The following is a 60,948-nucleotide window of genomic DNA, read 5'->3' as shown; positions in this document are numbered from 1 at the left end:
GCATTCCATATGGCAAGGATGCCCTAGCTCTAGAGGCAGACTCTACCATGTGTCTAATAATCAGGTGAGGTAAACTAAGGGGGCTACCGTTCAGAATGTGGAAGATAACAAGAATATCTCTTTCGGACACAAAATCAAACCTACCTGTTTTCGGAAAGAGGATTCGGCTAACAATATGATGTAATAGTCGATTTTCCACACTAAGTCGGTTGGCCGAAATTTGCTCAAGTGGACTAACATTTTCTGTGCCAAGAAGATATTGAATGCCCAACACTCTATTTTCTAAAAAATCTTCGGTTGAACCAGAGGTTGGGATGTTGACAAGACTCCCTAGGGTTTCCGGGTTTAGCAGAATTGGGGTTTCCTTTACCACACTTTCAATGGTAGCAATTCCGGTTTTGAGATTGGCATAGAAATGGCGAACAAGGTTCGGGTACGTCGGAATGTCAAGGGAACATAGGGTTTCCCAACCCATGGCTTTCAGCTTCAGACCTATGGTAAAACCCTGGGCTTCTAAGAAGTCGAAATCTATTTTCCTACCGAGAGAAACACGACGAGTCACCAAGGGTACTTGCCTAGGAGGAGATGGAGCATGCGGACGAGGAGGAGGAACGTCGTTTCTTGCCTTGGACCTTCGCTCGGTTGCTTCCGGAACATTACTTCTCTTCTTTGAAGGCCGCACGACCTGCTTCCTCGGCATGGCGACGGATGGATGATAGATAGAGAGGAGGGAAGTAAGGAATTGGACGAACGAAGAGACGCAAGGAGCACGGGAAGGGAACTTAGGTCGACTCCACGAAAATAGAAGGGAAGAGGGAGTCGATTGACCTCAGGTTTTATTTCCTTATTGGAGTTACGGGTCGACCTCAGGCAAGAAGATATCGACTCCTACGAAATGGAGTCGACGCCATCTTGATGAGAGGGTCGACTCGTAGCTTGGCTGCGTACACAGGCGCTATTTGGAATACTCTGAGAGAGTTATAGGGTCGACTCCAAATATCAGTCGGGTCGACTCAATCGTAATAACTGTGTTCCCAGAGAAGCTAACTGTGTTCCCAGACAAGCTAACTGTGTTCCCAGACACTCCATAACTGTGTTCCCAGAGAAGCTAACTGTGTTCCCAGACAGAATGCTAACTGTGTTCCCAGAGAAGATAACTGTGTTCCCAGACAAGCTAACTGTGTTCCCAGAAACAAGCTAACTGTAGAAGCTAACTGTGTTCCCAGAGAAGCTAACTGTGTTCCCAGAGAAGCTAACTGTGTTCCCAGAAACAAGCTAACTGTGTTCCCAGAGAAGCTAACTGTGTTCCCAGAGAAGCTAACTGTGTTCCCAGACAGAATGCTAACTGTGTTCCCAGAGAAGCTAACTGTGTTCCCAGACAAGCTAACTGTGTTCCCAGAAACAAGCTAACTGTGTTTTCAGAGTTTTGAGTCGACCTCACCGAGTTTTGAGTCGACCTCCGTGCAGTGGGAGTCGACTCCGGTGAAAGACGAGTCGACTCCTTAGGTGGCACGGAGCAAAGACATACATGCTAACTGTGTTCCCAGAGAAGCTAACTGTGTTCCCAGAAACAAGCTAACTGTGTTCCCAGAGAAGCTAACTGTGTTCCCAGAAACAAGCTAACTGTGTTCCCAGACAAGCTAACTGTGTTCCCAGACAGAATGCTAACTGTGTTTCCAGAGAAGCTAACTGTGTTCCCAGACAAGCTAACTGTGTTCCCAGAAACAAGCTAACTGTACAAGCTAACTGTGTTCCCAGAGAAGCTAACTGTGTTCCCAGAACCGCAAGCTAACTGTGTTCCCAGAGAAGCTAACTGTGTTCTCAGACAAGCTAACTGTGTTCCCAGACACTCCATAACTGTGTTCCCAGAGAAGCTAACTGTGTTCCCAGACAAGCTAACTGTGTTCCCAGAACCGCAAGCTAACTGTGTTCCCAGAGAAGCTAACTGTGTTCCCAGACAGAATGCTAACTGTGTTCCCAGACAGCAAGCTAACTGTGTTCCCAGACAAGCTAACTGTGTTCCCAGACAAGCTAACTGTGTTCTCAGAGTTTTGAGTTGACCTCACCGAGATTTGAGTCGACCTCCGTGCAGTGGGAGTCGACTCCAGTGAAAGACGAGTCGACTCCTTAGGTGGCACAGAGCAAAGACAGAGAGCAGCCGAAATAAGGGAAGCCTAAGTGTCGACCTCACCGAGTTTTGAGTCGACCTCCTTGCAGTAGGAGTCGACTCCGGTGACGGACGAGTCAACTCCTTAGGTGGCACAGAGCAAAGACAGAGAGCAGCCGAAATAAGCGAAGCCTAAGTGTCGACCTCACCGAGTTTTAAGTCGACCTCCTTGCAGTGGGAGTCGACTCCGGTGACGGACGAGTCGACTCCTTAGGTGGCACAGAGCAAAGACAGAGAGCAGCCGAAATAAGCGAAGCCTAAGTGTCGACCTCACCGAGTTTTGAGTCGACCTCCTTGCAGTGGGAGTCGACTCCGGTGACGGACGAGTCGACTCCTTAGCTGGCACAGAGCAAAGACAGAGAGCAGCCGAATTAAGGGAAGCCTAAGTGTCGTCCTCACCGAGTTTTGAGTCGACCTCCTTGCAGTGGGAGTCGACTCCGGTGAAAAGCGAGTCGACTCCTTAGCTGGCACAGAGCAAAGACAGAGAGCAGCCAAAATAAGCGAAGCCTAAGTGTCGACCTCACGGAGTTCTGAGTCAACCCCAGGACAGTTCGAGTCGACCCCAGTGAAAGGCGAGTCGCCCCGTTAAGTGGGACAGAACAAAGACAGAGAGTGGACCTTAGCTCAGCCAAGCCTAAGAGTCGACCTCTTTTCCTACCGAGTCGATATCGGGACAGATCGAGTCGACTCCAATATTTTCGGAGTCGACTCGTTAAGAGTCTCAGATTAGGCAAAGTCGAAGGGAAGCCGGGAAACGGGATTTTAGGTGTCAATATAAATTTTTCCACGCCATATTCAACTATTGTAATTGTCAGAGCTGACGTCGAATGCTATGCCAACCGTTGATTAACTGTGTATCATTACATGTTTGTAACAATTTTTTAACTGCATTCCGGTTTGAAGTAACTGAATTAAAATCTAACAAAAAATCAACATATACAATTTAGTTTGCACTTCATTAACATCAATACAAGAGTTTTGTTCTTAATATGCTGTGACTAACATGAAAATACATTGCAGGTATCTCGATACATTCTTCATAATGTCCATATTCTTTACTTGATGACCTCATTACAAGTCCTTCTATTGTGCCCAACCTTCCCGCATCGTCCACATCTCATTTCACGTACTGACTCCACTTGCGAAGGTCTTCTCTTCTTTTTAGGCCTGCCAGGACGTGTCTTTCTTATAGGGGGTAGAATGTGGATCTCTTCAGAGGCACTTTGGGGTTTCTCCATGTCAGGAATTGGACTGATTGCTTCGGCATATGTTACTCTATACAATTCAGCTTGGAAACAATTGTCGGTGAATTGGTATAGTGATCTGCCGTCCTTCTCGATGCATGCACAAGCATGCTTACATGGCATGCGGAAGATTCGCCACTCGCCACAAGAGCAGCTACACATATGCAGGTCAACTTTGCATGAGTAGTTGGTATCCTTTACATCATATATCATTATGTTGGACGTAAATACAGCTAATCTCCGACCATCTTCCGCATTTTTTTGCAACACTTTCTCCGCATCAGGACAAAGTTGAGATTGAATGCTATATCCTCGATTACGCCGTTGATGCATCATCTGCATTATTTGGATCCTTATATGGTCAACCATCTGAGGCACAGGGAGATGACGAGCCTCCAGGACCCAACTATTAAAAGACTCTGCCACATTCGATGTCATGATGCCCCAGCGTGGACCTGGAAATACAGCATTCGCCCAATGCTCCGGCTTTGCATGTAGGAGAAAGGTGGTAGCACCAGGGGCTTCTGATGTAAGCTTTGCAATTAGCTTTCGGAATACAGTAAGCCTTGGTGTATAGGCAGCAGCATTTAGTAAATCAATGAGCCTCTTTCTCTCAGCTGCACGATAATGGACAAGGACCTGCATTGATAATTAAAATCAAATATACCACATGCTACATTACTTAGATACTTTGTAGTTTAAATTATTCATAATATGACGATGCAAACCTGATTCTTGAAGTTTTCTTTCACATGACGTATACAATATGAGTGGTAAGAATCAGGAAAGTACTTAGGCACGGATTTAATAATGCCCTGATGTCTATCCGTCATAAATGTGAACTGTTGACCACTATACTCAGTACAACTATGAATAGCTTCTTTCAGAAACCGGCAAAACCATTCCCAATTTTCATCACATTCTATATCTACAACACCATAAGCTATAGGAAACATATCATCATTTCCATCTTTGGAAGTGGCTCCAAGCAATACACCTCCATCCTTATGCTTTATAAATGTGCCATCCATAAAAATCAGAGGACGACATCCTTTTATGAAACCCATTAGTGAAGCATGAAAACAAATGAATAGACGTCTGAATCGACCATCAATTGTTTCGTACTCTGCAATGCTGCCGGGGTTGGTCTAACGAATGGCATCGCAATACCAGCGAATCCGTTCATAAGATAGCCGGCTGTTACCATAAAGATCCATCATGGACACCTCCTTACCACGCCAAGCTTGATGATACGGCAATTCAACACCATATTGTCGTCGAATATCCTTTACAATATCACTCGGCTTATATAACGGCATATCTTGAAGTTGATCTTTAACAATTTTGGAAACCCAACGTTTTGAAGCCTTTAGATGAGACCGCACTTGCAATCCTCCTCCACATGTGTGGTTACAGTGCATTTTTTTAATTGCAAACTTTTCACCATTCCCAAGGCGAGAAGCATGAATACGCCATTCGCAACCTTCATAAACACATTCTACAGTAACTCGATCACGATCGTTCTTCACGAAGACAAAATCCCTGCAAATTGCAATGCAATAGTTGCGAATGGTGTCACGTAGAGTTTCCACATTCATGAACTCCTGACCAACACCCTCTATACTATTTTTCCAATCATCCAACGAATTTTTTTTACTTGCTTCCTCTTCAATTGCGGCTCTTGTTTCTTCAACAACTTGACCAAAATTACTTGAGCTACCCTTCGAAAAATTTTTCCCTCTCGAACTGATTTCAGCACAATGCGATGAGCCACTGTTCATACAATAGGATAAACATTATTTTAGCAAACTTACTAAAATCCGTTGCACAAAACAATATTTAAAAAAGGGAATACCTCTCAATTACCACAGCAGCACCTTCGATCAAGGTTGGAGAATGAGTAACAACCATCTCGATCACCTTGGCATTTAAGTTGACGTGTATTTCATGCATGTTACGAACATCCTTATCGCTCATGAGCGTAACAAGCATTTTAGACTTGTTTGGAATATAAAACTTAACTTCTATCATTGTAGAAGATAAATGTCTCCACCTTTCAACTATTTCCTTAAAAATTTGATCAAGAATTGTGTCTTTTGAGATGGAAATAATCACAGCTTCACTACCATAAGAACAAATGGCCATAAAAACAGAGCTACCAGTGTCTTCCGAAGCCATGACAATGGAAAAAAGAGGAGGCAATGAACAGATAATTCCGAATTGCAAACAGACTTAGGAATATAGTGGAGCAGAGTCTCACTACACAGAGAAAGAGGGACTATCAGCGTTCTCTCAAACAGGGAACCGGTAAAGAGTAAGATGTAGTCTCAACGTTTTTAGGTCAACACAAAGGCTCGACATGCTCTCTCCCTATCCATCTAGCATCCATCCTAATGGGTGCTTGTCTCTTCCCAGACCAAACAATCTCCATTGGCAAAGACAAAACAGAGAAGAACGGAGACATAACGCATACCCTGTTGCGGCCTATTTTTACACCTTTTTTCCGTCTCAAAATCTTCCTCGAAAGCCATCTTCGGTCAACACCTTCCGTGGGATCACCAGGGGCATCCACGCTTAAGGGCTGCAAGTCGGATTTTTACTTCGGAGCATCTTCGGTACACAAAAACAGAGTATTTCCGGTTCCAAAACAGAACGCGGTACCTATTTTTTCCCGCTTCCGGTAGCCTGGGGGGTACTTAAGTAACCTGGGGGCACTTTGGGTACTATATTTTAAAGCAAACAGTAACTTAGGAACCGGGAATTAAAGATCCATGAAGCGGTGGACCGGAAGTTTGTTTTTGGGTCAACCGGGACCTCTTGTTCCAGCGGGGTCTTTTGAGGGACGGAAAAGTAATTTCCCGTATTAACTATCACTCTTAAATCTTTAGTACACATTTGAAATTTTGAATTCCTAATTTTAATAGTATTTTAATTTGAGTTCTATTTTGAAATATTTTTTATTGCAGTCCCTAGAAGTGGATGACTGAGATTGCTCTTCTAAAGAGTCTAGTAATGAGGTATACCTCCAATTAGCCCTTGAAATTTACAAGGGTATGAATACCTTGCTAGAAATATTTTACCTAAAAATTGCTATATATTTATTTTATAAAAGTATTATAAAGGAATAATCTCCTAGAATAAAATATTAAGATTGAAAAGATGGATAGAGGCGTATGATATATATTGTCCTAAGAACGTGATTCGCCTCCTACTCCTACATATGCCCAGATAAAAAAAAAAATTTGAAAGAGGCTTAGAAGAAGAAAAAAGAAAAAACGAGAGAAGAATTCTTTGCTTCGTCTTCGAAAACAGAAAAATAGTAATGTGGATTGAGTAATCCAAAATACTAGATCCAGAGCCTATTTATAGATTCTATCCGGTGACCAATACGGTGCGGCGTTTTCGAATATGCAATATTTTAGAAATATCGATCCTTACGGAAATCAAAAGCAGCGTTTTTTAAAATTTTTAAACTATCTAAAATATTGGGGATAAGGTTGGTTTATTTAAAATTAAATCTTCTAAGTTAAAAATCGAACGTACCCGCCTAGGTTTCATTTATGCAAGAGTTATTTACAAGATCGTGATGAAAGGAAAGGTGATTGTTCTACGTCTAAGGATTGGATTCAACCTCTCCTCGAGATGAGGAGATGAGGTGACCACGTAACAAAACTTATTCCTCACACATGGAATTAGCCACAAAAATGTGAACCAAAATAAAGCTTGGGTATTTGGTTGTTCACCATCGCCATAGCCATACAAAATGCAAGCTGTTTGTGTTGATCCGGATAAGGATTCGATCTCCCTTTACCTCTCGCACCCACAGGTCCCAACTCGGACACATCTCTCTGTGTCTCCTATCTTTAATGTTGTTTTTCCCATTCAATCTTCATGTTGCTGTTCCTTATTTTGATTGGACAAGCACAATGGGAGGACATGAGCTTGGAAGCTCTTGGGAGCACCGTACAGGGCTTTCATTTTCAGAGATCAAGAAAGCACGATAAAGAACCCATGGAAGGATTTCTTTGGATAGCCAACGTACCACACACGTAGACTACAGTCTCGATCATAGAAAACGTCAACTAGACCGGAGTTGGACCGGAGCTTTTTTGGGTGGATCCTAGCAAAATTTTTATTCACCATTACAATAGCTGTAACAGTTTTTACTTTTCTTAAAAGCAATAGTTCAAATTTTTAGTGTTAAGGTTAATTATTGTTATAATGGTTGTTATAGTGATAGTTAATGGAAAATAATAGACAATAACAGGAAAATTATGGCATTATCTTCCCATGCACTATTCACTACATAGAAATTATTATTTTTCCTGACTGTGCAATCTTTTTTCTGATAGAGTTTTAATGCCGGAAAAAGAAGGAGAATTTTAAAAATAGTACTTAATATAGAGAAGGGTACTCTAATTTCTAAGTACTTAGGAAATACTAACTGTGGCTCATGTGACAAATCTCAGCTAATTGATAGGTGACAGAATGAGACTATGTCATATAAGGCATTAAAGTCAGGCTAGTGATTGAGAAGAAGCCAAGATGATATTAGTGATTTTCGAAAAAACCCGTAGAAATATTAGTTAAGACTGAAAAATAAGTGTGATCATGATAAAACTGGATCACTTCTTAAAGAGATTAAAAAACAGAAACTAATAGTAATAAGGACCTTTTGATCCTCTGGATCCATGACTAGCTAACATGTAAATGAGTCACAAACTCAACAGTTATACGGAGAACAATTGCACCAATATGCGTGTTATTAACATTGAATGGTAACTTGTATTCTTTATCTCATCTATATGGGTCTGCGACCATGTAGATAGTAGTATGATCCGTTAGTATTTGAGAACTTTTTTAGCAACTAAATGATACCAACTCATGATAATACAAACTGAAGAGGAAAATGGAACAAAAAGTTAAAAAAAAAAAAGATCTCTCCCAACAAATGAAAGACCAAGCACAGAAATTTACAGAGTTGACCATCAATATATTAGCCATGGCTGCTCTCAAGCACCAGGCTCATGGAGCAGTTGATGTCAAGGCCTGGGCTTCGACAATGTCATTGAGTATCTAAGCTGGGTCCTTCAAGAAGGTCTTCTCTTCAACAATCTCAGCTTTTCCTTCTTCCATCAAGTGATCTTTCGGGATGACCAGGTTCTGCAATGGAATCCCCACTGAGGTTCCATTACCTGATTGCAGCGTGCTTGTTGATCCGCTCTCTCTATTCATCACTCTCATTCCCTTCCGCTTCTTTACCTGTTGAGCCCATCCCACAAGGCCTTCTTGCACATTTTCATCAAATATGGCCTTCTTAAATGAACTGCCCATCTGGATTTCAGAAGAAAACTCAGTGTGGAGCCATGCAATTTTCTCGAGGGCAAGAAAAGAAGAATTCAGCAACATGAGATTTCACCTGTGTCACAATGGCATAGAGTGGCAGGGTGCTGTAGCTGCAGAGAATCTGGATAAGGACACTAATCCAGAGAAGACCACAAAAGAGTTATAAAAAGTTTGGACTTTGGAAAATAAGTAGAATGTCAGGTCCGTTTTAATTGAACAGGTTGCTGACTGACTACCTGATTACAAGTCTGGGGATTATGAAGCCTGCTTGTCCCATGATGCAGGAATCAAAGTTATACGTGGTCTGCGTTACAAATAAACGATTCAAATTCTAATGATCTTTATAACTAATAGCTCATTGCTGGCATGCATAGAAATTCTGTAAGTAAGAGCTACAAAATTTGGTTATCTTTCCAAATTTTATAAGAGACAGATTTCTATTTCTTAAAAAAATTGTGATTAGGCCATGGGCACAAGGTCTCATACATATTGACTCCACAAGTTGCAAAATCATCCGCATCCTCTCAGACCGAAAAGCTGGTCATTCAACCGTTTATTTTGAATGAGAATTGACACACTTTAAGGCAATTAGATAGAATAACAATGCATAATTTCTTCTATTTTGTCTTTCTTTTTTTTAGCTAGATCATTTGGAAATTATTATTTATTCAATCGAGACTTAATATATCCACCACAAATCAGGTTGAAAGTTTCAGATGGACACTCAATGTCATGCCCATGCAGCCATGCCTGAAGAAAGTAACAGGAAAGGGAATTGACAATGGCATTACAGTCTTGTGGGATGCAGCCCATTATGTTATTCTATCCCAATTAAACTGTTCAAAAAGTGATAACCACCTTGGATGCGAAATTAATATAAATGGAAGTGTATAAATTATTATCAAAATAAATTGTCTCTAATCTTAACCATTCGCTTACAAAGTCCATGATCTCATGCATTCTCATGTGCCTAGTGCAAGATTATGCAACCGCATGAACACAAATTAATCTTGTACTAAATGTTCCTTGTCAGCTTATTTTTTCCCTGCAAATGGTAATGTTCATAAATTTATGACATTTACAAGAAGTAAACTGGTTTTTCACTTTTTGTAACTTCTTATATTTCGTAAGAATGTGCTCTTGGAGAAGTATGATTATAAACTACAGATAGATTTCATTTTTCCTACTTAACATGCAATTTGCTGCAAGCATCCATTTCAAATATGTGTTGAAACCATTCCATGCATCAGAAGGCAAAACAGAGGAGGGTAGGCAAAAACCAATGTAGACAACCACTCTTGGTCTTAAACAAGAGCATATATGATTAAGAGTAGCTGCTAGTATATATAAATAGAGAAAATTAAGCCTAAAGAAATGACATTAAAGTGGCATCTAATGCTGCTTACCAGTACCCAGAAGAAAAAAGCAATCTCAAAGGCATTTTGGAAAAGGATGAAGTGAATCAAAAACAGGACAATTTTAGGCCGGTGGAACCAGAAGAGATCATCTGAAGGAGTAACTACCAGATCACCTTCAATGGCAGAATGCTTTTCAGCAACCTCGTGAGCCAACTGAGTGATGATATGCTCCAATTTAGTGCCAAGAGCAAGGAGAAGCTGCAACATATCCACAGATCAGCAAAGAGCCTAAGCAATATTCTAACAGGATAGTGGAAGTAACTTTTTTAAGGTGACCATAATTACCACTTCTTCTTTGATCAAGTATCATTCATAAACTAACAATTTATCATAATACTGGAAGTAACTGGTGCTTGTGAAAGGGTCCCACTAACTAGGAATCAGTCATGGATTTAAGTGCCAGTTGGCAAGGCATGCATGCATGATATATACCATCCCAGTGTGCTATCAGCATGAATACTAACATAATACAACAGGCACCCCAGAACTTGGCATCTTGTGATGCCAATGCATGCGCAGCATGCTAAGCACTGACATGGCTCGACACAGCATGGTAACAGGCCGGTGCCAAGACAACATGTAAACTAACTCTGTGGAGGGCAATTTCAACACACTCAATATTCAGCAGTGAAAGTAAAAATACTTACAATTAAAGGAATGAATGATATCCAAAAATATGCATGCCACCCTGCAAAGAGCAACAAGAGCAGTCTGAAAAATAGATCATAAAATATATAGATCAAGTAGAGAATCAATATGTGAAACTTGACATAAGCAGCAAAATCATGTAAATGATGCTGACAGTTCTGATCATGTGTTTGTCTGCTACCATATACTTCCCTCACATTCCTTAAATCCTTCCTCATCGGCAATTTAGCACACGGCCATGAAGCAGTTCAGTTTCATGGCAAAAAAATAGAAAGAAAAGAGGCAGGATGGATGAAGGAATGCAGGAATAGCAGGTGTTGCTAGAAACAGGCTTTACAGATGTCAGAGCATATAGGGAAAAAGCGCTGGTGTACATAGATGATACCCATGCAAAGTGAGGTGAAACAAACCAAGAAGCAAATATGAACACTGAGAGAATTGACCGACATTGGAGGCAAAAGGAAGATAGATGTTGTATGTCAATGTCCAGATGTTATTAATATGATAAGTTGTTCAATATCAACTAGATTTTTTTTGCCTAACAGCAAAACCTGAACTTCACAAGAATGTCAAGAAGGCAACAGATTACTTGTATGAAAATACATCACTTTTGCAATAACAATGGTCAATTGGATTATTTGAGGTTAGCTTTATCAGAAAGAAAACTACAAAATGAGCCCATGGAAAACTAGGAAGAATTATGTAAAGTACAGAGACTTCAAAGTTTCATCCTCCAGTTTCATCGTAATAATCATCTGTGAAGTTTTATGTAAGGGCTACATGCAGATTGAACGTACCATTAACATCCAGCAACAAGAAAACCATCACAAAAATCCAAAGGTACCAACTGCAATGAGAAAGAAACTGAAGTATGAGGATCACATATCCAGTAGAGATATGGAAACTGCAATTCTTAATGACACATTTAGTACAGATCACAAGTTTAATCAAAGTTGTATTATGATAATTTTTTACTGTTCATGCTTAGATGTAAGTATTCGCTCAAAACACCTAGATATAAGTAAGTTTCCTTGGTAATAATTACCTTATACCAACAACTCTCTTGAAATCAGCTTCAAGGGCTCGTATCATATAACTGTAAAAATTAAATTTTGGGTTACCCCTGCAGTGAGTCTGCAATAGAGAGGCCGAAGAGTTGAAGTAAGTACACAGAACAAGAAATCAGCACATTTAGATGCACATACATATATAAAAGTCTTTTGTCTGTCAACTCATATGCTTACCATGATGAAACCAAGTCTCATTGTAGTGTAGTCTGATTTGGTAACAGATCCAAAGAACTGCTTAACAAAAGAATGCTGAAACACAATGCAAAATTTTAAAGGGATTCTGATATTTCTTCTCATGTACAACTGATATGCTTTCAGGGAAATGAAACAATTTCACGTTGGTTCACTGTAAAGTTAACATGCTTAGAATAAATATAAAGAATGCCATACATACCAACCAACTTAGTACTGAAGAATCTTTGTCAAATCCCTTGAAACGATTCCTGATAAATTCAAATTGATGTACATGGGTGATTCCTTTAGGAACTGCACATATTATTACCATCAGGTCAATACATCATATACAAGGTAAAGCGATGACCTTCACCTGGTAAGAGAAGTGGTTTGGAGTACTGTTCACAAATATGAAACTTGTTTGAAGCAAAGCCAGAGTTTTGAGATATGCTAGTGAGTCTAATCATACCATTTCCATCCTCCTTCTGGATTGAATCCTCCCAATGTCTCCATATACGAATCTAAGTCATGAAGAGAATGTTACAATGAGATACAATCCAGAAGAAGAAAAAATTTTGGCATATGCAGCAAACAAACACCAAAACATTTAAAAGATGAAGAGATATCACCCACTTACCTTAGCAGTTCCTAAAAGTACAGTGATGAGACTAAGTACCACATGTGTGACTGCTAAAACAAAGATAAAGATATGCAGTTGATGGATTGCTTCCAGTGAAAGTAATGGAACTTTTCCCTAGAAAAAGAAAGAAATCAGTAATTCAGAAGTCTGAAACCTGCTTCTGAGTGGAGTAATAACAATGTTGAATATTCAATCAAATTAAGCAAAAGGAAATTTCTTTGAGAGACAAGATATGCTGGATACTACTCTGAGCGATTAAAATATCATTGCTGCAGCTAAGAAGTAATAGATACTTTCCTCCCAAAAAAAAGTAGTAAAATTGTATTCAGTTTTTCAGCAAAAGAGAGATCTATGGATTAAGCCGATATTTAAATGGCTCGCATAGTAAAAAGGCATATTTTCCATAATTCAATTCAGAAATTCAATGAATGCGAGAGAAAAAAAAAATGTAAACCAGAACCTATTGAAATTATTTCAAATGTTTAGGTGTACTAATACTATGGAGGATTTACCAATTTTGTTCACCATTTTCTTTCACCAAATATGGACCTTTCTTTAGGAGAGAAAATGTTAACCATTTTGATGATATTCCACATAAATATATCTAACTAGTTGCATTCAATAACCCACAAACACTAATATCTGTAAAAAGTTGACTTCTAATCTGAGCCCTTATTGGAAACTCTGTTGATCCAGTTATGTACTAAATGAGTTGCCAATTGTAATGCTTTTACATGAAGAAAACTATTTTTCCCCACTCCACTTGCCAAAATTACTGTCTTCCCTTCAAACCTCTAAATTGTCAATTAAGTCCCACATGATTCAATTTAACACTTTAAACTACCCTACAAACTCTCCATCATACATCAGCTCTGTTACTTTTTCCTATATTTGGCTCCTTGCTTAACAAAATTGATAAAGCTAGGAGAGCTTCCATTTGGAAGAATCCGGCTCGGTGGTTGGAGGTTATTGTTTGCTACATAAAGACCCGTGCGGGCGTGTGTTTAGTCCTATGTTGGTTATTTGCCGGAAAGATCTTAGATATTTATACAGAATTAAGGAACCCAAAAAATATCTTCCGACTAGCCCTTCTAGGTGAGGTTCTAGGTTGTTACAAATGGTATCAAAGTGGATCCGATCTGAAGCTTAAACGAGAGAAGCATGTAAGGATCCGTGCAGGTGGGCTTGTCAGGGAGATGGAAGGTGCTCACCACCGGCAATTGAAGACTTAAACGAGGAAGAGGATCAATATTTGTACATATTTATTGAAAGCTCTATTTTCTTTGCACCTCATTTCATTTCTTTTTCTCTGTGAAATGAATGCCAATGGCTTGGTTCCATGGTTTCATCGGAGAAGATAATTACCTCCTTCTGACAGTGAGTCGAGTCTTCTCCGCCCCCAGCCAGCAGGCGACGCCCGCTGCCGAGAACTCCGGAGAAGAATCTGACAGCGTAGTGCGCAGTCGTCGCAGCCTCCTTTCTCTTGCAGGGGAGCATATGGTGGGTGAGGCTCTCCCTGATGCATGTCCTCTGAATCGCCCCCTGAAACACCGTCAGCAGCAGCGAAATGAACCCCAGCAGCATCAGCTCTGCCCAGCCCAAACACTCATTTCTCAGCACTCCATCGATCAAAGCAGCAAGAATTGATTTCAGAGAGAGAAAGATAGAAACAGAGAGAAAGAAGTCTAGACATGCCACCTTCCTTCACTTTCTGAAGAGCTTCAAACAGAGGCTTCTGCTTCTTCCGCTTGAGAAGCTACAGTAAGAAGAAGTAAATTCTTCAGAGTAAGCATGTTCCATGTATTAAAAAAGAGAGAGAGCAACAGAGAAGAATTGAATTGATTTGATGTACCTTGCCAAGGAAATGGAGGATTCGCTCGAAGAAGAGAGAGATGAAGACGATGACGGAGCAGACGATGGCGACGATCCATGTTGGAGTGAACTCCAGGCTTAGCTCTGACTCACCTCCTCCTCCTGCCATATCTGGCTCCCTATCCCTCGTTTCTTTGTGAGAGAGAGGTGAACGGCGTGTTCGATGCCTTGAGAGAAAGGTAAACTCATTGTACTCTTATAGTTACGGACCGGAAAAGATTGAAGGGAATGGAAGTCTAGATAGGGAGCTGGAAAAAAAAAAAAAAAAAACAGTAATAAAATGAGGAGGGATGGAGCCGGTCCATAGGATGGACCGGAGCAACGTGTACGTCCTGTTTTACACGAAGCTGTCGTGTGGGTGGCGCCCGGTTGGATTGCCACGCGTAATGCGGAAAATTAAATCTCTTTTAAAGTCAAACAATGCGGGCTTTGCCTGTTTTGCTAATTCAACCATTGCTCCACTTTGGATTCTCACCGACACCGACGCCGGCAACATGCTTTGCACCGAAGAGTCCGAGGTATTGAGATATATTATGTATATTATGTATAATAATAACTTGTGATCTTATCCCAAAAAAAAAAAAAAAAAAAAAAGATGGTGTAATTTGAATTAGATGATATTGTATAAGCATCCTAAATTTATCAACCACTAGATCAATATAGGCTGCACAAATGCTCGAATGCTATTTGATGTTCTCATTTTAATATATAATTAACTTAAATAGGTCCATGCTCTATTGTTCCATAATTTATATAAATCATGAGTTGGATCCATTTTGATACTACATGTAACAATGAAGATATTATTTAAAAAAATAATCAGAAAATATTATTTAGATACAAATTTATTAAAAATGTAGTCGAGATAGGACTAATTAATTAGTTAATTGATTTGATTCGTTTCGTACCCTAAAATTCTTCCTCATCCGACCATTAATATTGTGAGAGTGAGAGAACAATTGTACTCCAACAATGCATAATTTTGATAGTGAACTTTGAAAGAATCCAATCGCCATCGCGGAGGCTTGCAAACCAAAATATATGGGTCTTCAACCTTGAGGTTGCCATGTAAGAATGACAATAAATAGAGCGCTCATAAAATTTATCCACCAAACTGGTTTAAAATTTTACTATCCAAAAAAATTAAATCTATCTTATTAAAAAACAGTTAATCTGCCCGGTTTCCAAATCCATTAGATTAATTTTTATTAAAATCGTATTATTCAGATTCGATCGGATACCTGAATCAAAATAATAATAAGAATAAAAAGGTCGGGATTCGGTAAGTATCAATGTCAACTCCCATGTTCTATGACATGAAGTGCCATTTTTCCGCTAGAAAGATAGATAGCGAGTTTTGGCATTTCACGCGGTGCCCGGTCCTATGGGCAACCTTTAAGCCGTATGAACAAATGGCCAGTTCAAGAAGGCAACAACATCCCATAAGACTTACCCAAACCGCATCCATATCCCTGGTCAAGAAGGCAACAACAGAACTGATAGAGCGTTCTCCTATGTTTGTTAGATTGTTGAACAACACCATCTCAGTGATACGGGACCGCATTTCAGGATGGTGGCAGCAGGTGGCTGCCAGTTGTTCGGCACGTCGGTTTCCATAGTAGAGCTACGAGCTGCCTGGACGGGTTTTCGACATACGAGGCAGGTGTTGCAGGCCGGCTCGATTGTCCTGGAGGATGATTCGGCTATAGTTATCGGATGGATCCAGAAGGGGCTGAGGGGTGTGAGCACAGACCATTCCTTGGTTCGGGATATAGGGATGATGAGGAGAAATGGGGTGGCCGTCCAGGCCAAACATATATTTAGAGAAGCCAATGGGGCGGCCGACTGGGTGGCCGCCTTTGCGGCTCATCAGTCAGGGCACACTCTTTGGGCGGAAAAGGTGGAGCTGCCATTGGCACTCCGCGAGTTAGTGTTTTTTGACTTTATTGGGTGTATTCGTACACGTATTGTATGAAAAACCGTTTTCAGCTAAAAAAAAAAAAAAACACCATCTCAACCCTGTCGGGATATATATCAAATTGGACGGTACAATATTTACCATATTATATCAATTTGGTACCGGTATATTGAGCCAGCATTCATAAAAGATATACCGATATAGTAAAAAAGTGGCACTGGCATGGAGCCCAGTAGTTAAATGGCAATATCACTTTCATTGATTGATGGATCAAGCCATAGCTCTCGTTAGAGTTATTTTCACTATTAGTCAGAGCACTTGATGTATACCCGTTCTCTCTATAGTCTTTGAGTTTGAGCCGTAGATAAAAAATGGATCATTTGGTGCTAAGTCGTTGCAGAAAGACCGACGACTTTAGCCTGTTAGAGGTGCCACTCTGTGTGGTTTTTATCTGGGATAGATTGCATCCAATTTCTGACTTGGTTGAAATCAGCAAAGGAAGCGAAATAACTTGTGCATTTAAGTCTCCACAGCCTGTGTCTTCCCTCAAAAAAAAATTATGATCTCAGGAAGAGAAAGAAAAGCATGGCATGAGCAAGCAGAGAGATGACTGCTTCTCAGTTCATACTGTTGACCTTGAGTGAATCCATGAGATAATTCCAGAATTAAGACCTGGCCTAAGTTTGGTCTGCCTTGGAAAGATGACTCCTTTGGAAAAATGGGTCAGCTTATCTAAGCTGATATGAATCCGATCAAATCGGCATCATAACCGGATCTAGGATTAGTCTAACATTAAAAATAAAACCTACTTCATGTTGATGCGTTTGATCTTTAATTAGAGTTATACATCTTTCAAATATTATTTAACAATTTATAGAAAACTCTTTATGATGTTTTGCTTGAACAATAAAAAACATTATCATGGAAAAGTTGTAATAAACAAAATCCGGCACATACATGGAGGAGGAGATAACAATGATGATGATGTGGGTTCACACCTCAACATCTCAACTAAGTCCGGTGTTAATGTAATCTTATAAGGGAAGTCATCTTCTTCTTTGACTCAGTCATGCTCATGCTTTTGCTAATATGTTGTTCACTTGTGTGCTTGAGCAAGTTCTTTTCTTTCATTCCAACTACCAAAAAAGGGGACAAAAAGGCAGATGCTTGGTGATGGTTGTGAATTGTGATTAATTATATAAACAAAATAATAGACGTGACAGTCTGATTATAGTTTTGTTAGCCAAATTTGTGCACAGAAAGAGCCTCAAACTCATACGCCTGGTGGAAATGAGGGCGTAAATGTGATATTCTTGGAGAAGTCTTGAGTGGGCTATGGGGCAGGCCCATCTTTAGAATACTCCGGCTAGTTCTAGTAAAAATTTGTCGCGCTGTTGGCCCAAGCTTGGCCCATTTGTATTCTTATAGTAGGAAAAAAATATTAGTCTAACCATGTGATATTCTTGTAGCTGACCATGGGCTGGGCGTTAAGCCTAAACTCTATTTATTTTTAATCGATCTTCAGGCTTGATCTATGTAAATTTGATATTTTCTGTGCCTAAGCCTGATCCATGATCAGCTTTACTAGAGATAGAGAGAGAGAATTCCAGATGCATACTTTTTTTTTTTTCTTTCTTTCGTGCCGATAAGAACTTCTCTAGCATTTTTCTGAGTATGATTGTTGTCCTTTATTGTCTTACGAGTCAAAAATGCTGGTTTTATCCATGCTCATTGTAATTAATTCCAATTTTTTTTGGTTTTGCTAAATGAGAAAGGCTGTAAAGAACTTATGTGGCCTATAATAATGGAAAATGTTAAGGTAGTTGGAATTATAGTAACGCTCAGCATTGGTTGAGGATAACTCCTGGTACACACTCTCCCTGTGCGCCTTCATCCGTGCGCTCCATGCAATGCATGCTTAAATTTAGTATTTTGTAGTCGTGATGCATGATCACACATATTCAAATCAAACGCAAGTATGCTAAATTCTAGTTATTTTATAGTTGCAGCAAAATATCAAAATTTATGATCTTGTTGCATGGTCGCACATACAGGGTCAGTAGAATCATCCCAAATCGGACCGTTCCTGCTGTTCCGAGCCGTACCGCGGCTTACTGGTACGGTTCCCACAACGGAAACAAAAATTATTGTCGAAGATGGAGAAGGAGAAGGAAAGAGAAGAAAAAAGAGAGCGAAAAGGGAGGGAGGGAGGCCGGCGCTAGGGTAACAAGGGGAAGCTGCAGCTGTCTCTCCCTTGCTCTCCCCCTCTTTCTTTCTTGTTCTCCTTCTCCCTCACTTCTTCTACTGTGCCGATATGAGCCTAGCACGATACGATACAGGCCCATACCGACTTCTCCTGCTGGAGAATTGGTACGGCGCCCCATATCGATTCTACCGACGTTGCTCACACGTATTCAAATCAAACACAATGATGCAATAAACATATAAATGAATTGTTGGCCTAAACTTGAAAATCTTTGTCTCGAAATTAGGGATTCAGGATGACATTAGACAAGAAGCAAGGAAGCCTAGTCATCCTTGAACACAACTGGCCAGAAACCATAATTTCATGACACTTCATCATGCACGGAAATCACAAATTAATATTTTGGCCTTCCATTGTAGCCAAGGCCTCACAGTTTTGGACTTGTCTAAAATGGTGGCTCCTTCTGTGCTGTCAAACTCTACTTCATGGTCATGGTCAGGAATTCGGTCAAGACCCAAAAGCTGATATTTGAACTCGATGCTTTCTGATGGCCGATGTGGTCCAAGCGAACTCATCCTAATTTCTATAAAACATGCGCAGGTTTTCTATTCGCTGAATGCGGCTGTACCCTGTTATTATATGAATAGCTAACACCACACTAGCCGGCTTCTTGGAAACGGATGGACGGCAAAATGGCACGTGTAAGACAGTAATTGGCTGGATTCGCAATGTGATGACGTGGCAGACATTGTCTGGATGATGGAAAATCCAACGCAAATCCCATAAAATATTCGCTCCACCTTCCATAAACAATAAAAAGGTCTATTCATTCATTTATATTATTAGAAAAACAAGACGGCCGGCCTCATTCGGCCTTGAAGTCCAGATTCCGAGTAGGATCAAGGAAGAAGAGGAGGGGGGGGAGAGAGAGAGAGGGACAGAGAGATGGAGGTCGGGTTCTTAGGGCTGGGCATCATGGGGAAAGCAATGGCTCTCAACCTCCTTCGAAACGGATTCCGTGTGACAGTCTGGAACCGGACGCTCTCCAAGGTCTCTCTCGCTTTCTTTCTGGCCTTTGATTTATATATGATGTTTTTTTTTTTTTTGATTCTATTGTTGAATTTAAACAAGATAATGAATTGGTTGATTTTTCGTGAATTTATGACATGAATTGTAAGTGTTTTTATGGGTAATTAGATTTGATGGTTGTTTGGTTGTTAATTTTAGCAAATTTTCTGGTTGTTCGAAGATCATTAGTAGATGTTTAAGATGTGGTCTGAGTGTTATATTTTAAATTTTCACAAAAATCTATAAGGAATGTCTTAATAAATGGCTTTAGGCACTCAGTGCCTGTTGTTGACTCAAAAAAAAAAAATCTATATGGAATGACATCTGCATAGTTGGGATGACATTTGGAGTGTAAAGTAGTTGCCTGTGACAATGGATTTTCCTCATTTTCTTGCCAAAAAGAGGTCAGATATTTGACGGAGTATGATTCTTTTGATTGATGATTCTATCCAATCAGCATGTACTAATGGGTTAAAAGAATGACTTCATGGCAGTATTACTCTTTAGTGCCTGGGTTTCAGGACATGTTGAACATTTGGACGCTTTTGAGCCACTTGATGGCATTCCAGATCATCAAATTATGAGGTCATCCCTGTTACATGCCTATTAGTGCATCTAAATAAAAGTTTGCCTATGTAATTTTTAACAAGGTTTTTGCAAACTTTATAAAGTTATGAAACAATTGTTTCAACTTATTATTTGTCATACATATGAAGAAAAACATTTAATAAAGAACCTATAAGGTATATGTGTCTCCTTGTCAAATTTTTGACAGGTTCTCAGGTTTTTAAATTCTTCTTGCTAAGCCATACTCTACTAGCTTAAGCTTTTGGGTTCAAGTGGTTACCTAAAACTACTAGACAATAGATGCTTGATGCACATGTCAAGTGTTCAAGAATCACTACTTCATTGTGATATTTTCCAAAGACAGGCATGCTTGGAGCATCTGATTTGTCCTACACATGTAACTTGTTTGTGATAGTCATGTCTTGTTTCCTTCTAGATTTATTTTAGTTGTCAAACCTTTTTATGGAAGAGAATGTGCCAATGTTGCATGGAAAATTGGACATGCAAAGGAGAATCATATTTGGATGTGTATCCAACTAACAAGAGGGAAAAAAGGGAGATACGGGAACATATAGGATAAGATATAAGTTTTAACATTATTATATATTTTATTCCTTTAAATATTTTATAAGTATTAAAATGAAAATATTAAAAATATACTGTTTGTTATGGTCTTAAAATGTGCTTGTTTCTGATCCCAACTTCCCAACTAATTTAAAAACATAAGAAAATCAGCATTATGCAAAGATATTTCAACACTTCTATTCTTGACTTAAAAAATAAACAAATGCTCACTTCGAACTTCAATTTGGAGGGTCAAACTCATTGTTGCAAGAGTCTAACTGTCCATCAATCTCGTAAAGCTGCAATACAAGATTTTTGTAAGTCTCCATGTGTGTAACACTTATCTGATTTAGGCACGTATCTGATGCAAATTTTTGAAGGTGAACGTGAGTGTTTAGGTATACTCATTGTTGCAAGAGTCTAACTGTCCATCAATCTCGTAAAGCTGCAATACAAGATTTTTGTAAGTCTCCATGTGTGTAACACTTATCTGATTTAGGCATGTATCTGATGCAAATTTTTGAAGGTGAACGTGAGTGTTTAGGTAACATAGGAATGTGCACATATTTTGTTTATGTTGGGTGGTATGTGCACATATTTTGTTTATGTTGGGTGGTATGTGCACATCTTTTGCTTATGTTGGGTGGTTTGGAGGTCATGTAAATATAATATTAGTTCAATATTGGGTTTTGCATAGGTATCAACAACTCAGAAAACTGGATTGCCACTATAATAATTTTTTTACTATGCTGCAATTTCGGTAAGGAATATCATCATGCTTTTTTGGATTAGTACGATAGACAGATTTTCTATAAAATGGCTTACCTTTATTTTATTTGTGATCATCTCTATAAATTGTTTTTCTTAATATTCATTTCTGGTGAATCCTCATGCAATGCTGGTGTGTTTAAGTCCTCCCTTGTTCAAGCATGTCTCTTACAGATCTGCCTCTTCCAAACCTTGTGCTCATATTTGTTCATTGGACTATAGTTTCCAAGTTAAAAGTGATTATATTCCTGTCTTCTTGTTCCCCTTTTGTCGGGACATTTGCCATGTCCTGGGGGAGCTTGGATTGTTGCTTGTTGTTGCATGCAGAAGTTGCCTAGAAGATAGGTATCTTTCCATTCTTCGTTTAAAAATAATATTTGAGATTTGTGTGCAAAATTTGATGGATATTTTAGAATGGTTTTTTGCCCTTTTGTTTGGTTGATGTGGTCATGCGGAAAGACAATTGATCATTGAGATGGCCATGATTTTTTGTTCTAAAGAGAGTCAAAATTGGCTTTTGGTTGATAGATTTCATTAAATCTCTATCTCTCTCTCTCTCTCCTTGAGAAAGGCGAAGAACATTTTCAGTCAATGCTACATAGGCACTCGAAATTTTGTCTAAAGAGAAAGATCCTTCAATATGGATGAAAAATGACCTATACTAATAGAATAATTTCGGAAATAAACATCTTTCACTATGATAGAAACAAATATGTAGAATTTTGAAGACAAGTAAGTTCTCTTTTGCTTTCTCATGTGATGTTGTTTTGAAGTCTCTTTTTAATTCATGGGCCACTTTCACTCTTGAATGGTGGACAAAGAGTTATTTATTTCTAGCTGATATATTTACACAGATTTGGAACTTGCAATTATGGGTGACTGTGATTAGACTAGAAACATCATGAATTTGGTTTCCGTCATGACACAATATTTGTTAATGCTTGTAATTATGACCAAACACATGCTTGCATAGGCCCTCAAATACTCTTCCTGTTTAGGTCCTAGCTTTCTCGCCAGGCTAAGGATTCAAATCTAGTCAAATCCAATCACAGATACCACGATCAACCCATTGTCAGCCCTAAATGGCCCCATGAGGCAGTGTCCAATAGTCCACATAGGTAGGTCATGGGCATGGTCTGCTCTGATATGATCTAGAATCTCACCCATAACCCAGAATAGGGGACACTACAACATGGCCCTTTTGTAGTTGACCGTGGGCGAATCATAGTGTTTGTGATTAGATGTAATTGGGTCTGGACCCTTAACCTAGCGAGGACGCTAACATTTAAACGGGAGGAGTATATGAGAACTCATGCGGATGTATGCTTAATCCCACATCTGTTATATACAGGGTAGATCTTGGGTAGATATACAAGACTAATGGATTCAAATAATATCTTTCGGTTAGACTTTTTGGTGAGGTTCTGGGTTGTTACAAAAGTTTTGCACATTTTGAAAATGGATGCTTTGAGGATTTTACTTCGGGCCTAAGGATTTGCTTAAGGATAATATAGGGGCATTAAGGCATAGTCTTATAATAAACATCTATAAAGTGATGTGGAGCATCTGGGTATCAATTATTAGACCAAACATAAGTGTTCTAGAAGTAGTCCAAGTCATTGTGATTTTACTTGGTCCAAGAATCAAGATAATGGCCTGAGTTATGGTTCTTGGCATCATAATCACTAAAACTAGACAATATAGCACTTAATAGTTGGATTCTATATTGAGATGCTGCCCCTACTTTGGACATACGTGGTGATATAAAAAGAAAAAATGAAATAGTATGACATAAAATTGGAAAAATGAAACATAATACTTCTTATCCCTATTTACCCTATAAAAAGAGATGAGGTCCTCACTTAAGACTTAAGTCTTGAAATCAATAAATAAAGAGAAGTCGACTCAAGCTATGTTTAGACATCGGTACACCTATTATACTGCAGCATGTGCTGATACTAAACCTAGAATTGACATGGTTTATGAAGAGCAAAGATTACCTCTGCTCTTGGTACTCAAAATTTCAACCTCTGCTCTGGGAACTTAACATTTCACAGCTGTGATGCTTGTATGAAGCATGAGCTCATAAGAATTTGCTGTTAAAATTTTGATGTGCCACCATGCTGTGTAATTGACCTTGTGGATATTTGTTTTTGTAACTTTTACTCTTGTGAGTAACTGAGTATCTGTTTTTGTAACACTTTACCACCATAATGTACAGAAGCATCTTATCTAGTACTTCTAATAAACTGTCTTTGGGTATTGTATTTCTTTATTATTACTTCATTGAATTGGTTTGGTGGGCTATACCACTTAATTGTTGAGAATTATTGTGATAAAAACACATCTTGATCTAATCATGATTTGGGCATCCGAATTTGCGGCAGTGCAAAGAGCTAGTGGAACAAGGTGCTTATGTTGGAGAAACTCCAGCTTCTGTGATCAATAAGTGCAAGTATACAATAGCAATGCTGTCTGATCCCAGTGCTGCTCTCTCGGTTAGCAAATTTCTCATGATCAATCGTATTTAGCATTTTAAATCTTTTTCTCTAATAATCCTTTCTTAATTTATTCAGGTAGTCTTCGACAAAGATGGTGTGCTCGAGCAAATTTGCAGTGGAAAAGGCTACATTGACATGTCCACAGTTGATGCTGATACTTCATCCAAGATAAGTGAGGTATGTGGTGATTGTCATGCTGGTTAAATAGCCATGTTCTGAATTTAGTTTGTTCAGCAACTGGCAGCCCCTTTATGTGGTAAGTAACCTGATATATTTCATGATGCAAGCTGACACTTCCATACCCAAAAAGATTGATAGAACAAAGACTCCTTGATGCTATGCTGGTTGTCGTGGGCTTAAGAATGATCTTGTAACTCAATTACTACTTGTAAATGACCAGATGACTTTAGAATTTTCGTGTAGCCTTATCTTGATGGATGATGACCATACCAAAGAATGTGGAGCTTTTTTTGTGACATCTTTTGCTACTGTGCTTGAAAGAGACCCGATTACATGCACATATTAGGCTTTGTACAAGATGGTTGTTGGTAGAGTTATGACTTTAATTCTTTTCTATAGGCTCATCATAACCATATGTATGAGACATATCATTAATAACATTCCTTAATAACATCCCTGATATATGATACATATGATTGTTTCTAATCTCATGCTTGGCCCACGTCTTTGCCAATCATAGTCAAAGAAAATATTGATTATCATTCAACAACTTAGAAAATTTTGCTCATCAATTTCAACATAATAAACTATTTTGGGTGTTAGACAAACTTAGTTATTTTTAAATAATTTCAAATTAGTGTTTTAATATTTCATTCTACAGATTACATAAAACTTCTGCTACTGTGGTAATATTGATTAAGATGTTATCAAATGTTATTATTCAAGTGACCTAATACCATATCAGATATTCCAAACATCTTCTGATAAACTTAATCTGTATAAAGTTGCTAATATAATATGAACAGTGCATATGTTTAAAAGCTATGAGTTTAATTTTGACAGGCAATTACAGAGAAGGGTGGATATTTTCTTGAAGCTCCAGTCTCCGGTAGCAAAAAGCCTGCTGAAGATGGTCAGTTGGTTATACTTGCTGCTGGCGAGAAGGTAATGTAGTGAGTCCCCACCCTTCTTTTAGAGAAATATGTTGGGAATGCTACCTCCAAAATTCAAACACAAAATATCACACTGTGCATCTGCGGTGGAGAGGGATGCCAACTTGTGGACCCAAGCCCTTTGGCATAGTCAGTGTTATTTATTTGTGGTTTTCTGCATGATGGCTTGTTAGATCACCATTATGACAGCTTTATGTATTTTACGTGCTGGGACAGATTTTAGATATGCTCTATGCTGATGGATTATATGTATATAAAGAAATGTATACATATACATATACGTATAAAAATGCACGCACACACACATATGTACATGTGTGTGTATTTATGTGCATATATAAAAGATTTGGTTCTTCTCTGTAAATTTTCTAATAAAATCAATAACCAATGTATCTATTGGCAAATGTGTGTGTATGTATGTATCTCTTTTTCACTATTTCAAAACTCTGCCTCCTAAAACAAATATTATACTACATTCTCATTACATGTAGGGCAGTTCCTGCCTAGTCAGAAGATGTGAAAATTCTTTATCTCCCTCTTTCATAATTAATTTTCAGGCATTCTGAAAGGCAATCAAAACCAAGCCAGCCATAATAGAATAGATAGGCGAAGCAGCCTCGCTTCACTCCCGAAGGTGTCAAATGGAACTGCCTTTGGGAGTCCGTATCTTCTATTCCAATATATTAGATTATTCATTATATCTTTCTTCTTTGTTCTGAATGCAGGCATTGTATGAAGAAATGATTCCTGCCTTCAATGTATTAGGGAAAAAGTCATTCTTTTTGGGACAGGTTGGAAATGGAGCGAAAATGAAGCTTGTAGTCAATATGATCATGGGCTGGTAAGAATATTTTTCTCATTACATAAATGTGTATTCCGTTAAAAGGCATCTTAGTAAAATGTGATTTGCAACATTAGAAGTTTGTGATTCAAGGTCAAGGAGAATCAACCGAATGAAGCATGATTGAGATAAGTAGTGCTGGATCATGGGTGTACAAGAGCACATAGTTCTACTGTTATAAGAACACTGAAACTGCAAATATATTTATTATAAGTCCTGAAATGCATATAAATATCTATCAGAATTAACTTATGAAGCTGATATTTGTAAGTTGACACTGCAAATTTATGCATTGCCATTTTATATTGAAATTTAATTTATATTAAGCAAATTCTAAACAATGACTTACAAGAAATCCCAAAAAATTATTACATTCAAAAACCATGGAAAACCACCACCCTTCTTTGCTCACTCCCCCCCCCAAAATCCATTTTTAGCATGATAAATCGAAGATAACAAGAAAAATCATTAGATACCTGAAAACCATTTTAAGATTACAGCTTGTTTTCAGAAGGACAATATCTCACGAATATTAGACTTGCAAAACTTAATCAGATACCAGACTAACAAGCAGAGAAATGGATTGTTTCTATTCTGATGGCAGAGTTCTACCAGAGTCTTCCTTTGCCCTTATGACAACCATTGATAGCCCTATGTTGTCTAGCATGGTAGTTCACTTTGTTTCCAGTACAAATGATTCCCCTGAGACTTTTATTAGTGCAAGTGCCTTTAACTTTGTCACATTCATACATGACTCCTCTATGAGCCTTTCAATTATTAGTATTCTTGGGAAAATCTTTTAAGCATGCCTATCAATGTTTTAAGCATGGCTTGTGCCAGGTCAGTGCAGTCACCAGCATTGGGTTGGTAATTGGCAAGACACCCAATAAATCCTTTTTTTATTTTTCAATTGAAGAAATATTTTTTAAAAAATATTAAGTCCTTGGCATATATAAATATTTTTGTTCCTTTGGTATAGTGCAATATGTGTTGGCACCAGCATTAGGGGTGGCAATTGAGTTAGATCAGGTCAGATGCGGGTCGGGTTGGATGCGGATCGGGTCAAAAATTTATCAACCCAAATTTGGCCTGTTTAGGTCAAAATTTTAAATCTGAATCCGACCTATTTATTAAACAGGTAATCCGACCCGACCCACATAACCTATTTATTAAAAAGATTAAATGGGTTATACCGGTTTTTAACGGGTTAAATGGATTTAAACAGGTTAAACAGACTAAGCGGGTTGGGTTAAACAAGTCATAAACAAGTTAAGTAGGTTTCAAATAGGTTAAATGGGTTAGGTCATAACCTGACCCAATTATTAAACAGGTTAAAAGTTTAAACCTAAACCCAACCTATTTAATAAACAAGTTTAGATGGGTTGACCCATTTACGACCCAACTTTGTTTATATCAAACTCAAACCTACTTAAAGCGGGTTGTTTGTGGGTCGGATTGACAGGTCGGATCATATATTCCCACCCCTAACTGGCACACCTTGTCTTAGTGGCGCTTAATTCTTTGGTGCCAACTTGCTGTCAACTTTTGCTCTATAGTCCGTTTCGTGGCCATCTATTCACTATACGTTGACCTTTAGGTTGTAACTTTGGGTTCCTAACCATGCTTGGTCCATGATTTGTGAATTAAGTGGTGTTTCTAGCCTTGCAAGTATTATCTGGATTGTGCCTCTAAATATTGAATTAGCAACGAAACTCTGTTTGCACTAGTGTTTCAGCTGGCCAAGTCTTTTCTTGTCCCCAAATATCAATCTTTGAATCTGTCCATTTTTCTTTCTTCTGCAGTATGATGAGTGCATTATCTGAGGGACTCTCTTTGGCTGATAGAAGCGGTCTGAACGAGCAGACACTTTTAGATGTGTTGGTATATGATTCAGAATATTACATTTGGAAAAAAGCTCGATATTTTCTCCTTCAGAGGAATTATGGTTCATTATTTCATTATTTTGCACTTCTCTCTGGCAGGATCTGGGTGGAATAGCTAATCCTATGTTCAAGCTGAAAGGGCCTGCAATGATCCAGAGTAATTATCCCCCTGCATTTCCTCTCAAGCATCAGCAGAAGGATATGAGGTTGGCTCTTGCTCTTGGGGACGAAAATGCGGTTTCAATGCCAGTTGCTGCAGCAGCAAATGAGGTGATAGCGATACTCTTTTAATCTCTCTCTCTCTCTCACACACACACCACTTCTTGTCATGTATAACACCTTTATTTTGATCTGCAGGCATTTAAGAAGGCCAGAAGCATGGGGCTGGGGGATCTTGATTTTTCAGCTGTCCATGAGGTGTAGTGAAGACCGCAAAAGGTTCTGGTGAGGCATGAGAGCTCCTGTTTGGATTTGAGAAGCATAGAATTGGAAATATTTGTTAGTATTTCCACAAATCGAATATTCTATCTGGGATCATGAAGCTATCATATTAATATATATTTGGAAGGGTTTTTTTTTTCATCCCTTGGACTCCTTTACTGAAATATAATGATCATGCTATAGGAAAATCCACATTAGTTTTGGATCAGATGCTTCAGTTTCAGATAAGAGGGATGTTCTAGGCTATCCCAAGGTGCTGATTAAAGTGCATTTTGTAATTTGAGCTGCATGCTGTGTTCAAGGATTGGGCAGGGTTCACCCTGTTGCCCAACAGGCCTGGCCCACTATAAAGGCTTTCATTGGCCCAGGCTTTGTTGAACTTTCAGCTCATTTGATAAATGGGCTTGCCTTTTGGGCTTAGAGAAACAGAGGACAGTTTTTTTTTAAATAATATAATATATCATATATAAAGTATTTATATAGTATATACCCTTTATATTGTAGTTTCTTGATTGTTTTACATTTTATCATGCACTTCTATCTTCAGTTTTTCAGATTACATGAATTTTCATAGTATATGCTTTATTGTTTTTCTGTCACATTACATCACACAGAAATGATGTCTGGAGAATAAAGCTGAAGAAATGGTTACACAAAATGGATAGCAATTAGCAAACCTGTCCCTTAGAATAAACCAGGATCCTTGAACTTGGATTGTTTGTGAGTTGGGAATGGGCCAGGCCGGGCCTTCAGTTGGATGGCTGGGGCTGTTTCTGGGCCTAGTTATTGTAAATGTATGGGCCAGATGTGGCCCAGCCCAACACTGACGCATTTATACATAACCCTACTATCTTTCACCCTAAGAAATTGAAAGGGCTCAAACGGTTTGACTTAACTAGTAGTATAAGCACTTCGGTGCAATAATTTTTAACACATCAATTATTCCTCACCTTGTGGATGATCAGACACATGAGAAGTGTGCTAAGCATTATAATGGTTTGTAGCATCAAACCTGCATCCTATGTTAGAATTTTATGAGTAAATGCATATGAAATTAACATAAAAATTTGATAACATGAAATTGGATGGTTGGAGTTGTATGTGTTATAATTGCTGATGATTAATTATACAGGACTATCTGATCAAAGTTTTCAAAACTCTATTAGATCTCAATGGAGGAAAGAATAGAACATGCAGCATATTTAGCCCCCTAAAAGCTAAACCTACTACTATAAAGGATTCTTGACTGACCTATTAGGTCGCGCAACATGTGCTAAAGTCATATTGTTAAGCCTGCTAAGTCTCATTGTCCAGATGTTAAACCAAGATTGTATCCATCAAATGTCATTTCTAATCTCCATCTGATGGTCATGATCTGGACACAGACAAAGGCATGGCATAGTGTATGATGGAAGACCACCTTATCAAGATACTTCAAATGGGCAATTTGATCACAGGATGCAAGTTCTTCTCCTCTCTATTTTAGTTATGGATCTCTCAGTTTCTCTCTTTCTACTTCTCTGAATGTCATGCAGGGTGGTCCTCAGTTCCAACCATTACATCTATTTGTTCAATTCTCGGTCTTTTTCCTTTTCATTTTTCTCTTTTCAGTGATATTTCCTGCTCACTTTCCTGTATGATTTTATCTGAATGGAGGACAACGGATGATCTTTTGGATCACTTATTCTTGCTTGTTTGGTTATTAACCCCAGTTATATTATCTCAACTGCCATCTGGCTAAATCCCAGAGCCAGCTGAAAGAGCAACTCCTTTAATTATGACTGATGGTTTATTTTCTCTCTCTTTTTATTTTTGAATATTCATTCAATTCTGCAACTCCTGGAGGCCTTTCATCCTGACACTTCCATGTAGGAATTATTAATTGCTGTTTCCATCTGAAATTAGAATCTCATAATTTCTTAAGGTTGGTGATGTCTGGGATATGTTGTCACCGTTTTTTTACAGAGTCATGATCATTCCAAGTTCTAGAATCACCTGATCGCACAAAAAGCTGCTTGTTAAATATCAGAAACAATGCAGGATTTTATTATACAACAAAATCTTATCTTTTTCCTCTGAATCCATTATATAAAAACAGGAAAGATTGCAACAGGCAACAAACTGGTGCAGTAGAGGATGTGATGTCTAGATTTTTATGATAGAAATGGAGGCAACAAGCATGATTTCAGGTGAGATTATTCTTTTCTAGTGTATCTAGTTGACTAATGTTATTGAAAATTTTGGTGGCCATTTGCCGTCCCTTTCCCCTCTTAAAAAAAGACTAATGATATCATGACTTCTGAAATGCAGCACTTCTTAGTTTAACCAATAGGATCCCATGGAGTAGGGAGGAGGGATCGTGTGATTTGGGGCATGCAAACAATAGTGGACAAAGCCAATACTGATGTATTAGTGATGTGCTACACCTAGTTTAGTGGTAGAACTCCGTCATCACATTGACTTCTACTTATAGATGGCATGATACAATGAGATGTAGAGATTTTCGCAATTAGCATATGTTTACTCTAACATAATTTTTTTGTTCAAAGAAAAAAAAAAAGACTTTTAGTCTTCACATCTTGTACTCTCTTGCTTGTCTCTTTTGATACCATGATCTCCATAGTACTCTTCTTGTAACTACTTCCCTCTCTTCTTTTGTTTTCTTTTCATTGTAGACATTCTTTCATCATCCAAATAAATTGTGGAAGTTTTTGCTCCCTTCATTACCCATTAAAAAAGGCATGTAAAGGCTTTTAAAATCAAATCTCTTATATACATCCCTTATTTTTGGATCTTCACTTCACATCGGATGACATCCTCATCAGTTTTCAGCATTTTTCATTAATTACTGTCAACTCCTTTGCTTTCTAGCACACTTCGTTAAAAATTAGTTATCCTTATTCTATTTCATTTTTTTTTTGGAGAAAGTACTTATTCTACTCCATTGACCTGAGAATTTCGTAAAAGAAGCAGTCATCTCACATGCATGGACATTAATTCGGTATCGCGATCTTACATTCTTTTTTTTTAGGAGAAAAAAAGTTCATGAAACAGCCATTTATTGAGTTGATGCTCATGATTCTAGTGGCCACACATGAAAAAATGGATCCCTCCCTAATGAATGAGCCTGTGCTATTACTATCTAATTTCAATCAAAACGAAGATGTTCTTGCATCTAATTTCCAAATAGTTTTGTAAGTCATAACTAGTAGTTTGTGATTAACTTTTAGAGGCCCTGACAATTCACACAATTCCTTTACCTGCTAATATTCATAGTTGACTTCTAAGAGACCCCATAAACATTAAACCATATTAAATAACTATGCCATTTGTCTTTAAACTTGAATAGATCCACACACCACTGACTATGACATGAAGTATATATGCATATATACATATATAAATAAACAATACTTACCAAAATGATCAATTGGTAAATATATATAAATTGGTTGGACCAAGAGTTTATGCTTCACTGCATGCATGAACATATGGATGATGACCACCACCATATTGATATTGACAAGCACCGAAGGCAGCAAGTTGGAATTCCTCCTCAAATATATAAACACTGCCTCCCCTGTCACTGATGAGACTTTCCAGTCTCACGCCATGCACTACATCCAATGTCTCGAGTCTGGAGCCCCTTTTTTCTCATCCTCTGTCCATAAGCTCCACAGATGGCATCATCACGAGCCGTGACCCCGTAAACGTTGCAACCCGGCGGTCTCTTTCTCCTAGTCTTCTCAAAAGACTTGATCAGCGGCACATGTTCCCCCCCTTGGCTTGGTTGGCCTGGCAACTTCGTCACCTTAGCCATTAGTTCTGTTCCCACGCCTCTTCTTTGTTCTCTTGTGCTTTAGTTTTTCCTTATCTTCTTTACATCATCCCATGTATTCATCCACATAGTAAATTACTTCAGAGGGCCCTACTGTTGGGCATTGCCTAAACCATGAGATGATCTCTTTTTTTATCCCAAAATATACTACTGGGTTGACAATGATTTGCTTGAGGTTTATCCAGGTCGAACCATGCTTTGCATTGGTTACACTTGATGAAGTGTTTTGAGATGAATCACACCTCCAGGGAGGCTATTTCTGCTGCTGTTTACAGGTCTAAGATAGCAAAATACATAATTTCTTGATCGACTCAGAAAAATTGTAGCCAACTGAGTTGAGAGAGTCATTGTTGAAGAGATCCTAGCTCGATGCGAACCTATTTGGTAAGTGGACTAACATGTTGGATGAAATCGTAATCTAGAATTATGGGACATGCGAGGCATGGACGTACCTTAATCAGCTTAGCAGTTGATCAGCATCCACTGTTACAAAAAGGTTTTAAACTCTAAACTGGCTTCCTTTATTATCATTATCTTAATGAAAGTGTGTTGTCCAAAGCTTTTCCTCAAAAAACTACCCTTCTATTAATTATTTGTTGTCAAAGGTTATGTTAGCTTCACACTCATTCCATGCAATGCTGAAACTGATATGAGTTGTCCTTTTAGATGACCTTATGGAATTATACTAGAGGAAGGACATGGTTTTTCAGTGAATGGCTGGATGTATTGAAGGTCGCTTTGTAATTGTGTGTGTAAGAGTGTCTTTGTGTTGAGCAAATTTTCTACCCGTATCGAACATTTCTTAGTGAAAGAGGAGCCCAGTGGAGGTTGCTTCGCGGGTGAGGTTTTCTCTCCCCCCTCCTTTTGTTTTAGCAAAAAAAAAAAAAAAAAGTTTTTGTGTTGATATAGAAACATTTTAATATGTTGATCAAGAAATATAATTGTATTTTGAGGGGCGGTAAAATGTTACATTCTTTAGCTCACTCTTTCCTCCTACCTTCTGAAGGTCTGGAAGTCGATCGTTTAAGGGATGCCAAAGATAATCTAACTATGCATATGATGAACAAGTTCATACGATATATCTAGTTTTAATTTTCTTCATTTAATATTTTAGGAAACTGTCCATTCTCATGAATCTTCCCGCGTGGCTCCTCTTCTCTTTTAGTTCTACACTCTCTTTTAGGACACGTTTGGTTCGTGGAAAAAAGAGAGAGAGAAAAGTATGGTCAACAAGAAAACAATGCAATACTTCTTATTTGATTTGAGTTTTCACAAAAGAGAAATGGAAAAGTAGCATTTCTATAGAAGATTTCCGTACTTCATGGAAGAGAAAAAATCCATTGGAAACATGGAAAACTACTTTTCCATTGGTTGAGAATTGAGGTCTTTTTTTCTAAAAGTACCTTTAAGTCATCAAAATCTATGGGTAGGATCTTTTTCTCTATTAAGAGTATAATAGGTATTTCATACAACTTTTTTAAAAAAATAGATATTCAACTAAACATAAGCGACTTTGAAATGTTATTTTTTCATGACTAACTAAATATGCCAAAATTATTTTTTTAGACATCATATATCAAGAAATCATCTTTTTAGAAACAATATTTCAGTAAAAAAAATTACCGCGAATCAAATGAATTTAATCAAAAATAAAAAAAATAAACATTATATTCTTCAAGATCCAAGCCAAGAACAATTTGGAGGAACAAAATAGGAAGTGGGATTCAACGAGATAAATCCTTACATCAATGAAAAGATACAGCATCAAATATGCATGGCATGCTAATCAAATAGAAATCAATCAAGATAAATTCGTAAATACCATTCTTTTCCGCCAAAAGCTAGAAAGATTCCTTCTTTTCGTTTCTTCTTTTCAACTAATCATGTCCTTATCAGATTATGCAAGAGGAGAAAGATGGACTCTCCAAGAAGAGGACCCGTGAGAGGTTAAGGGACAATCAATAAATGAATCATTCATTCAAACTAATGAACTCATCATTCATGTCATGACAATTAACTATTGGAGTTCACCCAAAAAAAAAAGAACAATAATTCATTAGATCTCTTTCAATGTTCGAAAAGTCCAATAGAAACAATGTCTTGTCCCTCTAATTCATAGCTCCTTGTTGATTCGGCTTGTCTTAAATGCCGACAGAATTCATTTGATTAAGATCACGTAGGCACTCTAACAACAGTGCTGAGGGCCAAGGCAATTACCAAACTTATTTTTTTTTTTTTGGTACACAGCTAGCTTGTCACGTAGTTTGTGTAACAAAATGAGTGCAGTCTAGGCCCTCTACAAAGTGGCAACCAAGTTTCCGCTCTCAATGCTTGCCATGAACAGCATATTTTAAAATTTAAAAATAATTATATCATCTAATTTAATGCTGTTTAATGTATGATATAATACAAGTTTGTTAGTTCTATAATAAATATGTGTTATATTTCCATTTTCCAAAAATCATACCCTAGGAACGTATAGCAAGAAACTTCAAAATGGAATAAGGATCGAAAACACATCCATGAGAAAGTTGAAACTTTGTGTTAGAATCTCCTTTTGAATCAGATCACTCATGCTACATGTGTCGATCCGTGGAGCCAGAAAAAAAGTTTTTTGTGCTCTAAAATTCTTTCGATAAGCACAATAGACTCATTTGGTGTTGCTTAATTGTCCTTTTCTCAATGATCCTTGTGGTTTCCAATGTGAAACCTACAAGATCCTGACAATGAGAAAACATTTTCATCACTAAACTGTTTGTTTACAATTTCTCAAGCCATAAACATACTCCTTTGCCATTTTAAATTCTTGTCGTTTTATGTTTTTTTACTGCTTCGAAGTTGTTCTTGATGGTGGCTTCTAGAATAACATTTTGTTTTTCTAGTTTTCGCCATGGCTCGAAGGATAGCCGGTTATAGTTAGGTTTGTGGCTACTAAAATAAAAACATCTAACAATCATCACAATTGTCTCTAGAATTTATAAAGCCAGTAAGAAAATGCAAGAAGACAATCAGTCTACAATTATGAGAAGGTGATTGGCAGGAATTTTCAACCATCAACAGGAAAACACAAACTCCTCCACTGCTGTTGCTGTTTAATTCTGATAGTTCCATCCAATACACAAGACTTTGAAGGTCACACGAACTCTCCCATCTTGTGCGTTCTGACGTCTCAAGAACTTCAATAGTCCAGAAGCAATAACATAAAAATTCTGGTGCAACCTTATCAGATTCAGACTTACAGCATCCATCTTCTCATAAAAATAAGAAACCTAGCTTTATAACCTCTAAATAATTGATGGCCCCAGTCAAATTTATGCAGCCCCAGTCTATCGATGGGACCATTCTCGAGATAAGGATAGCTTCAATCAAACTCTTCTATAATATTCTATTTAATTTTGTTTAGATGTCTATTTTGTTGCTAAGAATAAGGACTAGTGCAGATGCCCAGTGAAGAGGTCCAATCTTCTTGCACTCCATCACAACTACAGTGACCACTTCCCAACTTCTTTGAACAAAAACAAGAGTTAGCTAAGTTGGGCCAATAGTGATGGCATCTTTTTCATTGATAGATAAGCTTTTAAGAGGATGGCAGGGATTTTGGAAATGGAAGCACAAATCATTGAGGAAATAAAGGCCTACAACTACAAGTTGCACCAAAATCACCTTCTAGAAGAAGGTTGTCATATTCCACTGCTTTAGTGGAGCATGTAAATTTTCTAGGTTGATATTTTTTTTTTTTTTTGGTTTAGGCTTTGGTGGTCCTTTCCTCCAACTCTGACCTATTCCTTTTTTACCTTTTTTTTAAAACAAATATTGTCACAGATATTATCACTGCAAGATTGTATGTGGTCAACAGAAAACAATAGAGGTGGTATTTGGTCCCATATTCAGTGAACTAAGTACTGGTCCATGCCAAAAATCTCATCCATATCGAAGGATTTCTTAGAAAGTTAAAGAGATATTTGTCATTTTTACTAGGTTATTTGTAAGGTTGCTTAAGTTTGACATGCTGCAGCTTCCAATTAAGCTTATATCCGGCATGAACGTTGCCGTATCATATACTTCACCACCTCATTGCTATTTTATAATATATGATATTGTGTGCGAAAAAGAATCGTGTTGCAGAATCCCTTCCTAATGAGATTGATTGTGGGCCTGTATTTTACTGCCTATGATTCTTTGCTTTATCTTGACTTTTCACAAGCTAGATTAGATGGCATGTGAATGCTTATACTCAACCCTATATTTCTTCTTAATTATTCATGTATTTGATTCTATCAAGAACACATAAATTCTAAGATATTATCATTAAAAATCATAAAATCTTGGTATTCATTTAGTCGTAAACCTTTATCTATATACAAGGAGGTGAAAAAAAGTCAACCATCATGTGGAGAAGTATTTCATGAATGAATTATGGATTATAAAGGCAAGGTTCATGCATATACATGCTTCCACAAGTCTAAAAAAAGCGGTTTGCCGCCGGTACTTACAATTAAAATACTAAATAAATAACAAATTTTTGTTGATATTTACATTTATTATACTTATATTTGATAATTTATCAAATCTATACTTACATTCGGTTAAATTAACGGCATTAGTAAAACCATTTACCTTATACGAAAAGTTGAACTTATTTGTAAGTGGATAGAAGGATACACATATTGTCTTATATTTTTGAGTAGCTGTTAGGTTATTTAAAGCTATCTTTTTTACCATTTATAATTTTTTTTCTATCATGATATTTAGATTCTATTTAAAACTAATAGTTTGACTAATATTTTGTTAAATTATTGGATAAAAAATAATTTTTTATAAATATAACTTATCCAGATTAAAGGAGGGTTTGTAAATTATTTCCAACTATGACCGTACCTCCGCATAGACTTGATTTGGAGTCTTCTTGCTATTCCTTTATGCCCTGCCGTGAGCCCCTTTTTCTCCGTTTTATAAGCCATTACCGTTCAAGCTAATGCTCCCATTGCCGGCTTTGACGGGTTCGTAATTTAGTTTCCTTGGGCCCTGTTAAAGTGTCCATTTCTTTCTTTCTGCAATGACTCTTCATCACATGGTATGATCTTCATGGGGCCCGTCCACATCATCCATGAGACCATGAGGATGAGCGGGTCCCACACCTCGCCATGATACATCATACACAGCAGGTCATCATGGCCCTTTGTTCACGTTCATGTATGTTGCTTTCTTCATCAGTCATCACATCACTCCAACATTTCAGAGCTATTTTACTGTGTCCAAAGATACTTTAGAAAGTCCACAAACATATATACATATATATATATATATAAACATATATTATATCTTATTTTAATTATTAAATGTAATAATTATATTTATTTACTACCAACCAATATGACTTATGTAAAGTAAACTGGTATTTAAACTAAATTAGTAAGATATAATCGAGATAGTTAACTTAAAATATAGCTTGAATAATGTTAAGCTTTCACTATATTTCTTAAATGAGCTGTTCATGAGCAGCAAAAAGTTTAGCTTGAAATTGAATGAGCTGGCTCTCAAGCTCAACTTGACCACAAAATGAGCTTGAGCCCTTTATGCCCCTAGCTGTATCTGTTTCCATCATCCACGTCAGGAGACTACGACTTAATTAATAAGCCTACTTAGGATGTAAAATATATGTGAGACTGAGGGCATAAGAGACATAATGCATCTGCGAACCTGAGATTTACTTAATGAACTGGCATGATACTATGTCAGAGAATTAAATGGTTCTGTGAATGTGGTTCAAGATTTAGATTCTTCCGGCTTCCATCATTGCGCATGGCAAGCTTAAAAAATAATAAAAAACAACAGAATCAAGGCCTGCATGGCCCATCTGATGTGGACTATTTGGTACATGTTTAATATTGGACTAAACATGTATCCAGATGGATATACGCATATTTATATAAGGATCTATTAGGGATATATATTTAGTTCCATATTAATTATATACTGAATAAATTTAAAATTTAAAAAATTAAATAATATTTTTTAGCTAATTCTTTTAAGTAAGATTCTAAATTGTTACCAATGATATTAAAGTAAATCTTGCCCATGGCTAATATGGACAAAAAAACACCGCAGCATAGACCTATTTGGGTGGACCATTATAAACTGATTATAGTATTATATTTGAATAGATTTTTATTTTTAGCCTGGTAAAAATGCTAAAGCTTATAGTATTATGGCGATGCAGGGATATGTTCCTACAGGCCATGCGTCAGGGATCGGGATCCCCAGTGCTTCGTCAGGCGGCTATTCGAGCGAGCTGTCTTGCCTACCAGATTTGGCTGGCCAGGAACGCTCGCCTGTTTGGTGAACGACGCATGTCACTGCGATTCGTGGTCGAGAGTGCTTGCGCTCGGGCGGCTGAGCTGTGTCATACTAGTCCTGTTGGAGGGACCTTGACAGCTCGGGACATCTGGGGTTCCCACCCTGCCTCGGCAGTATTCTGTATGGTGTTTTTCACCTGGGAACCCCCATCCCCGAGTTTCCTTAAGGTCAACTTTGATGGGTCTGTTCTGGATGGTGGTTTGAGGGGAGGCGCGGGTTTTGTTATTCGGAATCCGTCTGCTAGGGTCGTGGCTGCTGGTGGCAGTCAGTTATTTGATACTTCGGTTCCATGTGCGGAGCTGAGTGCAGCCTGGGCGGGCGTTCGCTATGCCCGATGCGTTCTACGGGCTAGGTCTATCATCCTGGAGGGCGACTCAGCCACCGTTATTAGTTGGATCCAGGGGGGTCCGAGGGGTGGCGGGTGTGACCATCCCCTGCTCCGGGACATCTGGGCCATGGCGAGGGATGGATGGGCCTTTCAGGCCACGCATATTTACCGTGAAGGTAACGGTGCTGCGGATTGGGTAGCTGCGTTTGTAGCTTGTCACTCCGGAGACACCTTATGGCTTGGTGATGGGGAGTTGCCCTTGGCACTCCGAGGTATTTTATTTTTCGACTTTATTGGGTCTATCCGCTCTCGCCGGGTATGATCAACCCGCACTAGCAAAAAAAAAAAAAAAAAAATGCTAAAGCTTAAACAGAAAAATATGTGAGAACTCGTACTGCTGGCATGTGTCTAATTCTATATCAAATATGCACCAGATAGATTCTGGATACTTATATAGAACCAAAAAAAACTAAATAAGATATTATGACTACTTTTTTTTTTTTGAACGAGGACCTGAATTGTTACATTAACCCTAATGTCCAAGAATTATAGACTTTGTACATCCAGACATCAAAGCTTATTATCTCATTAAAAATAATAACAATAATAATTAGGCCGAGCATTAACTCAAACTGCATAGACTACAAGATGGAAGCTATGATCACAATTACTAATTTTCCACCAATGAAAGGTGGCGCCTTCTAACTGCTCTAGAAAGGAAAGTGTTGAAGGAGTCCCAAAGGTTTTCAAGTGCAACACTTTCATTTCCCTCCCACTTTGTACCTTATATTGCAAGTCAGGATCAAGAAAAGTACTGCATGCCTGCAATGCATAACCACTTCAGCACTAGTGCACATGCCAAAACGTGACCTTCTAGAACAACCAAAGTGGGGGCCGAAAAGTAAAAAAAAAAAAAAAAAAGGAACCTTGTGGTGCTTCTAAGTATTTCTTGCCCTATCTTCTGAGGAAGCCATTAAAGTAGGACTCATGATGATGTGATTTTTATTTTATCCAAGGGCTAGATTCCAAAAGGTGGAGTTCCTGTCATCGCAGCACAAAGCTGGAAAGCAGGAAAGCTGAGAACTCTAATAGAAAAGTTAGGGTGGTCCGGCCAGGACAAGAACATCTCAACCCAATATCTTGGTCCGGGTCCTACTATGATTTGGACCACAACCCACTTCTTCTAGAAGATCCTAGAAGAAGAATACAACTTTGTTTATGGACTACCTCTGATGCCCCTTCTTCTGGTGCATCATATAGGTTAACCTCTCCTACTTATCTGTGTTTTGGGGCCACAGAGTATCCTATCTCATAGTGCAAAACATATATCTACTCATGACTTTCCTGTAAAGTTACTTGTGGTACTCTCAATCACATGATATTTTAGTGTGTTTATTATGAAATCATGGAGTTGTGCTTCAACTTAGCTCCTTTTCTCATAATGTGGAGCTTACATGAATGATTTCTTTTCCAAATCAAAGCTTCTTTTCCTTTATGAACTTTTTATGTGTGGGAATATAGGGATACTGTCTCGCTTGACTGAATGAGAACCCTCCAACTTGTCTTCGCTCTTCAGTATTTATATCAGCCCTCTTTTGCCTATGTATCTACCATGAGATATCAATGTAGGATCACATGAAAGGACCATAATTTGGTTCATGAAAACAAAGCATTTACCCAAGCAAAGGCTAAGAAATTAGTTATTAACACATCTAAGGAGAAAAAGGAAAAGGAAAAAATCAATCCATACACCTTATAAGGCTAACGTCGTATAATGTATAGGCCTACTCCATTTACCTTCACTAGATCTTTAAAACTCATGAAGTTCATTAAATCAATCTAAAATTTTCAATTTCTTGTAATCATTTCTACAACAGATCATATTTAAAGAACATGATATGCATGCAACTAACGGTCACATCTCTTCTTTGTTAACATGGGAAATTTTGATATTATTTATGTGAAAGGATTGGTGGCATCTTGTTCAGAAGTGCAAAACAAAGAAGAAAAAAAAATCCCGGAATATATATGCCGTGGAAGATCAAAAGCCGACCATTTCACCATGGGAACCAGACAACCAAAAATAAACTAAGTAAACAAATGACATAGAAGTTGTATCTACGCAATGAGCATTGAAATTTCCAAAGAAACAAGTTTCGTAACAAGATGGATGGAATAAACTATGAAAGTTGACAGCACACCTAGACCTCACCAATGGTGTGATGCCTTAGCACCTTTGGCTGCACTTGGACAGCACACCTTGTACTCCTCAACCACAATCATCTAGAATTTGGCTATTATCCTATGCACTTTTTGTCCATTTAGATGCAAAGTCTCTTGTCAGATGTAATGCCCTGAAAACATTTGATTAGTACATATGACCCACTTTGAGCAGCATCAGATGGAAGAGTCTTTCCCTAAGGAAGGAAAAAAGAAAAGAAAAGAAAAGAAAAGGGAAAAAATAGTTCATGAAAGATGCAAAACTTCCAAGAGACATGGTTTCATAAGCAAAATAGATTCTTAACAAGCAATGCTACATGAAACCTTCAATACTTCAATTATTATTACTAATTTTGAAAAATAGCACCATGCATCATTTCCGTTCTACATTCTAACTAATTTATGAACAGTGGATTATGCAGACCGAGTCATTGCTTTTCCCTTCAAAAATTTTCACTTAACTTTGCATTGCATCAGCATCCCCACTGTGATGTCCGGCATCTGGAACTTTTAATGTGGGCAATTGGGTAACAAAAACTATAGATAGAAATTTTAATGTGGGCCATCTTTGCCTTCAAGAATACTCCTTACCTTCCATTGCTGTGAAGTCGTCGCAGATTCTATATCAGCAAGAAAATCCTATCCAAAAGGTTTGTGTAGTCATAATTATCTTATCCAGATATCATTTCCCATCGAGCAATACTAGACTAGATACAATGCTCCCAAACAACTAGCAAGAATCAAAGTTAGCTCCTCAGAACTTCCGCCTATATGGAAGGCCACCACCCAGGCACATGACCATCTAGTTTTACTGCTAAAATTGATTAATTAGGCACAAATCCTGATTTTTCATTATTCCCTTTGAGTGTTGGTTTTAGTTATAAAAAAAAAATCCATCTTTCCTCAATTTAATAGACTAAGTCGTTGGGTGTAGACTGTAGACCAATTTCTACAAGTAAAGACAGGAGTCATCCTACCATCTCCGTCTGTATTCAAAAGTAACAGTTTAAAGAATTCCAGCCATATGCTGAGAGGTTAGCTATTTTGCCCACCATTCTACTCTTCTACTTATAAAAAATGGAGATCCATATGCATGTCCCTTCAGAGTTCAGACCAATGGAGAGCTCCATTTGGACGCGTGTAGTTTAAGTTTTTTTGTTTTTGGCTCATAACGTTATTTTAAGTCAAGACTCCCCTGTAGTTGCGTAGTATGTGGGCACCTTTTTGATGTACTAGTATGTGAACACTTATTTTGATGGAAAAAAAACATTAGAAATTTATACCTAGGCCTTGGCTGATATCAACCCCTGTACCAATGTTTAATAGGTCAATGGTTAAGTCAAGCCTCCTGCTTTTCATCATTTTCCAGTCTTGGAGCCCCAAGATACTTCTCTCACATAACAAATCAGATTACTTAAAATTCAAAGATAGGCATTACACAGCCCCAAACTTGATCCAAGTGCCTGAACTGACCTAATGCAACATGTTTTATTGGTCCTTGGAAATTACCAAGTCCATAAATAACCTACTTGTAACTCATGCTTCAATGGCCTATCAAGTAAGTCCACACTTATCAATTATACTATTATGAAGCAGTCCTAGATTTAGAACCTTTCAAGCAGCATTCATACAACCCAAGCATGTATCTTGGCACTCTCTCTCTCTGAAACCATGCCTTCTAGAACATTAAAGTGTTGCCTTATCTAATGTTAAGATTCATATAAAGAATGCCATAGTGAGGAAAAATCTTCAAAGATAAGTATGTCATTTTTTTTCGAGATAACATCAGTATATAAATCTTTCATTTATATTCTAGATTCAGAGCCTTGGTTATAAAACAAACATTAAGCGAGCATTTGAGAGGGAGTTGCGTAAGATACTGGGCTAGTTTAGACTATCATCATTAATTTAAGTAGAAAAAGTACTGATCGGTCGCAACTCTAATAAACTTTTCAACGAAATGTAATATTCTGTCCCCAAATTTGTCCAAAAGAGGGTCACCATCATAACGACCTTCACATGCATTTCTTTTTCCCCTCCATTTGGCACCCTTAGCATAGTTTTAATTCTCCTAGCCTCTATTTCTTTTCCCCCCTCCATTTGGCACCTTCAGCATAGTCTACTCTTTCTAGCCTATCTTATAGATAATGAAAGCAACCCACCATACATGATGATATCCATCCATTAGACCAAGACGATCAATTTCATGCAACAATGGGAGGAAGAGAAGGTCCCACTCCCATGGCAACTCACCCAAAAAATCCTCCAAGTTCCAATTTTCAAAGGACCTATTTTTCTTTTACCTCTACTTTTGTATCGGACTAAGGAACTCAAATAATACCTTCTGACTAGCCACTTTAGATGTAAGTCGGGACCCGTCATAAACTCATAATTATCTCCCCAAATCAGAGGTCGTTGGATTAAAAGAGATCAATTTCCTTTCTCATAGTTATCCACCGGCTCACTCTTTTTGTCCCTTAGCGAGTTCAGTTGTGCCCACGGTGACCACTTCTCCATCATATCGTATGATTCTAGAAGCTTTTGCCGGTTCCTCCAAAGCCCTCTCTAATGCCCCCCAACACCATCCCATGTTCCAAGGCATTAATTTACGCAAATCAATGAAATATTTTTTTTCTCATATTAGTCCGATTCCTCTACGAGCCTAATCCTTTTGAAATTGTCGCCACTCCCCCCACCTCACTCTCTACAAAGTCCCCTCTCTCCCCTTCCACTTCTTCCCTACTTAAACCCCAAGTCCCCAACCCCATCCTTCCCATTCCTAAGCTTTCCCCACCACACACTCATAGAAAGATTTTATCAAGAGCTAGTGGATTAAGAGACATACAGATTTAGATAGAGTAAACCCCACAAAATCTATAAATAGATATACAGATAGGGGTGGTATTAGAATGAGAGAGTGTTGTAGTAATAAGAGAGAAAGAGAGATGGGAGGAGAAGAAGAGAAGGCTTTGATTCCGGGCTTACCGGATGACATAGCTTTGGACTGCCTCGCCCGAGTCCCCCACCGATTCCACTCGAGCCTCCGTCCCGTTTGCCGGCGATGGCGGGATCTGGTCACCGCCCCCTTCTTTTACGAACACCGGGACAGGATTGGTTCCGCGGAGGACCTGATCTTCCTCGTCCAAGCCCTCGTCCCTGTAGGGAATGGGCATCAGGAGACCGCCGGTGAGGTTAAGGAACAAGGGAAGGAGATGGCCGCTGCCGCCACCAAGTGCCGGCCGCCGGTGTATGGATTGAGCCTCTACAACGCGACGCTCGGGGAGTGGCGCCGCCTGGCCGTGGCGGAGCCGGTGCCGATGTTCGCCCAGTGCGCGGCGACCGGCGGGAAGGTGGTGCTCGTCGGGGGTTGGGATCCGGTGACGCTGGATCCGGTGGAGGAGGTGAGGGTTTTGGATCTGGTGACAGGGCGGTGGCGGAGGGGTGCGTCGATGGTGGCGGCGCGGTCGTTCTTCGCGTGCGCGGCGGCCGGGGGGAGGGTGTTTGTGGCCGGGGGGCACGACGGGCAGAAGAACGCGCTCCGGTCGGCAGAAGCGTACGACGTGGCGACCGACCAGTGGGCGGCGCTGCCGGAGATGGCGGAGGAGCGGGACGAGTGCCAGGGGGCGGCGGCGGCGGCGGCGGGGGGGAAGTTCTGGGCGGTGAGCGGGTACGGGACGGAGAGCCAGGGGCGGTTCGACGCGGCAGCGGAGTGGTACGATGCGGAGGCTGGGGAGTGGCGGAGGGAGGAGGGGGTGTGGGAGGTGGGGGACGCCGGCGGCGGGTTCGGCGGAGCGGCGTGCTTCGCGGCGGCGGGGGAGTTGTGGTGCGTGGATGTGCGGAGGGGTGTGAGGGGGTACGATGGGATGGGGAGGGGATGGAGGGCGGTGGCGGGGGTGCCGGAGATGCTGAGGTCGAGCCCGTGCGCCGCGGCGATGGGCGGCGCCGCAGCCGGAGAGAGGGTTTTCGTGATGGGGGCGGAGGGGGAGGGAGCTCAGGGAGGGAGGCACGGCGGTTGGGTGTTCGAGATGGGGAGCAAGAAGTGGACGCGTGTGGAGACGCCGACCGGCTTCACGGGGTTCGTCTACTCGGCCGCTGCGGTTCGGCTTTGAGAGTCCGTGAACCGGCCGGTCCGTTGGTATTTTTGTTTTTCTGGAGTTATCTTCTTAATATTAGGTTTTAGATGATGGTATTAGTAATAGTTTTTAATTATGACTGTGATTAGTAGCAGCTGGGTACACATGATATATGAAGCTTGGGAGTTGTGAAAGGCTTATGCAGTAGATGAGGATTGAGGAGAGAGGAATGACTACTGTGTTTATGGTCATTGGTGAATGTTTATGATGAATGGGCAATATATGTCTGCTTTGATATATTTTGGGTTTCAATGATCTACTTTTCTCTTGAAGTGTGATTATTTATTTTCTTGTTCTACACTTGCCATCATCTATGTTTTCAGTTTGTATCAATATCATATAGACAAGATATGCTTGTTGGTATGTGATTGTATGCAACATCAGTTTGTATCTCACTTGTATAAATTGAAGTATCTTGGGGCATTGGGTGGAACAATGTCAAAAATTTGTCCCTTCTGTCTCCTATGTTTTTCTGTTTTTAAGGCCGAGATTTCAGTTAGCACCAACATTAGGTAGATAAGATATATACTCACTGGTATATGATTGCAAGTAACTTTGGTGGTTGATATCTTGTTAATACATATTGAAGTATCTTGTGGCATTGGATGGTTAATAAGTTAATTGTTGGAGGTTTCACCAAAAGAAAATTAATATTAAAGAATTATTGCAGGATTTTCTAGCTTCCATTTATTCAATTTAAATGATTTTTTGATTGTTAAATATTGAAATCAATGCCTTAAAATCATTGTTAATATAGGTTTAAGTATATCAGGCGGCTAGAGATGAGTGCTAGAAACTTTGAACTTTAAAATTCAAATATAATGGTCCGATTAGGTCGAGCTAGTATCGGTCTGGGCTTAGGGGATATGTTTAGGGCTGTGTTTGGCAGCTTTCTTTGTATTAATTGTTTTTCACTTCTATGAGCCCTCAGCATTTAAACAATTATATTTTGTTATGGAAAATGGATGAGAATCTACAATGTTCTGTACTGACATATGTTTACATACATGGAGCGTTCTTGCAGAGCGAGCTTTCTTCCTCTCTGTATGGATTATGTTATGTTAAGGGAATAATATTAAGAATCAGTGGAATATTGTGGACATCTTTATTCTAATGATGTATTCAGACATTGGAAAAATTATCAGGTGTTGTTAGCAAACATGAATACATGTAATGCATGTGTTGGAAAATTTCTGCTGTATTTTCAGATAATTGACAATGGATTCTGGTTTGGTAATTGTGTTGTTGAATATTAGGAATAATCTTCTGCATTCTCTCTTCTTTTAGCATTCTTGTCAAATCCAAGATTTTCAAAGCTACAAACCTCTATTTTTAGATGTCAGGTGGTTTGCTTTATTCTGATCTTTTATAACCAAATTCTTCTTTTACTTTGTTGCTTATTATCTCTTATTTTTTTATGACTATGGGGAAACTGATGATCTTGTTTGTGGTGACTGCTGGTGGAGTTAAAACTGGGAATGCTCTGTAAGGATTGAATCAGAAGAATCAAGAATGTGATCAAAACAACTGAGAGAGTATGATCCTCTTCATCGAATGTGTAAATTATTATAATTCTTCTCATCCTATGTATGCTGACACAGCAGCAGAATAAAATGCTTAATTGGCAGTAACAGCAGATCTTTCTATTTAGATAATGGTTTCAAATGGGATCTGCTATCAGAGTATCTTGGCACTTTGAAACCTTAATATATTTGTTGCTTCCTACAGTTGGCCAGCTGGTCTTTGATGCATTGGAACATATCCTGTATTCCAACTTCAGAACAGAGCGTCTAGAAAATAGAATAGGAGAAGATCTACTCTAGTTCTTAGTGTTATTTTTTGGCTTATTTTAACAATTGATTCAACCTATTAAAATTTTTGGCATTTGATCTTTGTTTTTAATTTAATATACTTACTTTCATGTATTACTTTATCTTTTATGTTCTATTGCATTTCTTTCTTTTACAAAAGTCTCATATGTTTAATTTTACATTTTAATTTTCTTTTATATAATTATTAATTTATACTTATATAATGTATTTTTAAACATGCATTGCATTTGCCGGTTTGCTTAATAAGTTCTAAAGTTCGTGCAGAGACGACTTTGCCATGCCTAATAAGATTCTGCAATTTAAGCTTAATGCTATTAGACTCCATGGATTTGATTTTTTTTAAACTAGAATTAGTTGTGAAATTATATTTTCCCATTTTCCGTTTTCTTAATCGAAAACTTTATTTTGTTCATGTTGGATGATTTGATTAACATTGTTTCGGTGGATAAATATTATTGATGTTGGATTCAAGCTCGATTCATCTCCACCAGCTTGTAGCTGATTACAACCTGGGCAATCTTATTTAGGCCATGGAGTGGTATACGAGGACCCATAAAGGAGAAACTCGGGATCATGGCATATGGCTGCCCTGTTCTGATTGGAGATCCCATGAAATCCAGAATAGATCCATTGTATGATCCAACTAGGGTCAAAACTTTTTAGGCCTAAGATATATTTTATCCCAAAAAGTACTCTGTGCAAGATTTTAAATTTTAAAATTTGGACAAATAAAAATAATCTTTAAAAGAGTCTGCAAGGGAAGTGAGCCTTGGCGATTAAAGCATTGTGTTTGCCTTAGAAAAATCAAGCAACCCCATATAATCCCAGGAAATTTGTCCCAACTCACATTAGCTCCATGAGCTTCCCATATCTTACAGCATCACAGGACAAAATGGTTGCCATCTGAAAAGCTGACCAAATCCAACCATCCACATTCACTGAATGCTGATAAAAGATGGTTAAACACATTAAAGATATTTGCAAAGGCTGGCCAACCAGGTCACAGGGCTGTCACCGGTCCCATAAAACAGATGACCATCAAACCAAAAAAATGTGTTCATATGTAAGTGTTACTAATGTAAGTACTCTGTAACTGCATTGAATTGGCTCGGAATCTGTCTACTATTAAATTCTGTTCTCGAGCAAACCAATTTACAAAGCTATCAGCTCAAAGATTGGCACTTAATGGAGTACAAGGGCAAAGTAGAAAACGAAAGGACCTACCCAATCTCACTGACAAACCTCAGTCGATGGCAAGACCTGAAATCCCAAACACAATAAAAGAAACCTACAGGCTAACTTTTTCTTCCTGACATTCTCCGTTTCTGAAGCCTCTCGCTCCTCAAATTATTTAAAGCAGCAATAGAACCCCCTCGCCGCTTCCTCTTAGGCTTTCGCCCTCTGCGTTTTCCTGGGTAGCAGGGCTTCAGAACTGTTTGTTGTGGCATGACAGCATTTTCTGTTTCTGGACCTGACGCGGGCTTTGAAACTTTGGGGGCAATACTCTCCTCAGAGGGGCTCTCAGCTTCTTTAACCAATTCTTCAGGTTTCTCTCTTGGCTGACCGACCTTCTCAAAATTCTGAAACTCTTCTTCAGCTGCTTGATTGTCTATCAGAACATCATCAGCACTCTGCAGACCAAAACAAGAAATAGGTGTAATTAGTATTCAAAATAAATAACTTGCTGACTATCTCATTTCCCAAGAATTGCTGGCAATATCAGATGGGTTTTACAAATTTGTGGCTTAGCTCACTCTTCAGCAACCTCTCTTTCAACTAGTAAACAAAATACAAAATATTTAATTGAAAAGAAAATTAGATGTTGCGAAGTATAAAATTTTGATCGCCTAGGGACATGAAAAATTAGACAAGAAGACTTTAGATACCACTTAGCTCTAATATGTAGGTCCTGGTACCACTTTACAATTACCTGAGATTGTAAAGATATTTAAAGGTAAAAAAACCAACTAAAACTACTGAATTTATTGAAAAATACTAATATTTTCTTTGGTAATGGCAACAAATTAACTTTGCCAAGATTCACCTCTCTACAATTGGTCAGGCAACAAGGGAAATTTTAAGGGTTTGGTCTACGTTGGCACCTAGATAACTCCAACATTAAATTAATTTACATGTTCTTCAGAAATACAGTTGTATTTTCCTGTTAAAAAACAATTAATTCAGACTCATCAGTAAGCATATAAACTCTCACGTCTTTGCACAAGTCTCTGATCTGACGCTGATTCAAGGGGCCATCAGCAGCAGAAAGTAGGCCCATTGTGCTTTCAATGATATCCACATCAGCAGCATCTCCATAGCTCGAAACTGCACTTCCGGGCATTACCATATCTTCCATCTCATATTCAGATACATGGTGGGGTGGAGTACCTATAGCTCCGGCTGGCAATCCATCATTATTTCTAGGAGAACCACTATGACTTTGAGAATAACTAGGAGGTGGATCACCAGGAAACAAATTGCCGGGATATGAAGCGATCTCTGCAGCATTTCTGCACATGACCTTGTTGAGATGAGTCTTCAGCTTGAGAACTCGGGACTGAACAGCTTCAATGTTCAAAAGAATTTGCTCTAATGAACTGTCACGACCCTTGATGCCAAGTAACCACTCACTGTCCTCGGTGCCTCTAACATTCTCATCTGCTGCAGTCATGGATTTCAGTACAAGAGGAATATATATATATATATATATATATATATATATATATATATATATATATATATATATATATAAAATAAACAAAAAAGAGCGAAAAAAGGCATGCTTTTCAGTCCATTCATGCTAACTATACAATTCTACACGTTTGATGATCAACAAGGCCAAGAAAAGTGTGCTTGCTCAGCTTATTGTTTCCTTTTGTCTGCTACAGATTCTAACATGCATATTCAGGTAGCATGGAATGTACACTATGAAGTTAGAATGAAACCAAACAAAGTATACTTCAATGGTACATGCTCTCTGGAAATTGCAATTTCCAGGACTAATAGCAAGTTTCATTCAGATTCTCTCTCCCATCTTCCCTGGTGGCATTCTTCAGATATAGATAATAGCCCTTCATAATTACATTTCAATAACTTCAGCAGCAGGCCTGGAAACAGCCCTTAAAATTGATTTATGTTGGATAACATGCATAAATCTGACCATTTAGCATTTTAAATACTCTTGGACAGATTTTAAAGTATGATCACCATGACTTCTATATATGATTAATGGCACTGAACTAGTTTAGGCTGCTAGGGTAAAAATAGTCTATCCCAAGGTTTATCGTACCGACCTGTACTGACCGCACCATATCATATTGTCAGTTACCAGTACAGTATGAAGGTTCAATTTGTTATATGAGTTGAACCAGTACATATAGATCCGAATTGAGTGGGACCAGCCTGTACCGCTCGATACCATCTGAACTTGGGGTGCGGACCATACCGTATCAACCCATATCATCTAGTTTCTTGCAGTACCATGATAAAAAGTGAGAAAAAAGAGATTGGAAGCTGTCTTGTTACGAGTATAGCATACCGTATCCATCGTACTGTACCAAAATGGTAATGTGTCAATACGGTACCCGTACCGAGATTGCGGACTTTGGCCTATACTAACTAAATTTTTTGACATAATCTTCTCTATAGAAATGTCTTTTTTATGTAATAATGTTTTGATTTAATACTTTAGGCACTGTAGCAATGCAGAAACTAGCTAAGCAATGATATATAATGTGAACATGGTGTCATGATCACTTGCTCTGACAAACTCTCCAAAATAACCTGTTTGCTTCCAAGTAGTTTTAACATGAATATTTTGAATGTTCCAAAAGGTACTTTTCCTAGTTAACTAGCTAAAACTATTGAATCCCTCTCATAATTATTTAAACCTGGTTAAAGATGAATAAGTACCAAAAAGGTGCTTTGCAGGTGAAATACCAAAGCATCCCTCATTATAGGGCTGAATTCCCCAAAAAAGATGCTCGGATGAATAAACTTGAATAAGGCTGAAAAGGTGCACTTTATTTAGGTTTATCTAGGTTTATAAAGATATCAAACAGCAGCACTAAAGACTCTGGAGACTGATTCATGAAGTAGCTGTGTATGTATTCAATGGCTGAAGATAGAAATTTCATAACGTACCAAGTGGATAGTTACCGGAACTCAGATGCAAAAAAGACAGAATTGAGCTATAATAGACAAGTCCAATACCAACATCAGTAGACTATATGAATCCTATTTCATGGTAATTCATCTTCTATCAACAAGAACTAATTCTAAATCCATCCTCAGGATCTTCCATCCAGAATATTTCAGATGTTCATCACCCAAGGGAGAAGCCTGTAACACAAGCCCATGAACATCCTTGATAAGGCATTAAGGCTTTATTTGGCTCTTCATGCCTATGTTATTTATCCACTTCAGCGATTTGTCCTGTTATTGACAACTGTAGCCAGCTGGACAAAGTTTGATGTTCTCGAGATCATATTACACCTTAAAATCCACAGTGGATCAACTAAGATCATAAAATTGGGTGTCATTCCATAAAATATCTTTGCCCTTTTACACCATAACGATTAGGCTAATTACTTGAGCATCAAATTTTTCTCTCCTGGGACTTTTAGTAGAAATGCAACATCCCACTCGATCTTGTGTGTCAGGATCCAATAAGAGACCAACATAACAACCATAACATGCAGATCTAGGCTAAGCATGTCTTCTTCACTTTACCACCGATTTATGTTTGATTGAACCAACTAAAAAAATAAAATAACATGATTAAGAAGTAATGGGAATGGGTATTATATGCCCCAATAAGAAAACTTCTGCAGTAATAGATGAGTAATATAACAACTGATCATAACTTTGTACCCTAAGGGAACAGCAATCATCCTTACCTTGTTCAGCACCATCATCATCGACTGAGTGACCATCCGTTTCAGTTTTCTTATTGTCTGCAGAAGATTTAAAGAGCAGTTACCAATGATAAATTCTATGCAAAAAAATCAGGGTAAATATATGCATATAAATAAGATATATTACCATAGTAAGAGAATATATGGTGTTTTAACATATATGATGATATATCAGCTATATCTTCATTTCTTTTTCTTTTTCTCCTCTTCATGATTTGTTTTTTGGGACTTCTACCAGTCAGAGGCACTGATCTAGACACAGAACCATCCAGCTCAACCATTTTTAACTGCAACTCTTTTTCATGCTTGTATGCTGCAAGAACTTTATCATATTTTAATGCTTGCGTCCGCAGTACCTTCATCTGTAATTCTAACCACTGGCACCTCCATGTCAGAGGGCTGATGAATTTTCTCCAATGAGCAGTTACCTTTTTCTTCCTGTAAAGTTATGTGCTGAATTTATAAAAGCATATAAGATGATAAGACACATGATGCAATCTTTAATTACTACCACTCACCCTTGAGAGTAAAAATGTAAAATGACAGATCAAGATATGGCAAAAGTGAGTGCCGTAAAAAACTTTCTAACTGATCATAATGCTCTTTCCAGAACTACTATATGTCCTAACATTTATTTTTGAGAACATCTTTCTTAAATTAGTTTAAAACCACAGCCAAGGAAAAACCTCAACCCTAGATTCCCCTACTCCATTGAGAGAATAAAGAGGTGTAGACAAGTGATAATTTTTATGTAAATTCTAAATCAACAAAGACTGAAAAAAGTTGAACTATGATTAATAGGAAAATATTAGAACCATCATTTATCATGCAGGGTCCAATTCGTACAAGTAATTATGAATTCTAAATGTAAAAAAGGACTCTTCACCCTTTCTTGAAGCAAAGAAAAATTTTCCATCATATGAAACTAAATGGAAAAAGAGAAATATGTCAGTGAATTTAACATGTCATCCCTTCAAAAGGGTTAACTTTAATTATCCACGAATTTGCCAACTCTTAGGAAACATCTGCCTTATATGTGTTGGCTTGCGCCAAGCATGCCTACTGGTGCACATAATGCTGTGGTAACAGATTTGAAAACACTAAGCAACATATGCCTTTTTCACTCCTTCAGAAACAATCAAAAGTTATCATGTTTCCCATTCATCTGGACTCTTTCCAATTTTAAGGCAATTTGGAGGGTTGCTACATGGTTGCATGTGCTTAAACTGCCACTGCTGCATAGTTCACCTGGTTTCTGAATTAGGACCATCATAGGCTGAACCACATTTTACCCAATCTAGTCCATGCTATCAAGCTTTAACGTTGTTTTGCATATGAAATTTATTTAAGAACTTGGAGTCCTTCCTAAATTTGTTAGAACAACATGAAATTGTTCACATTTTCAGTCGAGAACTCCCCCAAATAAGTCATGTTCACCTTTGTGGCAAGCTTTCATGAGGATCTACACTAGTGGCAGAATACAGGAATTTACTAGCGTCAAAAAGGCATTCTATCCAAGGGGCTCATGTGTTCTTATATTTTTACACGAACTTGAACCTGTATCATCCACATATATTTGACACAGTTTACTCCTCTATCCCATACTTTCTTCTAGGTTACATGGGTTGTCAGATGAAGGTGCCTTTCTAAGCATCAGGACCTTTCAACATCTAAAAACTTCTTCTTCTAGAGCCATGGCTGACTGCCAAATCAATGCCCATGTTAGTGCTGGATGCTAGAACCTTAGGCTACATCAAAGGGTATGGGTAACATAGATTTTCTTCAACTCTCTGTATATAATCATGAGAAACAAAGCTTAAACAACATGAGTTTTAAAGGACTGAACAAGAAACCAGTTAAGAGTACAGTCATAGTGAAATGGTTTGGTTGACTCACCTAATAAAGCAATTCTTTAGAAAAATGAGGATGACAACAATAGACAGGTAAAAAGAACAGCATAGTATACAAGTTTGCTTCAAAATGATACAAATCAAGTTTGCAATAACTACTGCAACTTATTATATAAACATATGAAAGTGTAACAGAACAAACATTAAGACAAGCAATATGGATTCAATATTTCATTTTTCTCCAATTAAAAAGAAATATGTGGAATATACTAAAGTCACCACTTCCTCCTTTATTTCTGATAATGATAAATTCTACTAAAAATAGGGGCAAAACCATAGTGCAATTAGCACAAGAAATTATGAAGGACTTGAAGTTAATAACATAAAAACACAAATCACATAGCTTCAACAAAAAGAAACATATCTATCTGATAAGAAACTTACTTAAAAACCCTGTCAAACCCATCAAAAACAGCAGGATCACTATTCATTACCCCAAACCCTGAGTCCACTTCAGCATCACTCAGCTTTGACTCATCATCACACCCCGAGAACGTGCCCCCAAATGAGCTCGAGTAATCCGTGGCATCAGGGTCTTCAGCTTTAACCTTCTCAATGGCAACACCATCATCCCAATCAAGAATTTCCACTTCCTGATCCATGCTATCATCCACCTTTCTCAGGTTAAATGAGGACTCAGCATAAAATCCATTGTCTTCGAAGTTATTCATGCACACCAAGCCCGTTGCGTCATTCATCATCACTTTTTCTCCATTTTCGTCCTCCGCTTCAGATTTAACAACAATATCTGGTTTTCTTTCTTCATCAATACCAACTAACGCTTGGGCAGGAGCCATGTCACGGAAATTTCAATTAGTATCGAGATTTGAATTCTTGACTAACAATATCTGTCCAAAGAAAAGGGAGAAAAGGAAATATGTCAACTTTTAATTAGATTTGGTGAGCATTCAGTGAATCCAGCAAGGATTCGAAGTTAATTAAAAATTTACATTCGATTTTAACAGGAGAATGAAACCATTGCTTTATAAAAAAAAAAAAAAAGAATTCTAAAACGCTAAAACACCACCATAACTTATTAGAACTTTAGAATCTCCCAATTTTTTCAAAAGGGATTGTTGAAGGCCCGAAACCCTCGACTCCATCCTCGATTCTAAAATCGCGTTCTTGATTCTAATGAACGACCTCGATGCTCTAAGAAATTTTGATAAACCCTAAAAACGGGGGGGAAAGGAATTTCAAAACCCTAACACAGCAACCGCCACCCAGATGAATAAAAATTTAATAAAATAAACGCTTGTTAAGAGTCTCAAAACCTAAAAACATGGATTTATGAGTAAAATTGTATGCAGAAATAGGAAAAAAAAAATCTAACCTTGGAGGGGTAGGCAGCTTCTTCCCCGCGGCTGAGACTTAAGAGAGGAAGATACGGAGAAGCCGCAACCGCAGACCGGTGACGAGTGCGAGTTGGTAGGGCGCATAAAGGCCGGGTCGTGGCCGGCTTTCCGGGGATGAACCGGGTTCGAGTTGACCCTGGACCGGCCTCGCTCTCCGGGTTGCACGGAAGCCAATCGCAACGCCGCCCGTATAATAGAGAGAGATGGGGACCGCCGGAGAGGGTTTAAAAAGAGAGAGCCGGGCCTTTTAACCGTTGGGTTTGGTTCAAGCTCGATGGGCCAAACTCAACAGCATGATGTGAAGCTTGATTTCATTTTCCAATTCAAAAAGGTTAGTTCTAACTTCAAAACAAAAATAACTCATCTACTCAGTTAAATTCAACACCAAACTAATTAGGGTCGGCTACATGAATTTTTTTTAATAAATATTAAGAATTTGACTCTTGAGTGGTGTTAACCTTCAAGTGGTGTTATCACTCAAAATTTGAATCCTACATAAGTTATTTACTTTTGAGGATTTTTCTCGCACGAACTTGGATTCCTGTCTCAGACAAGCCTTGAGTGCTACGATTTTTTCCTTTAAAATCACATTGAATGTCCACGAAAGTTTTAATCTTCTCCACTTTGTTTCTGACCTAGAGGGGTTTAGTTCAAATCACAAAAGATTTTGCAATATATTGATTGCCAACAATTTGAATTAGACTTCAACTCGAAAGGATCTAAAATGAGTATAACAATATGGTATGATCAAAGGAGTTTTGAATGGAGCGTGTCCCTTTTCTTAGATTAAATGAGTATAAAGACTTGCTCTAAAACAAGAAAACAAGATTCACTGGGCCTATGGAGAAGTAAATGTCCAAAAACACTATGAAATTTGCTACACAAGAACAGGCTTTATCAAGAATTACTCCATGCCAAATTGTCTTGTTCTAGTAGTTCATCAGTTAAAACTAAAACACGATTTTTGGTTGGTCAAAATCTTGAAAACACTTCTTTTGAAATCAATTATACTGCTCCCACAAATTAGGGAAGGATGAAACATTTAACAAAGTCACTAGTCTTGGTTCACTTGGTGTTTTAAGTAACTAATAAATGCAGTACATACCAAGCAAGTTTCTGGAGTATGTTTTTTTTAATTGTAAATTGATACATGTTTCCTTTCCTTGTTTTTGCAAACATTTATTTTCCCAATTAGAATAGACATATATGATTATGAAATCCAATTTTTTGACTTAATAACATAATTTTCTGAAAAAGTATTTTCCAAACAAGCATTGAAATACTGTAAGAGAAATGTGGAAGTTGATGTAAATTATGGTTGTATAACAATTACTAGTCTTGGTTCACTTAGTGTTTTAAGTAACTAATAAGCGCAGTACATACCAAGCAAGCTTCTAGAGTATGTTTTTTTTTCATTGTAAATTGATACATGTTTCCTTTCCTTGTTTTTGCGTGCATTTATTTCCCAATTAGAATAGACATATATGTTTATGAAATCCAATTTTTTGACTTAATAACATAAGTTTTTAAAAACAAGAAAAAGTATTTTCCAAACAAGCATTCAAATACTGTAAGAGAAATGAGGAAGTTGATGTAACTTATGGTTGTATAACAATTACTAGCCTTGGTTCACTTGGTGTTTTAAGTAACTAATTAGTGCAGTGCACACCAAGCAAGTTTCTAGAGTATGTTTTTTTTCATTGTAAATTGATACATGTTTCCTTTCCTTGTTTCTGCACACATTTATTTTCCCAATTAGAATAGACATATATGTTTATAAACTCCAATTTTTTAACTTAATAATATAATTTCCTAAAAACAAGAAAAAGGATTTTCCAAACAAGCATTAAAATACTGTAAGAGAAATGAGGAAGTTGATGTAAATTATGGTTATATAACAAATTCTTCACTTATCGCTTAATCTACTTTACTCCCAGATAATTGTAACATCAAAGATATTTCTCTGAGATTTAGATATTTGTGGTCTTGATATGTCGGGGCAAACAAATGCATTGACCAATCACTGGTCACATATTCTTTCCAACTCGTATTTGTCTAGTGTTTCATACATTTGTAGTTTACAAGACCATTTTTAAGAGAAATGTGTAATCAATGAGTATTATGACCCTATTTATCAATGGGATGTCATAGAATTTATTTTCCAAGTCCTAGTATGTATGAGGCAGTGCATTGATTATTTTTCTTAACATTTTTTTTTTTTGCTTCACACCCTTCAAACAAAGAATCCATGCATATTTGAAGTGCTCTATAAGAAGAATAAACAAAATATAATGTGCTTTTTATAAAAATAATTAAAGAAAATGTTTGAATCATTCTCATATATCACATCCAATAGAACTATGATACTTTCTCAAAAAGCTATCAACAACTGGTTGAACTTCTTCTTCCCTCTTTACATCATCTGTTGACATGTGCGATTCCATGCAACAGACCAATTACTTTGTGATTTGATCCTAGAGGGATGCTACTGACAAAATATATACTAGCGGATTGATCAGGCGGTCAGATTCTTTCCTGCAACTTTGAGAGATGTCGCCAATAATTTGTGCGTGAATCTCAAGGAATAAGCCCTTTCTTTTTCTTGGTCAGATTGTTGTACAAAATTGGAAGCAGAATTCTGCCTCTTACGTAAGTAACAACACTCGGCATGCTAAGATACGTTGTGATGATCATCACCGTAAAGATACCTTCATTTTCTTCTTTACATTGGCAATTTGACATGTTTTGAATACTTAGAGACAATGTTTGAACCTTCTGGACAACTCTGCCATCTTAAGTCCTATCTAAGATGCAATGTTGCTTTTGTCTTGTATATATTACATCTAAACCCCAAAAAATGAAAAGCAAAGTGATTGGAAACTTTGAAAGAATAAAAGGGCAAAGAATCTAACTTAGCTGAATGAATTATTTAAATTTGGACAGATCAATTATTCTTGTGCTTAGTCCGACCATGTTCTATCTTTGTTGGCTGGTATCTTTGTGTGGTGCATCACTGTGAAATGCTGTGGTATTGGCTGACTGGTGTGTTATGTACTGACACAAACCTATTTCAGCATGCATCTTGCCATCCTAGTATCATATTTTTTGTTTGATATCTGTGACAGTAGAATCTGTTCTTTAACAATCATTGTGTATACTTATTCATATAGGTTTGCTACTGGAGAACAAGATGGTTATCACTGTATTCACACCAGCAAGATGTTATGTTTCTCACTATTGTATGCCATCAAATGTTCGAATCCATCAAACCCTTCTTCCCCTGAGATTATTCATCTCATTGTCTTTGCAATTGGTGATGACACCCGCCAATTTCTTAACATATTCCATGATTTTTAATATGCTGGAAATGTGTCTTAAGATCTCTGTGTATTTATGGGGCAAGCTAATGGCGACTCTTGGAGAGGATCCAGTGACAGAACTTTTGCAGTTGAACGTATGTACTTGATATGGAGTATGATGTTGGTTTGCTTGACAGGTCCCCTGAGCATTGCAATTTGTATTATTTCTTATCAAGTCAAAATATTGTACATGCATATGTTGCCTTCTGCTTATTTGGGAATTGGATAGAGGAAATCTTATACTGCATAGATTTTCCCATCTACAGAGGTGCAATGTGCGTCAAAATGATTTTGGCTACAGAAAACTAGTATCTTTATATAATGGAAGTGCACCAAGAGGTGCATCACTTTTTCTAAAGCCTGGAGCTTCAGTTTCAAGTGGTTTTACATAGCTCAGAGACTGAAAAATCTGATTAACTGAAACAGCCAGTTGAGATTATACACTTCTATCAGTGTCCACTGATTCAAGTAAGTGCAGCTTCAGTACTTCTTCGCCAGATTCAGCTGAAGATTTTTAGTCAGATAACAACTCAAGATATTTGTAGGAAAATTGTAATTGTGTTCCAGTGATATGAGATTGAACAGTGAAACTTGTCATCAATTTCTTAGCATGCTAATTTTATTCTTGTTGAAAGAGAAGTGGTGCTATGAAGCAATCCTCGCTTCTGACATTGCGACCAGCATTTGCCCCTCTAGGTGCCAGCACAGAGGAACTACACAAGTTATAGCAGAGCAAGGTGTTCATCGATTACAAAGACACACACACAGAGAGAGTTGTTAATGGTCAGTTGAGGTTTCCTGTCAAATATTTTGTGTATAGAGACCAACCAACCTGAACTTGCTCTGGTATGTCAAGAATAGATAGAATTTTTCCCTACTTAAATTCTGTTGTTCCATGGCTAGAACTTGTTGATTGTGTTTTCTTTTAATTGATAATTGTAAATAAAGAAGTTTCTTAAAATAAATCGACAGCAGTAGAAACGAAAGTGTTAAGATGTACTTTGATAAAATTAGCTAGATATTGAAAAATGAATATATTAAAATGGATAAAGGAGTTGCATAAAATTAAAGACAAGTGAGAAAAAATGATAAAATAGAATTGACGACGAATATATGAAATAACGAGTAAGAACATATACCCCGGTTTTCAGAAGGTGCAGAAAAAAAGATGATACAGATTTTTCAAAATAACTAAAACATAAGTTAACTAAGTCACCAATAAGTTGAATGCAGTGCTTTATGGTAATTGAACAATTAACAGCAAAGGGAAAAAGGAAAAGTCTCTCATAGAACTATTGAGTAATGACCACCTTATCAATAGGGGTCATTTCTTCTGTAACCTTCACAACATCCCGGTTCAGCGATATTCTCTGAGGATCTTTGGATCTCTCAATGTTGAGATAGCAGGCATCCAAGTGTGTAATGAAATTTTCATTACTTTCATATAATGGAGAGGATCCAAACCCTTACAATAATGACTTATATACTTTGGTAAAAACGATAACTTGACTGCAGATAAATGCATGTCAACATGAGCTTCATCAAACAACATTATTTTAAAATATGCCTGCATCAAATTGGAGTTACATCAGTAGGTCCACAACCAAACAATGCAATGTGAGGGAAATTCCTCTCTCTCTCTCTCTCTCTCAATAATATCTTTCATGGGTTAAAATAGATTCGACATTGACTTCTATTCCAACCAGTGCAGTTTATGAGACCTGATGCTCTGTCACTGCCAGTACAGAATTGAACCAGTGAAAAAACGAAGAATTTATTTCAGAAAAATTAGATTTCAGACAGAGCCCGTCAAAGGAGAGAGGGACCAGGAGACCATTCCAGGGAACAGCTCATGGCCCAGTTCTGCCGGTCAAGGTCAAGGGTCAACGGCAAATAAATAGTCAGAGATGTACCATCCGCCCACCGATTGAAGGAATCCAACAGTCCTCGATGTCCTGATCCAGTGGACGACAGTCCATTAAAATCGAACGGGTGATGCACCAACCGAAACGGTCCGTTATAACTGCTTCAATACAAGCAATAATGTAACACGTAAGGACTTCAATTCAAGGGCATATCTATCCATTGAAGAGGTCAATATTTTGTTCTTACTGTTGTTGTGACTCTTTTCTAGGGGAGTAAAGCTAGAGAGTGTGGCCTTCTTTCCTGCTTCTAATGTGTTACTTGAACTGTACTAACATGGCACTAGTAATTGTGATCAACCTCTGAGC

At 38.1% G+C, this 60,948-nt stretch overlaps 6 protein-coding genes across 7 annotated transcripts; 3 read left to right on the top strand and 3 right to left on the bottom strand.

Annotated features, from left to right (window-relative positions):
• Positions 1 to 3,222: 3,222 nt before the first annotated feature.
• LOC120113133 lies at positions 3,223 to 5,589 on the bottom strand. Its single transcript, XM_039133952.1, has 4 exons — positions 5,267 to 5,589; positions 4,616 to 5,184; positions 4,140 to 4,462; positions 3,223 to 4,050 (listed from the first exon to the last, which is right to left on the bottom strand). The coding sequence occupies exons 1-4, from the start codon at positions 5,587 to 5,589 to the stop codon at positions 3,223 to 3,225; spliced, it is 2,043 nt and encodes a 680-aa protein (XP_038989880.1).
• A 2,567-nt stretch (positions 5,590 to 8,156) lies between these two features.
• Positions 8,157 to 14,810, bottom strand: LOC103716072 (MLO-like protein 1). The gene is made up of 14 exons (XM_039133633.1): positions 14,560 to 14,810; positions 14,406 to 14,463; positions 14,073 to 14,296; positions 12,705 to 12,821; positions 12,537 to 12,588; positions 12,288 to 12,379; positions 12,068 to 12,142; positions 11,869 to 11,957; positions 11,621 to 11,670; positions 10,823 to 10,863; positions 10,164 to 10,373; positions 8,994 to 9,061; positions 8,831 to 8,891; positions 8,157 to 8,745 (listed from the first exon to the last, which is right to left on the bottom strand). The coding sequence occupies exons 1-14, from the start codon at positions 14,686 to 14,688 to the stop codon at positions 8,488 to 8,490; spliced, it is 1,524 nt and encodes a 507-aa protein (XP_038989561.1). The 5' UTR covers positions 14,689 to 14,810; the 3' UTR covers positions 8,157 to 8,487.
• A 4,739-nt stretch (positions 14,811 to 19,549) lies between these two features.
• Positions 19,550 to 28,612, top strand: LOC103715594 (glyoxylate/succinic semialdehyde reductase 1). Its single transcript, XM_008803282.4, has 8 exons — positions 19,550 to 19,753; positions 24,058 to 24,168; positions 24,247 to 24,348; positions 25,195 to 25,296; positions 26,030 to 26,145; positions 27,948 to 28,026; positions 28,128 to 28,298; positions 28,386 to 28,612. The coding sequence occupies exons 1-8, from the start codon at positions 19,649 to 19,651 to the stop codon at positions 28,449 to 28,451; spliced, it is 852 nt and encodes a 283-aa protein (XP_008801504.1). The 5' UTR covers positions 19,550 to 19,648; the 3' UTR covers positions 28,452 to 28,612.
• A 9,934-nt stretch (positions 28,613 to 38,546) lies between these two features.
• LOC120113132 lies at positions 38,547 to 44,093 on the top strand. The gene is made up of 2 exons (XM_039133951.1): positions 38,547 to 39,264; positions 41,365 to 44,093. Exons 1-2 carry the CDS (start codon positions 38,547 to 38,549, stop codon positions 41,514 to 41,516), a joined length of 870 nt encoding a protein of 289 aa, XP_038989879.1. The 3' UTR covers positions 41,517 to 44,093.
• On the top strand, positions 43,913 to 45,617 carry LOC103715603 (F-box/kelch-repeat protein SKIP20-like). The gene has a single exon (XM_008803287.4). It carries the CDS (start codon positions 44,122 to 44,124, stop codon positions 45,319 to 45,321), a length of 1,200 nt encoding a protein of 399 aa, XP_008801509.2. The 5' UTR covers positions 43,913 to 44,121; the 3' UTR covers positions 45,322 to 45,617.
• A 2,600-nt stretch (positions 45,618 to 48,217) lies between these two features.
• LOC103716106 lies at positions 48,218 to 55,466 on the bottom strand. Of its 2 annotated transcripts, none has more exons than XM_039133631.1 (6): positions 55,337 to 55,466; positions 54,388 to 54,851; positions 52,221 to 52,531; positions 52,076 to 52,132; positions 49,390 to 49,838; positions 48,218 to 48,808 (listed from the first exon to the last, which is right to left on the bottom strand). In XM_039133631.1, exons 2-6 carry the CDS (start codon positions 54,798 to 54,800, stop codon positions 48,473 to 48,475), a joined length of 1,566 nt encoding a protein of 521 aa, XP_038989559.1. In that variant the 5' UTR covers positions 54,801 to 54,851; positions 55,337 to 55,466; the 3' UTR covers positions 48,218 to 48,472. The 2 variants fall into 2 exon arrangements, with proteins under 2 accessions (XP_038989559.1, XP_038989560.1); XM_039133632.1 differs by having other exon boundaries at positions 49,390 to 49,835.
• Between the last annotated feature and the right edge of the window lie 5,482 nt (positions 55,467 to 60,948).

The sequence above is a fragment of the Phoenix dactylifera genome, chromosome 14 (assembly GCF_009389715.1).
Source record: "Phoenix dactylifera cultivar Barhee BC4 chromosome 14, palm_55x_up_171113_PBpolish2nd_filt_p, whole genome shotgun sequence".
Taxonomy (NCBI): Eukaryota; Viridiplantae; Streptophyta; class Magnoliopsida; order Arecales; family Arecaceae; genus Phoenix; species Phoenix dactylifera.
This window is presented reverse-complemented; position numbering and strand designations above follow the sequence as displayed.

Excerpts from the sequence above, each read along its gene's own strand:
- LOC120113133 (XM_039133952.1), bottom strand. The coding sequence starts at position 5,589 with ATGGCTTCGGAAGACACTGGTAGCTCTGTTTTTATGGCCATTTGTTCT. Across the intron at positions 5,185-5,266 it reads GCTGCTGTGGTAATTGAGAG|TGGCTCATCGCATTGTGCTG; the intron begins GTATTCCCTTTT and ends TTGTATGAACAG. Across the intron at positions 4,051-4,139 it reads AAGAAAACTTCAAGAATCAG|GTCCTTGTCCATTATCGTGC; the intron begins GTTTGCATCGTC and ends TTATCAATGCAG.
- LOC103716072 (XM_039133633.1), bottom strand. The coding sequence starts at position 14,688 with ATGGCAGGAGGAGGAGGTGAGTCAGAGCTAAGCCTGGAGTTCACTCCA. Across the intron at positions 12,380-12,536 it reads CCAGAAGGAGGATGGAAATG|TTCCTAAAGGAATCACCCAT; the intron begins GTATGATTAGAC and ends TAATATGTGCAG. Across the intron at positions 11,671-11,868 it reads AAGAGAGTTGTTGGTATAAG|TTGGTACCTTTGGATTTTTG; the intron begins GTAATTATTACC and ends TTCTCATTGCAG.
- LOC103715594 (XM_008803282.4), top strand. The coding sequence starts at position 19,649 with ATGGAGGTCGGGTTCTTAGGGCTGGGCATCATGGGGAAAGCAATGGCT. Across the intron at positions 19,754-24,057 it reads GGAACCGGACGCTCTCCAAG|TGCAAAGAGCTAGTGGAACA; the intron begins GTCTCTCTCGCT and ends AATTTGCGGCAG. Across the intron at positions 25,297-26,029 it reads TACTTGCTGCTGGCGAGAAG|GCATTGTATGAAGAAATGAT; the intron begins GTAATGTAGTGA and ends TTCTGAATGCAG.
- LOC120113132 (XM_039133951.1), top strand. The coding sequence starts at position 38,547 with ATGCGTCAGGGATCGGGATCCCCAGTGCTTCGTCAGGCGGCTATTCGA. Across the intron at positions 39,265-41,364 it reads GTTGCCCTTGGCACTCCGAG|TACATATGACCCACTTTGAG; the intron begins GTATTTTATTTT and ends ACATTTGATTAG.
- LOC103715603 (XM_008803287.4), top strand. The coding sequence starts at position 44,122 with ATGAGAGAGTGTTGTAGTAATAAGAGAGAAAGAGAGATGGGAGGAGAA.
- LOC103716106 (XM_039133631.1), bottom strand. The coding sequence starts at position 54,800 with ATGGCTCCTGCCCAAGCGTTAGTTGGTATTGATGAAGAAAGAAAACCA. Across the intron at positions 52,133-52,220 it reads CCATATATTCTCTTACTATG|ACAATAAGAAAACTGAAACG; the intron begins GTAATATATCTT and ends AATCTTCTGCAG. Across the intron at positions 49,839-52,075 it reads TGATGATGGTGCTGAACAAG|CAGATGAGAATGTTAGAGGC; the intron begins GTAAGGATGATT and ends CCATGACTGCAG.